The sequence below is a fragment of the Lactuca sativa genome, chromosome 2, assembly GCF_002870075.4.
Source record: "Lactuca sativa cultivar Salinas chromosome 2, Lsat_Salinas_v11, whole genome shotgun sequence".
NCBI classification, from domain to species: Eukaryota; Viridiplantae; Streptophyta; class Magnoliopsida; order Asterales; family Asteraceae; genus Lactuca; species Lactuca sativa.
Genome location: NC_056624.2, coordinates 148,507,780 through 148,579,868, shown reverse-complemented (window position 1 = coordinate 148,579,868; position 72,089 = coordinate 148,507,780). Strand labels below are relative to the sequence as shown.

The 72,089-nt window shown below is 35.9% G+C and overlaps 6 protein-coding genes across 8 annotated transcripts; all 6 read right to left on the bottom strand.

The window, feature by feature from the left end:
• Positions 1-29,381: 29,381 nt before the first annotated feature.
• Positions 29,382-33,262, bottom strand: LOC111909701 (chaperonin 60 subunit alpha 2, chloroplastic). 2 transcript variants are annotated; one of them, XM_023905484.3, is made up of 9 exons: positions 33,075-33,262; positions 32,649-32,832; positions 32,452-32,573; positions 32,179-32,386; positions 31,956-32,101; positions 31,549-31,855; positions 31,195-31,445; positions 30,905-31,105; positions 29,382-30,001 (listed from the first exon to the last, which is right to left on the bottom strand). In XM_023905484.3, the coding sequence occupies exons 1-9, from the start codon at positions 33,135-33,137 to the stop codon at positions 29,714-29,716; spliced, it is 1,770 nt and encodes a 589-aa protein (XP_023761252.1). In that variant the 5' UTR covers positions 33,138-33,262; the 3' UTR covers positions 29,382-29,713. The 2 variants fall into 2 exon arrangements, with proteins under 2 accessions (XP_023761252.1, XP_023761253.1); XM_023905485.3 differs by having other exon boundaries at positions 33,093-33,262.
• A 2,850-nt stretch (positions 33,263-36,112) lies between these two features.
• LOC111909702 (glycine cleavage system H protein 2, mitochondrial) lies at positions 36,113-37,294 on the bottom strand. The gene is made up of 3 exons (XM_023905486.3): positions 37,070-37,294; positions 36,535-36,794; positions 36,113-36,459 (listed from the first exon to the last, which is right to left on the bottom strand). Exons 1-3 carry the CDS (start codon positions 37,143-37,145, stop codon positions 36,334-36,336), a joined length of 462 nt encoding a protein of 153 aa, XP_023761254.1. The 5' UTR covers positions 37,146-37,294; the 3' UTR covers positions 36,113-36,333.
• A 947-nt stretch (positions 37,295-38,241) lies between these two features.
• Positions 38,242-39,186, bottom strand: LOC111909660 (uncharacterized). Its single transcript, XM_023905437.1, has 2 exons — positions 38,907-39,186; positions 38,242-38,822 (listed from the first exon to the last, which is right to left on the bottom strand). Exons 1-2 carry the CDS (start codon positions 39,184-39,186, stop codon positions 38,242-38,244), a joined length of 861 nt encoding a protein of 286 aa, XP_023761205.1.
• An 11,034-nt stretch (positions 39,187-50,220) lies between these two features.
• LOC111909703 (probable histone H2B.1) lies at positions 50,221-50,880 on the bottom strand. The gene has a single exon (XM_023905488.3). The coding sequence runs from the start codon at positions 50,807-50,809 to the stop codon at positions 50,363-50,365; it is 447 nt and encodes a 148-aa protein (XP_023761256.1). The 5' UTR covers positions 50,810-50,880; the 3' UTR covers positions 50,221-50,362.
• A 7,667-nt stretch (positions 50,881-58,547) lies between these two features.
• LOC111909653 (uncharacterized) lies at positions 58,548-60,377 on the bottom strand. The gene is made up of 2 exons (XM_042899727.2): positions 60,131-60,377; positions 58,548-59,519 (listed from the first exon to the last, which is right to left on the bottom strand). Exon 2 carries the CDS (start codon positions 59,513-59,515, stop codon positions 58,742-58,744), a length of 774 nt encoding a protein of 257 aa, XP_042755661.2. The 5' UTR covers positions 59,516-59,519; positions 60,131-60,377; the 3' UTR covers positions 58,548-58,741.
• Positions 60,378-63,184: 2,807 nt separating this feature from the next.
• LOC111909704 (uncharacterized) lies at positions 63,185-67,158 on the bottom strand. 2 transcript variants are annotated; one of them, XM_023905489.3, is made up of 4 exons: positions 66,964-67,158; positions 65,204-65,496; positions 64,894-65,010; positions 63,185-64,823 (listed from the first exon to the last, which is right to left on the bottom strand). In XM_023905489.3, exons 2-4 carry the CDS (start codon positions 65,480-65,482, stop codon positions 63,486-63,488), a joined length of 1,734 nt encoding a protein of 577 aa, XP_023761257.1. In that variant the 5' UTR covers positions 65,483-65,496; positions 66,964-67,158; the 3' UTR covers positions 63,185-63,485. The 2 variants fall into 2 exon arrangements, with proteins under 2 accessions (XP_023761257.1, XP_023761258.1); XM_023905490.3 differs by having other exon boundaries at positions 65,204-65,489.
• Between the last annotated feature and the right edge of the window lie 4,931 nt (positions 67,159-72,089).

Here is a 72,089-nt window from a genome sequence, read left to right as displayed (position 1 = left end):
AATATGAAATCATATTATTTAATTAGTATTAATCAAGAATTAATTTAGAATTAATTTAGTGATCAAAAGGAACTAATTAAATATAGACTCTTACATATATATATATATATATATATATATATATATATATATATATATATATATATATATATATATATATATATATATATATATATAGAATGGGCCAAGTTCATTTAGGATGGGCTAAGCTTGCATGGATGGTCCATGGAATTTTTAACCCATGGATCCTATGGAAATGAAAAGTCATGGGTATTAGGGTTTACATGAATGTAACACTAATTCTCCATACTATATAAAGAGGTTTTTGGCACATGAAATGGCACGAGTGTGTGAGTGAACAAGAGTGGGCCGATTTCTAGTCTGATTACTATTTTCTCAAGTTTTCCAAGGTGTTTTTGGTGATTTGTGATTCCACTTGAGGCATCCACATTATTGGTGCTAGGCTCTTGAAGCTCCAAGGAATCAACCACAAGAAAAGGTATGTCAACCCACTAAGTTTTATATTACAAGTACTCCATGGTATGTTAGTTAGGATGAGAACCTTGGAAAATCATATTTGCATGTATAATAGAGAAAACATAGACCCAAGGCTTCTAGGGTTGCTTGTACACCATAGGAGTGTTAGAATGCTCATAACCCTTCACAAATATCTTGGTCTATGGGAGTTGGACTTCCTAACTAGGTTAATACTTCAGATATGGGGTCTTGAGGGGTTTTCATGGCATAAAGTTGCCAACTTTATGGCCATGGGAGTCCCATGCAACCTTTAGACCATCATTTTGGCCTTTTGGAGCTTCTAATGGCCATGCATGAAGAAAAAGTTGGAACTTTACGTGATATTTTTGTCCTTTCCCATGCAACCATTCTTAATGCATTAATCCATTATTCTTCAGATCTATCTTGTAGTTTTGGTGGTCTTTGGATTAAGACTTTGGCCTTTTTGGGTTAGGGTTTGAGCTTAATCTCTTTAGGAAAGGTATTAATGGGTAAAGTTGGAAACTTTACCCTTCTAGAGGCATTTCCAGTCTAGATCTGGAGTAAAGGGTTTAGATTTGAAGAATAATGGCTTAATGTATTAAGAATGGTTAACAGCCTGAAGAACTAGACGAGTTCACAGAAGAACTCGACGAGTTGTATTGAGATGTCCTGATTATGTTGAAAAGGAAGAACTTGTCGAGTTGGAGGAAAACTCGATGAGTTGGATCGTGATATCATAATTCTGTGATTCATGGAAAGTCGTTGAATTGAAGGGCAACTTGACAAGTTGAGTAAACTTGGAGCGTTGACTTTGACTTTGACTTTTACCAAAGTTGACCCTTAAAGTGTTATGAGTATGAAGGGGTACTTAAGGAAATCTTTTATGCTTGGGGGATTGAGTTGGGTTGATATTCAGAGTTGGGGACTGTTTATCTACTTTCCAGTATTTGAGGTGAGTTACCTTCCCTGTATAAGTGGGCCAAAGGCACCAATGTCGGCCCACTAGTAGTTGTTTATAGTAGAGATGATTGTCTATGTGATAATTGTCTGGTAAGCCACTATCTGTTGTGATTTATGTGCTTGTATGCTATGGTAATATGTGGTAGTAGTAGGGTGAAAATAGACCCCGTATCTAGTTGAAATAGACCGAAGGGGTGGCCAACACCTAGATATGCTCGGCAGTATCCGATTGAAAGAGACCGAAGGGGAGGCCAACACCCAGTTACGCTCGGCAGTATCCGGTTGAAAGAGACTGAAGGGGAGACCAACACCTATATATGTTTGGAAGTATGTTTATTGTATAGTATGTGGTATGATGGGGGAACTCACTAAGCTTTGTGCTTACAGTTTTTAGTTTGTGTTTTAGGTACTTCTTCCTCAAAAGGAAAGGAGTTGGCATGATCGCAGCGCATCACACTATGATTTTCCGCATTATGAGATCTTTGGGAGTTGTACTCTAATATTACTTTTCTATGACATGTTTTTTGTTATTTGACATATTGGTTTGATTATGATATGGGTCGGCACTATTGACGATTCAGCCTAATGGTTTTTATAATTACTTATTTAAAATTGAAATTTTTGGCTCTAAATTCTGGGATGTTACTGTGACAACCGTCAACTTTCGGTCAAGTCAAAGTCAACAAGTCAATCCGGTCAACTCAAATTGCCGTGAGTACTAGAGTTTACGTTACGTAACTTCTAAACAACTCTCTATTCTAATGAGAGATCATAAATCGAAAAGTGCGTTCACCTAAATCTCCTTAACCTGAAACGGTGGTACGTAGAAAGCCAAACCGATACGACAATGTTACATACTCATCGGGAGTATGCAAGATCCCTAATCAAGGCATAACGGGGTTTAAGGACCTTGTAGTGCGTAGCCGGACACTCAAAAAGGTCACCAGTGAAATCTCTCCCAAATCTCTCTAAGTATGTGAAACCTCTCCCACATATCTCTAAGTATGTGAAATCTCTCCCACATATCTCTTTGTATGTGAAATCTCTCCAAGTATGTCAAATCTCTCCCAAATCTCTCTAAGTATGTGAAATCTCTCTCACATATCTCTTTGTATGTGAAATCTCTCCAAGTATGTCAAATCTCTCCCAAATCTCTCTAAGTATGTGAAATCTCTCCCACGTATCTCTTTGTATGCGAAATCTCTCCAAGTATGTCAAATCTCTCCCAAATCTCTCTAAGTATGTGAAATCTCTCTCACATATCTCTTTGTATGTGAAATCTCTCCAAGTATGTCAAATCTCTCCCAAATCTCTCTAAGTATGTGAAATCTCTCTCACATATCTCTTTGTATGTGAAATCTCTCCAAGTATGTCAAATCTCTCCCAAATCTCTCTAAGTATGTGAAATCTCTCTCACGTATCTCTTCGTATGCGAAATCTCTCCAAGTACGTCAAATCTCTCCCAAATCTCTCTGAGAACGAGGAATCTCTCTCAAATCTCTCTCGAAATCTCTCCCAACTTTCTATAATCACTCGGGGCATCCCGACCCTCGAATTTGGCGAAAATAGCCCAAGAACGGAAGTCTACGCGAAAAACGGACTTAAGGAAACGAACCCTCCGAACCGAAAGTACTATTCATGAACCGAACCGAAAGCACTATTTATGAGGGTCTGAACCGAAAGTACTGTTCATGAGCTGGACCGAAGTTACTGTTCATCCGAACCGAACCCGGCTTTGAAGGAGATCCGAACCGAACCATGCTAAGAAGAAAGGTCCGAACCGAACCTTATGTAGAAGGGAAATCCGAACCGAAGGTACTGTTCATTACTGTTCACAACAGTCCCTTCGGTTCTAGCCTCACCTCGGACCGAACCCCTACTTTCGCATCTGACTCCTCATCGGACCGAGCCTTCGGGCCGAACCTGCTTTCGCTTCTCGCCTTCACTTCGGACCGAGCCTCGGACCAGCCTCGCTTCGCTTCTTCCCTCCGGCTCGCGCCCCTCGCCTCCGAAACCTGCACCATCCGACCGAACTTCGGCCTAGGGACCGAACTTCGGCCTAGGTCCGAAGGATTCCGCTGGAAAATTCATTTTTCACCCCGATTTTGCGTATTTTTGCGTTTTAAACCCATTTTTAATTATTTTAACATAGGGTTTTCACCCAAAACTTTATTTTAAAATATAAAACCCCGAAATTAATAATTTAATCATATTTTAAGGGTAAAATCTTATCCAAATAAGATTAGGTAAAGTACAAAGGTAGAGTGTTGACTTTACCTTATTTTATGACACAAGCAACCCCCATACCCACTCCATGACCACCCACACTCCTTTCCACCATACCTTGTACCTTTTACCTCCCTCACAAGCCATCCCCATGCCTTTGAGAGCTGGATAATCATCCTCTCTCCTCATTTTCTTTCATTTGTTCTCATTTCACAAGAAGATCAAACTCCTTTCTCTCTCTCTAGAAATCCGAGATTCAAGGGCTGATCTTGAGAGTTTCCTCCACCTTTGGTAAGCATAATCCATTTCATTTATGATTACCTCAATTATTTCCACTCAAATCATGGATATCTTACACAAACTCCATTATATTTGTGTTAGAGCTTCGAATCTTCAAACGGTTCTTCTAGTGTTCTTGGGTTGAACACTTCTCTTCTTCAACACTTATCTACTGAAATCACACAAGGTGAGTTCATACCCCTACATTTTCACGCTTTCTCAAGTTTTTAGGGGGGGGGGGGGGGGAATACAAGTTAAAATGCTTAGAACATAACTACATTTTTCTAACAGCTTTCATCAGAAAAGTTTCACTCCATTCACGGACTGTTTTGGACATCTTAAATATTTTTGTTTTCAAAACTGTTTTAGGTTCATGTAGTTCCACTTCTTAGCTTTAAAATGACTACTTGCACATCTCCATACGATTTTTCTACAATTTATGGTGATTTTTACAAAACCGCCTATCATTTCAAACATCAATCCGGACCAGTCTGTGATTATGGACTTTTTCACCAAAGTTAGAGGTCATTAAAAATTATAATAAAAATTGTAAACAAACTAGACTCATTTTCCAAACTCTCAGAAGTTACAGAACCTGATTTGGACATTTTATGATTTTTCTACAATTTTTCCAATATCAGTTACAGAAAAGGTTATTAACAGAAAAACACAATAAATTTCATTTCACCTTGTAACATGTTGAGCAAGGTATACATCATTATGTGATTATGTGTAGTTGCAATATATGACAAATTTTGTATTCCTACATAGACATACATCAGAAAACACATGGATTTACACCTTCACAAGTATGACAAATATATATATATATATATATATATATATATATATATATATATATATATATATATATATATATATATATATATATACATATACGATATTACGAGGCTATATCCATTAAAATATAAACATTGATAAATTATGACAAGTAAGGCCTATGCTCATTTCCCACGAAATCAATCGATAAACTATAATAGGTATAGTTTAGGGTCATTCATATAACAAACACAATATTAAAGGTCTTACACTTACAAAAGAGTTATTGCCGCTATGGACGATTAAGATAATCTATAATAAGTATAGTTAAGCCATTATACCCCCACAAACGAACGCGTTAGTTATAATTGGTATAGTTATGGTAAATACATATTACAAAAAAAGTAATAAACTATAATAGGTATAGTTTATGTTTCATCTACTCTAGGAACTTAATTACAAGAAAGGAATTCACCACCACTTTTGGTAAGCTATTCATATGCATAGTTCAGGTTCACTAATCCCTATCACTCCCCGGTGAACTATGATATGTATAGGTTACACTCACCATCACCACTTTTGATAAGCTATTCATATGCATAGTTCAGGTTCACTAATCCCTATCACTTCCCGGTGAACTATGATATGTATAGGTTACACTCACCATCACCACTTTTGATAAACTATTCATATGCATAGTTCAGGTTCACTAATCCCTATCACTTCCCGGTGAACTATGATATGTATAGGTTACACTCACCATCACCACTTTTGATAAGCTATTCATATGCATAGTTCAGGTTCACTAATCCCTATCACTTCCCGGTGAACTATGATATGTATAGGTTAAACTCACCATCACCACTTTTGATAAGCTATTCATATGCATAGTTCAGGTTCCCTAATCCCTATTACTCCCCGGTGAACTATGATATGTATAGGTTATAATCACAATAGATTTTCATATGGTTAGACTTCAACTATAATCGTTGAGCATATATGCTTGAGTCATACAAGAATTTAGTCTGGATTGGCTTGGAATTGGTGGTGCCCGCCTCATCTCCTGTTCCTTGTTTGGTTGTGGACCTAGGGCGGACCCATCATATTCGACGTTTTATCTAACCTAAATCTTATATAACTTATATAGGCTGGACAATTATAGGGGAAATCTACGGGTAAATCTAGAATACATCGATGCATCACTTAGAATTATTCTGTTTACACTTAACTAAGAAAATATTGGATTTTCTGGAAATCAAACTTCATCGATTTTAAAAAGGAAAACGGTTTCTACTCCAAACAAAACTCTTATGAACTCACCAACTTAATTGTTGACACTTTTCAAAACTACTTGTATTCTCAGGAAATCAGTGAAACAGGAAAACTTCAGAGCTTTGAGGATGGGACGTTAAACCGTCAACAATTTATTTTTGTCATCATATTGTAATTGATTTTGAAACATGTAAACATATACTTTGATGTAACTTTTTCAATTATATTTATGATGGTTGTATTTACTTTGAGCACTATTATACACGTTGTTGTGATACTGTACATGAAGTCCTCCACCCCTGGACGTTTCCGCCATCCTTGGTTTGGGGGTGTGACAGATTGGTATCAGAGCATTGTTTATATTGAACTCAGTATATCAAACCACATAAGATATACAAACTATAAATACATTGGGACCGAAAGTCTCTGATTTAAAGTTTTCAAAACAACTATACTTTTAGAAACAAATAATTCTTCGATAAAAGTAGGAGCATGTGCACACACACACTAGGGTCAGTATCACGATGGGATGGGACAAAAGTAGTAATTGTTGAACAATACGAGTAGGCTTGGAGATGTATAGTCAGGACTGGGAATGACATAGCCTGATCAACTATGTCTCACCCAGAAATGATTACCATATGCCCAGGAATGGTCGTAGGAGTTGCAACAAGTCTAAAAACTTACCAACACTACCACAATGAAATGCCATAGGGGTTTTTGGAATTATTATAATTGCTTATTTGAGAACTAAATAAGTTTTTATCAATAGGTCAATAACTGCCTAGAGGATACAATAAAACTATATGTATCCAGGACGTCATAGGCTTAGAATCTGTGAATCTTTGCTTTACTTCCTGTTCTCGTTGGATTGGGGATTTAGAGTTAGGATCGCTTATTCGAAGGTCTATCCTGTCCCAAATACATGTGACTAGTATACACTAAATAATATATTGAAGTACCTGATAAAGATCACCTTATAATTATCTAATTAGTACGTCTACTTAGTTATTTCTTATATCCCCATTTCTCGCAAAGATATTATGGCTGAGTTTCTTCTCCACGACGACCCGTACTACCTTAACCACGGCAATACTGAATGGCTCGGAGAGGAGCCATAGAATGAGTACCGAATCCCTTTGGATGGTCACCAAGCTGAAGGCTTTGCTGATGGTCCTGACCCCAACCCTGAAGTGGAAAACCTACCCTGATGGCCCTTGTTCCAAATCCTAACCCTCGTCCGGTTATTCAAGGCCCAACGCCTCCTTGGGTAGAGTGCTTGGGAACCTGGAAAGAAGAACACGACCGACCTAGGTTGTTAAGTGGAGACATTCGAATCCTTCAGAATCCGGAGACTACACTATTCAAGGGAACCGTAGCATTGCCCAAAATCTTCCTTACGTTAATGAGATGTAGACCTATTATCCTCGAACCCTATACTACAAACAATATACATATGGTAACTCTAAGAAATTCTTAATATATATCAAGTAATTTTAGAAAGGGATCAGGCGAAACAAATCACTAGTTGCATTTGAGTCACCACCGCTAAAATTCATTCACAAGGACCTTGTTGCGAATTACATACAAAATACTTTTAAGACAGAACATGATACAGACAAGTCTGGCTTGATAACTTCTGACTTGTCACTATTATCAAAAACTTATCGTTTGTACGTCTCTACCAACTTATGACAGGACTATGCCGCCAAAGAAAAAGTCCAGACCCTCCGGGAGCACAGCACCGCCCCCTCCACAGTTTGATCCCATAATGTTTCAAGCTGCCGTAACAGCAGCAGTGGCGGCAGCAATGTCGCAAATGGGTACAAATGGATCCGGCGGCTTCGGATCCGGGAATACTAACTCGAATCAGGGGGACAGCACAGGACGCACTAAGGAGTGTTCTTACAAAGACTTCACAAATGGCAAACCCGATTCTTTCGACGGAAGCGGGGGCTTCATCGCGCTGATGCAATGGTTTGAAAGGACCGAAGCAGTCTTTGAAATATGCGCTTGTCCCGAAGCGAGCAAAGTCAAGTATGCGGCATTCACTTTTTCAAGAAAAGCTCTTACTTGGTGGAATAGCCGAGTTAAGTCACTTACTCCTGCCGTGGCTAACTCTATAAGCTGGGAGGATCTAAAAGCTTTAATGCTAAAGGAGTATTGCCCAAGAGGCGAAGTGCAAAAACTAGAAGAGGAACTCTGGAACCTCAAAATGTCGGGAATGGATCTCGAAGCTTATACTGCCCGATTCAATGACCTAGCACTCCTCTGTCCTGCAATGGTCACCCCAGAGGAGAAGAAGATAGAACGATACCTTTGGGGGCTATCATCCCAGATTCATGATAGTGTATTGGCCTCAAGACCAACTACCTTCGACAGCGCCAAGGAGTTGGCACAACAACTCATCGACCATCGAGCCAGCCGTGACACTTCAACAACCACGCCAATTGTCGCGATTCATGCTGCCACAACCCTCACCACACCAACTCCCATAAAGCAATACGCTGGAACCCTTCCGAAATGTAACAAGTGTAGCTTCCATCACACTGGGGCTTGTAGAGAATTGCATTGCAAGAACTGCAATAGAAAAGGGCACACTACCCGTTTCTGTAAGGCACCGGTACGACCCATCAACCAGTTCCCCGGCTCTGGAGTAAGCCCAGCCTGTTACAAATGTGGGGAAACAGGCCACTTTAAAAGGAACTGCCCAAGAGCAAGGGATGCCAGTGGTGGTGGAAGGGTACTTGCGATCACCGAAGGAGAGACCACCCCGGAACTGCCTGCAAATATTAGTACGTGTTTCCAACACCGACGTTTAAATTCCAAATTTCTTTATTTAATTAAGTCTCACATCGATTTAAGCATGCATAGTAGTAATGCCAAAAGATTAAACTGGGAGCATAAACAATAGGAAATCCCAAGGTCGTCATAAGACCATTCTAGGAATTTGCTTCGACTCCGCAGTGGGTCTGCATCATAGGGATGTAGGTCAAACTTTCGAGAACATGCTTCTACTTTATAGGTGAGCGGTTAAAATACATCTAGGTTCAATGTTAGCCCTGACTAGGAACTCTAATTCATTAAGAAGAATTACTAAGTTATTTGTTATGATTTCCTCGCTTATACATTCCCCAGTTATATATAACAAATACCTGGTAGATAATAAAATGTGAGAATTCTGACTTAGTTTCTTTTCCTCGTTGGGATGTGAAACTGAAATAGAATCGCACATTTTACTATCCGCCCAGTATTGGTTATATCATAATGTGTATAAGCTAAGTTTTCATGTATGATAACTCGTCTCTTAGTCAGAATCAAAATAATGTAGAGCCGACCTTAGTCATTTACAAACTCCTTGCCAAAATTCGAATTTCGGGACGAAATTCCCTCTAACGGGGGGATGATGTGACAACCGTCAACTTTCGGTCAAGTCAAAGTCAACTAAAAGTCAACAAGTTAATCCGGTCAACTCAAATTGTCGTGAGTACTAGAGTTTACGTTACGTAACTTCTAAACAACTCTCTATTCTAATGAGAGATCATAAATCGAAAAATACGTTCACCTAAATCTCCTTAACCTGAAACGGTGGTACGTAGAAAGCCAAACCGATACGACAATGTTACATACTCATCGGGAGTATGCAAGATCCCTAATCAAGGCTTAACGGGGTTTAAGGACCTTGCAGTGCGTAGCCGGACACTCAAAAAGGTCACCAGTGAAATCTCTCCCAAATCTCTCTAAGTATGTGAAACCTCTCCCACATATCTCTAAGTATGTGAAATCTCTCCCACATATCTCTTTGTATGTGAAATCTCTCCAAGTATGTCAAATCTCTCCCAAATTTCTCTAAGTATGTGAAATCTCTCTCACATATCTCTTTGTATGTGAAATCTCTCCAAGTATGTCAAATCTCTCCCAAATCTCTCTAAGTATGTGAAATCTCTCCCACGTATCTCTTTGTATGCGAAATCTCTCCAAGTATGTCAAATCTCTCCCAAATCTCTCTAAGTATGTGAAATCTCTCTCACATATCTCTTTGTATGTGAAATCTCTCCAAGTATGTCAAATCTCTCCCAAATCTCTCTAAGTATGCGAAATCTCTCTCACATATCTCTTTGTATGTGAAATCTCTCCAAGTATGTCAAATCTCTCCCAAATCTCTCTAAGTATGTGAAATCTCTCTCACGTATCTCTTCGTATGCGAAATCTCTCCAAGTACGTCAAATCTCTCCCAAATCTCTCTGAGAACGAGGAATCTCTCTCAAATCTCTCTCGAAATCTCTCCTAACTTTCTATAATCACTCGGGGCATCCCGACCCTCGAATTTGGCGAAAATAGCCCAAGAACGGAAGTCTACGCGAAAAACGGACTTAAGGAAACGAACCCTCCGAACCGAAAGTACTATTCATGAACCGAACCGAAAGCACTATTCATGAGGGTCTGAACCGAAAGTACTGTTCATGAGCTGGACCGAAGTTACTGTTCATCCGAACCGAACCCGGCTTTGAAGGAGATCCGAACCGAACCATGCTAAGAAGAAAGGTCCGAACCGAACCTTATGTAGAAGGGAAATCCGAACCGAAGGTACTGTTCATTACTGTTCACAACAGTCCCTTCGGTTCTAGCCTCACCTCGGACCGAACCCCTACTTTCGCATCTGACTCCTCATCGGACCGAGCCTTCGGACCGAACCTGCTTTCGCTTCTCGCCTTCACTTCGGACCGAGCCTCGGACCAGCCTCGCTTCGCTTCTTCCCTCCGGCTCGCGCCCCTCGCCTCCGAAACCTGCACCATCCGACCGAACTTCGGCCTAGGGACCGAACTTCGGCCTAGGTCCGAAGGATTCCGCTGGAAAATTCATTTTTCACCCCGATTTTGCGTATTTTTGCGTTTTAAACCCATTTTTAATTATTTTAACATAGGGTTTTCACCCAAAACTTTATTTTAAAATATAAAACCCCGAAATTAATAATTTAATCATATTTTAAGGGTAAAATCTTATCCAAATAAGATTAGGTAAAGTACAAAGGTAGAGTGTTGACTTTACCTTATTTTATGACACAAGCAACCCCCATACCCACTCCATGACCACCCACACTCCTTTCCACCATACCTTGTACCTTTTACCTCCCTCACAAGCCATCCCCATGCCTTTGAGAGCTGGATAATCATCCTCTCTCCTCATTTTCTTTCATTTGTTCTCATTTCACAAGAAGATCAAACTCCTTTCTCTCTCTCTAGAAATCCGAGATTCAAGGGCTGATCTTGAGAGTTTCCTCCACCTTTGGTAAGCATAATCCATTTCATTTATGATTACCTCAATTATTTCCACTCAAATCATGGATATCTTACACAAACTCCATTATATTTGTGTTAGAGCTTCGAATCTTCAAACGGTTCTTCTAGTGTTCTTGGGTTGAACACTTCTCTTCTTCAACACTTATCTACTGAAATCACACAAGGTGAGTTCATACCCCTACATTTTCACGCTTTCTCAAGTTTTTAGGGGGGGGGGGGGGGGGGAATACAAGTTAAAATGCTTAGAACATAACTACATTTTTCTAACAGCTTTCATCAGAAAAGTTTCACTCCATTCACGGACTGTTTTGGACATCTTAAATATTTTTGTTTTCAAAACTGTTTTAGGTTCATGTAGTTCCACTTCTTAGCTTTAAAATGACTACTTGCACATCTCCATACGATTTTTCTACAATTTATGGTGATTTTTACAAAACCGCCTATCATTTCAAACATCAATCCGGACCAGTCTGTGATTATGGACTTTTTCACCAAAGTTAGAGGTCATTAAAAATTATAATAAAAATTATAAACAAACTAGACTCATTTTCCAAACTCTCAGAAGTTACAGAACCTGATTTGGACATTTTATGATTTTTCTACAATTTTTCCAATATCAGTTACAGAAAAGGTTATTAACAGAAAAACACAATAAATTTCATTTCACCTTGTAACATGTTGAGCAAGGTATACATCGTTATGTGATTATGTGTAGTTGCAATATATGACAAATTTTGTATTCCTACATAGACATACATCAGAAAACACATGGATTTACACCTTCACAAGTATGACAAATATATATATATATATATATATATATATATATATATATATATATATATACATATACGATATTACGAGGCTATATCCATTAAAATATAAACATTGATAAATTATGACAAGTAAGGCCTATGCTCATTTCCCACGAAATCAATCGATAAACTATAATAGGTATAGTTTAGGGTCATTCATATAACAAACACAATATTAAAGGTCTTACACTTACAAAAGAGTTATTGCCGCTATGGACGATTAAGATAATCTATAATAAGTATAGTTAAGCCATTATACCCCCACAAACGAACGCGTTAGTTATAATTGGTATAGTTATGGTAAATACATATTACAAAAAAAGTAATAAACTATAATAGGTATAGTTTATGTTTCATCTACTCTAGGAACTTAATTACAAGAAAGGAATTCACCACCACTTTTGGTAAGCTATTCATATGCATAGTTCAGGTTCACTAATCCCTATCACTCCCCGGTGAACTATGATATGTATAGGTTACACTCACCATCACCACTTTTGATAAGCTATTCATATGCATAGTTCAGGTTCACTAATCCCTATCACTTCCCGGTGAACTATGATATGTATAGGTTACACTCACCATCACCACTTTTGATAAGCTATTCATATGCATAGTTCAGGTTCACTAATCCCTATCACTTCCCGGTGAACTATGATATGTATAGGTTACACTCACCATCACCACTTTTGATAAGCTATTCATATGCATAGTTCAGGTTCACTAATCCATATCACTTCCCGGTGAACTATGATATGTATAGGTTAAACTCACCATCACCACTTTTGATAAGCTATTCATATGCATAGTTCAGGTTCCCTAATCCCTATTACTCCCCGGTGAACTATGATATGTATAGGTTATAATCACAATAGATTTTCATATGGTTAGACTTCAACTATAATCGTTGAGCATATATGCTTGAGTCATACAAGAATTTAGTCTGGATTGGCTTGGAATTGGTGGTGCCCGCCTCATCTCCTGTTCCTTGTTTGGTTGTGGACCTAGGGCGGACCCATCATATTCGACGTTTTATCTAACCTAAATCTTATATAACTTATATAGGCTGGACAATTATAGGGGAAATCTACGGGTAAATCTAGAATACATCGATGCATCACTTAGAATTATTCTGTTTACACTTAACTAAGAAAATATTGGATTTTCTGGAAATCAAACTTCATCGATTTTAAAAAGGAAAACGGTTTCTACTCCAAACAAAACTCTTATGAACTCACCAACTTAATTGTTGACACTTTTCAAAACTACTTGTATTCTCAGGAAATCAGTGAAACAGGAAAACTTCAGCGCTTTGAGGATGGGACGTTAAACCGTCAACAATTTATTTTTGTCATCATATTGTAATTGATTTTGAAACATGTAAACATATACTTTGATGTAACTTTTTCAATTATATTTATGATGGTTGTATTTACTTTGAGCACTATTATACACGTTGTTGTGATACTGTACATGAAGTCCTCCACCCCTGGACGTTTCCGCCATCCTTGGTTTGGGGGTGTGACAGTTACATTCTGCCATGCCATAACCAGCTTCTAGCATATTAGCAATGTCTAAAAGTCCTAATTGTATCTTCTATGGTAGAATATCCTCCTCTTTGCCCTCAATAAACTCAATAACCTTGTTATCTTCCACCACATTGTCACCCTTAAGTGGATTGGACTTTGTTTTGTTTGTGAAGTTAACCCCTTGTAAAATTGCATCAATACCTTCTTCAAATTCATCATTTATTGATTTAAGCTTCCAACCAATATTGGATCCTACTTGCCCAAAAGTGTCACCACCTTGCATTACACTTATTTGACTAGTACATCCTTCTTGCATCACATGACCATCCTGAATATGAATTATTGGAACTTCCTGCACCACACCTTATTCTACAATAGTAGGGACTTCTACAACTGGAACTTGTTGAACCACACTTTGACCCACATTATAACCTTCTTGCATGACATTTTCACAAATCACATTTTCACCCACATCAGCAACTGGAACTTGTTGAACCACACTCTCTTGAGTACCTATAGTTGGAGTATTAGTCTCAACTTTTGCAGAACCAATCCTCCCACCACCTCTCCTTGTGTACAACTTCTTCCTAGGTACATCAATACTATTTCTCCTAAATCTTTTAGAACATAACTGTTGCTTGCAAACAGATGTAGTTGATGGGGGAATAGGATGTTTTCTTGGACTCATCCTCAATGTTTTATGTTTTCTTGGACTACTCCTCACTATGTTAGAGCATGAAGGTTGACTTGGGACATTTGGTTGACTAGGGCTCGTAGTATTGTTTTCTCTCATTCTCTCATTTAGTGGCTGGTTAGGAACAAATACATGGGGGATGAGATGTTTTCTTGGCCTTCCTGTCTTCTTTGGTGGGGGAGGCACATATTGTTTTCTCTCATTCTTACATGTCTTCTTGTTATGACCATATCCCAAACAATTGCCACATCTGGTAGTTCTTGCAAACTTCACTTTTGTTGTTGAAAACTTGATCTCCTTCTCACTAGCATGCCTCCTTCTTTTGGTAGCAGGCCTACCAGGCATCCTCCTAGACATTAGAGGCAATGGCTTAATGTATTCGGTTTGGGCCCAAAGATTGATGCCATTAACAGGTTCAATGTTTGATGAGTAATATTGCCTAAATTTCTCTTTAGAGAAGTATGCATTGATGTATGCATCAGGTGTTTGATGGATAAAATTAATTGTTGCATTTGCATGCACACAAAGGATGCCAGCCAAATCCCACAGCCTACATGAACAGGTCATATCATCTAAGGCTGAACTGTAACTGTCACACCCTCTTCTAGCTTCAAACACATGTCCTTGACTATGAATTATTACCCAAAACCTACAATCAAGTATCTAGTTAGTAACAATAATTAACGTAACGCCCGCAGATTCGGGCTAGTCAATTTAGAGGCAATAGGGGTCGAAAACGACTTTTTGACAAGATATTATTTAGAATAAATAATCTTAACCAAGTTTTATAATATGTCACAAGGTTTCCGTACATATAAAGAACGCCGAAATCCGAGTTATAACGAAGAAGTTATGGCCCGTCGAAGTTTTACAGCAAAACTGGCACGACACCGGGAGACGTAGATAGTGAATTTAAGATAGAGGAATTTTTAGCCTTATTGATCTGAACCAAAGTTTTAGTATACATTAAACCGAGAACATCCATAAAAAGAACGCCCAAATCTGACTTCGTATGAGGAAGTTATGATTTTTCTAAGATTCGGCTTAGCAGTGCACGGCCCGAAACTCGAATTTTAGTTCGAGCGGTTTTTGGCTTACGCAACCTAAATGATAGTTGAATATCTCATTAGTAGGAACTCAACGGTAAAAATATAGACGAAAACGGAGTCCGTATGAAGGAGTTACGAATTCTTCGCGATCATTTAACAGCCTAAACGCCTCCTACTGTTAAATTTGAGATCGGTCGAGAATTAGCCGATGGAGTCTAAACGAAAGTTGTATATCTTGATTTCACCTACGCGTTGAAAAAAAGAACGTCGAAAACGGACCTCGTATGCGAGAGTTATGATTTTTCTAAGCTTGAAGGCTGATACGCGATAGGGGGTGACGTGGCACCACCAGAATTGGACATGTGGCACCACCAAAAGGCTGCCACATGCCCGGTGAGTAGGTCCTCCTACTCGGCGAGTCCATCAGGAATTCAGCCTATAAATAGAGGTGTCGGGCATTCCAACTTCCTCACACCTCACCCTTCAACTTTCTCTCTCTAACCTCCCTTAAGCCCCCTAAAGTCTAGGTAAACCCCCTAGCACCCGAAGGAAGCCCCGAGGCTCCTGGAGTCCCGAGAAAAGAGCCTTTCGGCTCGCGAACGCTGCTCCAGCGAAGCCCGGTTTTGCGAAAAAACCCACTGTAAGTGAGTTGTACCTATCCTATCTTTAGTATAACTTATGTTACAATATAGTAATGTTATTAGGACCTTATAAGGAATATTTGGGATATTATTATGGGTTATATAAGTATTGTTTAACTCTTATATAATAATAATAATAGCTAGACTATTAAATTAGTCTCGTTAAACGTTAGACTAAACTCTAGTGGTAATGATACTAGGTTTCGTCAAGGGATAATTGTTTTAAGAGTAACGAAGTGCTGTCCGAGTGCCGAGTCACCACCTTCCCAGGTCAGTGCATATTTACTTTCATCTTACACATAGATATGAAGTAGTTTATATAAATTACGTTCTATGTGTGCATATTACCTGAGTACTTGTTGTCTATGTTGGATGAACGATTTTATACACGTTTTAAAGGATTTAAACTGTATATGTATTTTATATCTACAAAATGTGTTGGGTAAAACATGGGTAGATGAAATAGTTTTTGTGTGACAAAAATAAAATGATGAAGCGGTGATATAGACCACGAGGTAAGGGTGACAGGTGAACCATGAGAGAATCCTTTTACCCAAGTGATGGCCCCGTCATCCAGCAGAGTATGGATGACAACCACAGACTATTCTAGACAGTCCAGTGGACACTAGCAGGCTCGCAACCTGTAGGTGTTTTGAACTGTCTATTCACCAGGTGTACGCTAAAAACCCATCGACATGTATTGCGAGTGGATTCTCGGAAACGATACTGTCGATAAACGAGATAAAACCCATAAAACTGTATTGCGAGAGGAGTCTCGGAAACGATACTGTCAATAAACGAGATAAACCTTGGTAACTATGGATTTAGTGCCTGTTGAGTAAACCTTGGCAACGATGGATTTCGTGTCTATTCCTTAGGATAACCCCTAGGAATAAATAAACGAGGAATAGTTGAATTCTTAAGGTAAAGAAGATAATGGGGATGGGTAATTGAGTTGATTTTTTAAATGCTTAAACATAATAATTATATTATTGTGGGTTGAAAACCCTATGTACTCACCAGGTTTCCCAACCTGACCCACTCAGTTTATTTATATCATAGGTATTGATGTGAAGTCACATTACACTGAGAGATTTAAAAAAGATGTAGATCACTATTGCAAATGAATGTGAGTTATGTTTATGCTTATGTTGCTTATGTTTCTGTATTGACGATGACATCCCAAATGTTTTAAAAGTGAATAAAAATATATTTCTTTAGAAATGCTTTGATAACGCGATTATCATGTTTTTCTGGGAACAAATTCCACAACATTTTTATTAAAAGAGATACTCTGATTTTTATAAAGCATAAACAAAAATCGGTCTTTTCTGGCCGTGAAAATGGGGATGTCACAATTAATGATTAAGACAAGTTTTAGAAAGCATAAAATAGTACCTCATATTTTCCCCAATCGATTCATTTTTTTCAAAATTTTTGGACAAACATTTGAGTGCTACTTTTCACTTTCCTCATTCATGTAAGCAAACCTGTCCATGATATAAATTTGTATCTCTTCAAGCATGGTGATCAAAGGTTTTTTCTTAGCATCCAATATTATTGAGTTTAAGCACTCTAAGATCCCATTCTCAACTGATTCACATGCATAGCCTGATCCAAAAAAGGCTCTACACCATGTTTTTGGTTGCTTTAATATCAAGTATTCATATGCAGAAGGGTTCAATGTCTTGATGCTTTCCATATGCCTCTCGAAGTCACCTTATGTGCAACTCATAGAGGCAGCCCAAAACAACTTCTTATACTCTAAACTTGTGAAAGCCTTTCTAAAGTTGGCATAAATATGCCTAGCATAATTCTTGTGTTCAACATGAGGCAATATATATTTCACACATTCAAGGAGACCCTACAAGATAATGATTTAATTTGTTTAATATAGGACAAATATGTAATAAGATAATTATGCAATTATATAGAGGACAAGTATGTAAACTTTTACCTTGTGCTGATCTGATATCACTATCAAACCTCTTCCACTATCAAGATCTAAATCATCCCTTAGAAGCTCAAGGAACCATGTCTAGTTAGGCTTATTCTCAACATCCACAACAGCCCAATCAATTAGGTAGACCTGATTATTGGCATCTCTACCTATGGTTGTCAACAACTCACCCTTTACTGCTCCCTTTAAAAAGCACCCATTCAAACCAATAACTCTTCTACACCCTCTTTTCCAGCCTTCACATATAGCTTTGAAATCAATATAAAACATATGAAAATAGTTTATCCCATCTGGATTGGCAGTTACACGCACCTTACATGTAGAGCCTGGATTGGATCTTAACAACTCTTGTGCATAATCCCATATTCTGGCATAATGTTCAGTTGATTTACCTTCGGTTGGATCCTTGGCCCATTTCTTTTCCCTACGACATTGGTCTATAGACACATCACACATAAACCTTTGTCTGATGTCAGTAATATATCTTTAAGCTTCACCTTAGGTTTATTTGCAATTCCAGTTATGTAGTGTCTACCTATCCATTCAAGAGTAACCATAGAGCCAAGTTTGAACTTCCTACCACAAACATGAGTAGCTTCTAAATTCTTGAGTTGAGTAGATCTTTCATTGAACATCCATGAGGCATATAGTCTAAAAGGGCAACCATTATCCTCATTTCTTTTCCCATATCTTACAAGTATTTTGTTACTGTCACACTTCTCAAAGTATAGCTGATACCCATTGTGGACTGCGTAATTTTGGATACAAAACTTCAACTATGTAACATTCTCAAAAATGTCACCAAGTTTTGGTTCCATTTTGTCCCATCTTGTTTTTGGATCATGTATTATGTACTTGTTTTTCACCTATTCTTGCTCTTCTTCATCTTCATCACTTTGCAAGTCATCACCATGATACACTTGTACTCTTACATCATTAGTCAAACTAGAGTTTCTAACATTTTCATCAGTTAGTGACATAGTAAGAAATGCATCCTTACACTTGTCCAGTGGAGTAATGAACTCTTCGTCTGGTTCATGATCCATGTAGATGCCATGAAGCTCAAAATCCATCTCATTAAGACCAGAGAAAGGCTCGCGTAAACCAAAAAAATGGGTCTGTGTTGCCTTCGTCTTCTGAATCCCAATCCATCAAAACAACCTGAAAAAAACATACATTATCGTTATTCGTTAACCTCGGAAGAACAAAGAACTGTAACATAATCTTCAAAGAAATTACACATACCTTGTGAAATCGACTTTCCAATAACCTAATCTTCTTCTCCCAATAACCTAATGTTCTTTAAAAAGCCCTAAATTTGTGATGAATGATGTCGATTTTCTGAAGGATTCTGAGAAAGTGTACGTTTACATGCAAAAGGTTAAGGTAAGGTGATGGGTACACTGCTCCATGTAAATAGATGTAACATCCATGCCAACTCCTCAATTAAGTGTCAAATCAGCACATGGGTAAACGGCTACTAAGGGTGCAACCTCTTAAATGAGATATTTGAAACATTTAGTGAAAGTATCCGACTTTATTACCCCAAAAACTCATCCAAGGGTAAAAACCGACACTTTTTGGAAAAGTTAATGGCTTTTATGACAATTTCCCTTTGGTAATATCATATCATTGGTTACTTTGATTATTAATGAAGAGTAAAACTCAAGGAATGAGTCTTTAGAAAACACTACCATAGTTTGTCATACTCATTCTTCATGGTTGTTTAACAAAAAACCATTATACAAACATATAAAACATAAAAATTATTTAATCGGGTTTTGATCCTCAACCATTATTATAGATTCCTTGAGCACGTTTTTGAAATATTCATAAAGAGGAAATGGAAAAAAAATGGTAAAATTTTTAGAGTTTATATATTTTTGAAAATGTTGAATTTGCAGAAGCCATACGAAGTAAGGACGATTCCCACATCCCTCTATGAAGACTCATTTGTTATTTTTGGAAAAAAAGAGTTTTTTGGACTATTTTTTGGCACAGAGGATGTTATTTTTTCGCAAGATCTCTATCTTTCTATATGTATGTATATGTTAATTTAAGATAAATTTTATTACAAATATTTGCTATGATTTGATAAATTACAATTACTATTCTGTGTAGAACATTTTACAACTTAATTACTACTTATAAAACTATGTCAATGAATAGTAAAATATGAGAAATGGCCTATGTCAATTTATGTGACTTATTAGGCTATTTGGACTAATTTCTAAAGTATTTTCTCAAAATCGAAACCATTTTGTAATTTTGTATTACATGAAAATTGTTTTTATAATTCTTTATAATAGATCATTTCTAAAGTTGTGTCGATTTTGAGAAAATACTTTAGAAATTTGTTTAAAATAATTCTTTTGCTACTTTGAATCATGTCCGAATCCACCCAAGAAAAAAATATCCAAAAAAGTTTGTTATTCCGAAATCTGAATGTCAAGTCATTGAAAGATTTCAAGTTCTAGCTGCCACTTCACATTTGACAAATAAATTGTCCATATTTCCAAAAGAGAAGAGCATACATGGCACATAATGTTAGAAATTTCCAAACCGTTCTTCGAGAGATTGAGCCTAGTAGGCAAAAGATCTAGACTGTCACACCCCCGAACCAGACGGCGGAAACGTCTGGGGGCTGTTGTGACTCAATTGAATACCATAACATTGAATATATATGAAACATAACAACATTCATCACCATGCATTAATATAGTACAACCAGTAGCGTTTACATGAAATACATTGTTTAAACATTACATTCTCAAAAATAAGTTGTTCGGTTCGTACATAAATAAACTGCAGGCCACCACTGAATATTATTTCCTTTGTATTACTGGTTCCCTGAGAATACAAGTATTTTGAAAAACGTCAACATATGAAATGTTGGTGAGTTCATAAGCGGTATTTGAAGAAAACAATGTTCGTATCGTTTGAAAACCACCAGAAAATCCGATATTTTCTGAAATGAAAAGCTTTCGAAAATGTTTGTGAAGATCCATAGGTATGCTTGTTTGTTTCTATACTTGTAAAAATTGTTCATTAAAATTGTATGCATTTCGAATCCGATATGTATTGAAAAACCTAGGAAAACCCGATGTTTTCCTAATCCTTTGAATTCCATGAAGTTACGTTGAAACCATTACAAAAAGAGTAGTCTCATTCCCAGGCGACGTTGGATTATTTTTGAGCATGATTAATTACTACAAACCCGCATTACACAAACGCCCAGTTTATAGCTATACTAACGATCCCGAAGGCGTCGTCCGTACTAATCACGTTATCCAGCCGCCCTGACTACGTGTCGTCCCACATCCGAAGAGAAAGAGGACACGAAGACCTCGATGACTCTATTAGCCGGTTGGGGATAAAATGTGTACGAGGGGTCCCCGACCCGCCTCGCAAAAAAATGTAGACTTTACTAGCAATACCAAAGGACCCTTGGGGACCAGTAGTATACAAGCCATTGAAAGTCCCTCTACGTTGTGCCAAGTCGGTGAAACCCAACACTTCGTAGAAAAAAAATGTCTTCGGGCCTTAAGATCAGGTCATTGGGCTAGCTAGGCCCAACAAACAAGATTTTACACTTTTGGGGCCCAAAGATGGTGCGTAGACGTCTGTGCACACTCGCATGTATATTGAATTCCCAAACGTTATTTGTATGAATCGTAGTGTCGTCGTGTTAGTAGTTTCGGAATTTTATTGGTTCGAGACCGAACCAATTCGTTTAACAACGACTTTTGGTATTGTTGTGTATTGTATTTCGTCGATAGTCGCGGTACCATTGTTTGATCAAATTGCATGTATTGAATTAGCCTTGAAAGTTTTCTGTTTTCAGCCCCTCATTGTTTGTAAAATTTTCTTTTTCAACCCTTTAGTTAAATACTTTCCGGTTTGGTCCTTAAATCAATTTTCTTGACATTTTAACACCAAAAATTATTGAAATTAATATTTTTCAGCATATTTTTCAATGAAAACAGTTTAAGTCCCTGAAAATGTAGTTTTCTTGGTTATAACCCTTCTTTTTCGCAACTTTGACAATTTTGGCCCAAATTGTAAAATTTTTGCAACTTTGGTCCTTTTTAAATTTAAAAAGCATTTTAAACCTTTAAAAAGGATTTGGAACACTTATAGTCCACTGTTTTACAGAAAAATACAGTTTTGGCCCTCCAAAACAGAAAATCTCGCATAATGGGCCTCATTGGGCCGAAAATGTCATTTTTAGCCCATTAAGCTTGAAGTTTATGTTTTTAGTCCTCTAAATGAGTAAATTTCCAGAAATTGTTTTATTGAAACTGTTTTGGCACACCTCATCCATCAGAATTCGTGATATGTCAATTGGACCCTTAATTTTGTATTTTTCACATTTTAGGCCCAAAATTTGTGTTTTTAGCCCAAAGAAAATTGTTACTAAACCACTTAGCCATTTTTCTTGAAACACTTTGTATGTAAAAATATATTTGATGCTAAAACCATTTAACATAAGATATATCTCGGTTTTGAGGGGTTTTATGGCTAGATCCAACATTATAGCACACAAAAGCATACATGTAAGCATTGAAATCATACAAGGCATACAAAACACATATAGATCTACACTTTCACTTGTATTCCCCCCCCCCCCCCCCCCACAAAACTCATAAAAACAGAAAATAGGGGGTATGAAGCTCACCTTGGGTGTGGGTTCGGTTTTGCTAAGAAAATGGAAGAAAATGGAGTGATTTTCGGCCTTAGCACCCTTCCTTGGTAGATCTCGAGTTTGGTGACTTCTAAGGTGTATGATCACAAGTTGGAATAGATTTAGAAGAGGTTTTTGATGGAATGAAATAGCTAGATCATATATATAAGTAAATACTTACTTAAGATGGTGATTAGCTTGAAAGATCCTCTTGAAAGCTTCTTAAAATCTCGAAATTATGGGGAGGAAATGAGAGAGTTTTCTTGAATGTTCTTTGAGAGAATTTGTGAAATGTGTGTGTGTGTTTGAGATGTGGCCGAGAGTGAGAGAGAGGAGAGAAGAAGAAATGATATTTGAGGTGATGTGCATGGAAGAATGAGAAATAATGCATGGATGTCCAATAGATAAAAATGAGGTGGCATGGGAAAGTCAACTCTCTTCTTATCTTCTTGGATTTGGGCCTTGGGCCGAGATTTTTGGGAGGGAAAGAAAAAAAAATTGGGCCTTTGTCCCTAAGCCCACTATTAGAGTTAGTTTGGGTGTTTATTGGCCTTATAAAATAAAATTGTGATTTTTATGCTTTAATAAGCTAGATTAGGTTAATCATGGATCAAAGCTTTCAATTCATTTCATTCTAGGCCCAACATGGCCCAAAATGTTGAAATAAATTAGTGTGGGTCCAATTAGAGCCCAATTAGGGTTCTAGGCCCACGATAGTCGAATTGGAAGCTTATTGGTCCATTTGGATCCAATAAGGAAGTCCTAGTCCAAAACGGACTTAAACAAGGACTTCTAGGGTCTCCAATTGTTTGATGACTATTTGTAGTACTTGTATGATGTATTTGATTGAAGTTTTTGATTCACATTAGCTTGAATGTATATATTACATGACACAAAATTTCCAGTTGTGACATAGACGAGCTCTCCAAATGAAGATGTTAATCTTCCGTGACACATACGACTCCGTGTTGTATCTACTTCACATGTTGGAAGGTTCAAAACATCAATATAACCCCTAATATTAGTGACAGAGCTACATGAGGCGTTGGAGATACTATAACATCCCCAAAAACATTGTTATATATATATATATATATATATATATATATATATATATATATATATATATATATATATATATATGTAACATCCATAATTTACAACCCAAAAGTTTTTGTTTTAATATTACTAAAAATCACATCATCGAATGTCATATATAATAAGAACCATAGAATGAGTAACTCAAAAGTCATAGTAACTGTGTCAAAACAAAAGCTGTATCAATCATATCAAAATGTTTGAATAAAACTCTCAGGATTAAACTGAAGTTATGGTGTGTGCGATGCCATCAACCCGAGCTCTTCCCTTTGCTAGTGAAGTACCTGAAACCAAAACTGAAATTGTAAGCACGAAGCTTGGTGAGCTCCCCCAAACTACCACATACCATACAATAACATATAAACAACTATTGGGCCTTGCCCACTGCATCAGACCGAAGTCCGGAAACTGCTTCGGACCGAAGTCTGGAACTAACCAGGGCCTTGCCCTCTGCATCGGACCGAAGTCTGGAAACTGCATCGGACCGAAGTCCAGAACTGACTGGGACCCCTTCTCATGCATCAGACCGAAGTCCAGAACTAACTGCATCGGACCGAAGTTCGGAACTGACTGGGACCTTGTCCCTTGCATCGGACCGAAGTCCGGAAACTGACTGAACATAGAATAGCATAAACATATCAACTAGCATGAACACATATACTGCATACTGCATTGGACCGAAGTCTGGAAACATAACACAAAGACATGCTTGAATCACAAAGACATCAAGCACACTGAACTACTGCATCGAACCGAAGTCTGGAACTACTGCTAACTAAACGGGCCGGCATTGTGGTCGTAGACCCGTTCCTACTGAAAGGAAACTCACCTTGTAAAGCTAGCTGCTGAGATACTGACTCTAAAACTGGCTGACTGCTGCTCCGGAACTCACCGGCTAGAAATCCGAAAAACACTAGATCAGGTACTGATAATTCTCCTCAGGGTAAAATGACTCTTTTACCCCCGGTTAAAGTCAACTTCCTGTTCAAAGTCAACTTTCAAGTCAAAGTCAACTTTCAGTTGACCAGACTCGTCGAGTCAAGGCATAGACTCGCCGAGTCCCTCCGTCACTAGACCTGAACTCTAACTCACTGAGTCCATTCCTACTCACTGATTCACCCTAAACTCTCAAATCGGGGAAAAACCAGGGACTCGCGACTCGACTCGCCGAGTCTGAAGAACAACTCGCCGAGTCCCAAGCATGCAGATCCCTTACAGTCGATTCTAATCCACTTCAGTGCATCCAACCTGTAGATCTAAGCTCATGGGACTATCTGAACACGTAAGGTTGCTAACTTTACGTGTAACTAAGATGTAATGAAGCAATAACACTCAAACTTTACTATTATGGGGTTAATAAGCCAAAACAAAGCCATGGTTGCCAAAAAGGTGATCTCCTTGAGCTTCTGGAGCTCAAGAGAGGCTAGATCTGAGATATGACTCGGTCATAAGGCTTTATCCCAAAGGATTTGGGGTTTTTGAGCTTAAAACCAACAATTTGGGGACAAACTAGATCTATTAGCACAATAAGCAAGATGGAAACTTTATTACCAGAAGGGGTGACCAAAGAGGAGTGTATTCTGGATCTACTTCTTCTTCCTTGAGCTCTTCAACCTTCTCCTTCTTCTTATTGCTCCAAAAATGTACCAAAAGTTCCTTCACAAAGCAAAATCACTCACACATACTTCAAGGAGGCTAAGGTTTCGGGAATAGGTCTCTTAGGAGTGAAGGGGGCTGGCTTGGGGCGATAATGAAGTTTAAATAGGGTGAGAACCCTTGAAATTAGGGTTTCATCCAGATAGGCAGACTCGCCGAGTCCCAGAATATGGACTCGTCGAGTAGCCAACTTAAACCGCGTGCAAATCTCGTCTCTACTCGACGAGTCGGGCTACTGACTCGTCGAGTACCCCTTAAGAAATGAAAATTACATTTATTTAAATCTCATACCAGAAATGGAGCGTTACAATATATATATATATATATATATATATATATATATATATATATATATATATATATATATATATTATTTGTAAACATGCTCTATTGTTATTATACCATCAGCTAAAGAGATTGTACCATGTTTTTTAATGCCTAAGATATGATAATTACACTGAATATATATTGACAATGTTTGTATTTCCGTATCAAAATTTCTGACATCGCCACTGCCTAATATCTTTAACAATAAACTCCAAATTATCATTTAAAGACCACCGTTACACACACACACACACACACACACACATATATATATATATATATATATATATATATATATATATATATATATATTGTTCCTCCGTCAGAGATACCAAATCAAGAAGTGTTGTTATCTCCGTCAGAGACTGATAATAAGGATTTCGATCCAGATAAAAAGAACGATAAAATCAATGAAAGGGAGGGAGGCTATGAGCCTATCACCCAGATATCAAACTAAAAATTAGTTTGATCTCATCTACCTACACATCTATAGATCGTGGAATGCTTGACTAAATATTTCTTATGCTCGTATTAATTGACCAAACTATTCTAGACCAAAATCCTTGACCACGAGAGCAACACCCACCGAACCGATCTCCAATTTGAACTCCATGGATAGCATTTATGAGTTTAACCCATAAGACATTCATTTCATTTACATATCGTCATCTCTATTTTTGTAAAAGCGCAGCATAAGAGCTTTCAAGGAGCCCAAACTCAACTCACCCTTGTTCTTAGTTGCCAAAACCAAGTTCCTCCCAATGAAATTTTCTTTTAGACTTAAAACCACCCCAAAAGAGTTACACCCGTAACTCTTCTAGATGTGTTTTTTAACCTGGACCGGCATCAAGAACATTGAAAAATAATGCGTCCTCAAGGGTCCAAGAACAAAAGTAACAAGAGTGGATCTACCCCGATAATTATATTTTAATGATTATTTTTAAAATAATCGTATATAACATATTAACTTGTTTATTAAACAAGAATTATAATATGTTTGAATGTCAAGTTGTCAACTGATCAACTTATTCCTCAACTTCTCTTCTAAAAAAAGAAATATTTTAATTAGTATCGATTTAATATCTAGATTATATTTTGAAGATGACAAAATAAATAAAATTTGTCGTTGTAGTTTTTGAGAGAAGGAATAAGAGTCTTTTTTTGAGTTTTGTTAATTCTCTGTTTCTTTTTAGATAACGTTTAGTAATTTCATAAGAAAATGATCACTTTGATTTGGCTAATAAGTTTCTTACATTTCTATTCATATCAAATGATATCTTATAGACGTACGTACTAATCAAACATCTTTAATAAATTACATTTAAACCAAAGATCATATAACAAACATTACAAGACAAGTGAAAGCACCTGTCTAAAAAAAATGGCCGTAAGTTATGAAATTGACAAATGATGAAAGAAACATGAGTCCCCACAAGTTAAGCAAGATAAGGTCTCATACTAAAATCTTCTTGACAAAGGTTTTAATGACTCTAAAACAAGATCGTCTTATAAAATAACCTCAACTAATGACATTTATAATGGAAGTTGAATAAGACCAATGTTTTGTCAATTGAAAGCCTGATCGTAGTGAAAATACGTATATAAAGTCGATAAAAGGGTCATGGCTGAAATTGGTTGGATAAATTATCAATGTCCATAATGACCTAATAAACTAGATAAAACTTGCTATTAGCATTATGTCAATATGTCCTATAGTTATAAGTATTTGACCTTTTACTTTTCCTTTGAGAAAGTACCGATACAATCCTATAACTCTTCTACATCCATGAGTCTACCCAATCTTCAAGGCTTGAAATCATATATAGAACCAATGTACGTAGTTGTTTCTATATGTGTTAATACTAACTCCTACTTGCATGATGGAACATGAGTTGGATACATAATTATTTCTCTGACATAATCCCAAGTATGTGAGTAATGGTCACAAATCTTACCATTAATCATGGATAAAGCTAAAGTGGTTAGTTCACAGAGTTGTTAGTGTGATATTTTCAATTAATTACAAGAGTTATAAATATTTATCAAAAATCAAATTTTTATAAATAATATATTAGATCAAGTTGTTGTTAGTATGACAATTTATGATCATATATTACCTAGAAATATCATTCTAAAATGATTTTTGAACATATAGATATTTCAATTTTTAAGTTTGCTAATTGAACTTGTTACAATTTAATGGGTTGTACTCATTAAAATATAAAGTTGTATTAGAGATGAAATAATAATATTATAACCTATTAAATTTTAAAGAATAAGTTATATTAAATGGATCAAATATGAACTAAAAAGGATTTATTTTGTTGATTCTCTAACAATTGGTAAATAAAGTTGGATGTGATTTGATTTGTTGTATATGCTACAAATACACATTTTTATTTAATAATCCTTGCTTATCTAATTATTAGAGTACTATCTATCATAAACTTTTATATTTACAACGGAATTACAAGGATGTCACACTTCAAAATGTGTTAGGCATTTCCAACCCAACTTTATTTTGAAGTTACTATCATTTTTTATGTATAAATTTGGTTTTAACCATCTCCAACTCAATTTTATTTTTTACATCAACATCGGTAAGAATGACATTATTCCAAATTTAAAGTAATATTAGTTATTTATATCTGAAATAATGTTGAAGTTTAGTTGTTATATTTGGTTGTTCAAGTTTAAATTTATGTTTGTAGTTTATTCTTATTGTGTTTTTTTTTTTTGAATTTTAAAATTAATATAATAATATTGTTATATTTTAAATGTAATAATTGTTTCAAAAAATATTTTAAAATTTAATATTGTTTGATAATTTACATATGGGTTAAGGTCACAATATAACAACCAATATTAAACAGTTTGATATTTAAGCCACCTATCTTTTAATTATATTTACAATGTCATCATTACAGTATGACATGATATTGTGTAAAATGTGACATCTAATATTACAAAATTATATGACTGAAATGCACTCTAATGGTGTGATGAAAACACAAAATAAAAGTAGTAATAATAATAATAAATAATTAGTGACCTATTAAATACAATTAAACTACAAATAAAAGAACAAATTGTATATTATTCGTTGTCTTTGTATGGCATCAACCTTCTAGAGGACGATTGCTTTCAATGTGACAACATTACACTATTGAGAGAGATTTCCACCTGGTGAACTAGTATTATCATATACTATCATTCAGCATGATATAATTTGTCTACAGAACATAACATAACATTGCATTCAATGTGACATTTAATAATACAGAATTATCCGATTGAAATTCATTCTAATGGAAAAATTAAGTAACCTACTAAATACAATTAAAATATAAATGACAGAGCAAATTATATATTATTAGTTGACATTTTACGATTTGCAATATTATCTAAGGAATTCATGTATATTATATATTATTAGTTCTTTTCTTTAAAAAACTTTTTTAGATTTTCATAAATTCCCTTTCAATTTACTAGCTTTTTACAAATTTATCTAAAAGAATTGTTACAATAACTTTAAAATGTATATTATTAAAAAAATACTACATATAACCAAACAAATAATTTGTATATAAATAATTAAAAATTAATTGTGATATTAAAACAAACATTGATGTATTTTCATCTATTTTGAATCAAGCACCATGAGTTAATTCATGTTTAACAAAAACAAAATAAAAGATTCTTTCCACTAATTCCTTTGTATTCTAAATATATCATTACAACTCCATTTCAACCAAAAGAACCGCCATCAATGCCCATTCCATCTCCTGCCCACAACTTACACACCCCCTGCCCGAACCGGTTTTGACCTTCCGGGCAGGTCTACATGTAAGAAATTGAAACTCGGCAACTGACCTTTTTAAGTTTGACCAAAAAAAGTCAAACAGAGTTCCACAGGCACAAACTCAATCCTCTCATATTCATGTTTCAAGGATGTATTCCAGGAAGAAGAGGTACGGGTGGTTTTTTCTCTTTTATTTTCTCAACTAAAATGGCTTGGGTAGTGAGAATGATAGCAGCAATTGAAACTGCATTTTGAAGGGCACACCTTGAAACCCTACAAGGGTCAATGACTCCTGCTACAACAAGATCTTCATATGTATCTGTCATTGCATTATACCCAAATTCCCATTCAAGTTTCTTCATCTTCTCAACCACCACATCACCATCCACCCCTGCATTTGCTGCTATCAGTTTTGAAGGAGCTTGCAACGCCTGTAAATCCATCATGCATGTGTAAATCACCATTTTACCCTTCCTCATATATTACTATTACTATATATATACTAATATACTATACAATTGCTGGCGTGGATATATGCTAATAATGAAATTTACAAAAACAGCCCCTGGATTAATGGAATAATTACATGTTTAGTCCCTGTAGTTTTTATATAGTTTTTAATATTTATTAATTATAGTTTTGGTTCCCGACTCCATGTAACTTTTAGTTTCAAAATAACTATAGATTTGACCCCTCTAGTTTTAAATTTCAATAATTACAGTTTTGGTACCTATAGTTTATAATTTGCAATAGTTACAGACTTACAATTTTGATCCATGTATTTATTAATTTAAGATAGTTATAGTTTTAGTCCATGTAGTTTTGAATTTGTATTAATTACAGTTTTGGCCCCTTTAGTTTTTAATTTCAATAGTTACAGTTTCAGTACCTGTAGTGTATAATTTGCATTAATTCACAGTTTTGATCCCTGTAGTTATTAATTTAAGATGGGTATAGTTTTAGTCCCTGTAGTTTTGAATTTGTATTACTTACGGTTTTGGCCCCTGTGGTATTTAATTTTAATAACTACAGTTTCAGTCCCTGTAGTTTATAATTTGCATGAGTTACACTTTTGAACCCTGTAGTTATTAATTTAAGATAGTTTTAGTTTTAGTCGCTGAAATTTGAATTTGTATTAATTACAGTTCTGGCCCCTGCAGTGTTTAATTTCAATAACTACAGTTTCAGTCCCTGTAGTTTATTAATTTGCATTAGTTAACAGTTTTGGTCCCTGTAATACATGATTAGTAAGTAACTTAATCTAGTAAGCTATATCGGTTATCTTTTTGACTTTTTGACTTAATGCAGAAAGAACATAGGAAACAGAAACATACGGATGCTATGATGTTGACACCACTTTCTTCATCTGGATCTTCCATTAACTTTTTAATGGAGGGAATTTCCTCCAGAAGATGAATATATGTGGCCCCACCACCTGGCACAATACCCTCATCCATGGCTGCATACGTGGCATTTTTTGCATCCTCAATTCTTAGCTTTCGATCTTCTAATTCCATCTCAGTGTGGGCCCCTACCTATAACCAAAATTCTTTCACTTCATTCTATATAAATTATTTAATTATATAATCACTTTCTCACAAATGTAATAAATAAATAAACTGACCTTGATAATGGCAACACCACCAGAGAGTTTTGCAATTCGTTCACTGAGCTTTTTAGAGAGATAAGAACTATCTGTTTCTGAAAGATCTTTCTTTATTTGTGAAATTCTTGCTTTGATTTCAGCTTTCATGGATGAATCAGCTACAATAGTTGTGTAATTACTTGTTATAGTTACTTTTTGTGCAATTCCAAGCTGATCAGAGGTTGCATATTCTAGAGATAAACCCAAATCTCCAGATAAAAAATCAGCTCCTATTTTAACATGATAAATGTCAGCAGAAAGGTGGCATATAAGAAATAAAAACAAGTCTTTAAAATGTAATATATGAAATATTTAAATTGTTAAAAGAATTACCTGTCATGAGGGCAATATCTTGAAGTAAAGCTTTCTTTCGTTCCCCAACACCAGGACATTTCACAACAGCAACCCTAAGTAAACCTTGATTTTTGTTAACAATTAGGGTTTCAAGAACTGAGATTGAGATATCTTCAGCAAAAATGAGCAAAGGGACACTTAATTGAGTACACTTTTCTAGCAATGGGACAATTTCTTTCACAGATGATATCTTTTGATCTGTTATCAGGACTTTAGCATTTTCAAATTCCACAGATAAATTGTTCTGATTTGTGACAAAATGAGGAGACATGTATCCTTTGTCGATCTGTAGGGAAAGTATTCCTGAATAGACATTAAAATATGAAAATGAAAAAGATAAAAAGAATGTATGAATCAATTATCACAAGATGTGTTTCACTTGATACCTTCATTCCTTCTTCAACAATCACTGAAGTTTCACTTGATGAAGAAGATTCAATGGAGATTATTCCATCATGACCGATTTTATCAATGGCTTCAGCAATTAAGTTTCCAATAAATTCATCATTTCCAGCAGAGATGGAAGCTATGGCTGTGAACAGGAAGAAAAGAATCTTTAGAGTTTAGAGAATCTCATGGAAGAAAACACTAAAAAGAAAAGAAATTTACCTTTGATATCATCTCTTTTGCTGACTGGAATCGATTTCTTTTTCAAAACTTTGATCAATTCTTTTACAGTCTTCTCCATTCCTTTCTTTAAAGAAATGGGATTTGCTCCAAAAGCTACAGCCAATAATCCAGATTTGATCATTTCTCTTGCAAGAACAATTGCAGTGGTGGTTCCATCACCAGCTAAATCATTTGTTTTAGTTGCAACCTACCAAAAAAAATTGAATATTATTACTGAATAATTACTAGTTAATGTCTGATTAGCAGAAATACCTCTTGGATAAGCACTGCTCCTGCGTTTTCAATTGAATCAGGAAGCTCTATGGCTTTAGCAATGGTGACACCATCGTTGATAACTTTGAGTGTTCCAGATTCAGAAAGAACAACATTTCGGCCTGTATAGATCAATCACCATAAGTAAGATTATGAATTTATGATAACTATTGATGTAAGATGGAGATGTGATATACCTTTTGGTCCTAAAGTGACAGAAACAGCATCAGCGAGTTTATCTATACCAGCAACTAAACCTTCTCTGCATTTTTTATCGAAAGAAACTCGTTTTGCTCCTGCTTTAACCACTACCATTCTCTTTGTTAAAACCTGCTTCCTTCTCCATAATACTCCACAAAAGCTTTGTTTTCCAGACCCTTGCTTCAATATTTATTTGAAAAAATAAAAATAAAAACACAAGTCAAAAACCTCAGGAAACCTAAAATTATACGCCAAATCCCGATTCCACAATTAGAATGCGATAAACCATTTACAGAAAAAGAATCCGAATTGATGTAAAATTAAACGATATTATTGAGTAAATTGCTGCATCAGAAGGTGGATTATAACTGCGGGCACGTATGAGTACAGTAAGAATAAGACAGAAAGAAGAAATAACATACATGGAGCGAACAAGATACCGGATGGGTGAACAGCGGAGGAGGAGATAAGAGAGATGAAGACATGCGTCGATTCTTTGCTCGGATTTGATCACCAAACGAATTTCCGTGTTGAAAGAAAATGGGTCGCAATTCGGTCCTGGTGAGGTTTATCAAGGGTTTAAAGAACTTGTGTCTTCACATGAAGATGACTATTGACTACTTCAGTTAATAACTTAATTTTAGAGAGTTATTAAAAGGGAAATTTTAGTCATTCATATTATTATTTTTTTTAACATTATTTGAAGATTTTTTTTTTTCTGAATACATAGTAATTTTTGAAAAATATTACATAGTTTGTTAATAGTTACAGCGAGAATGGTTTTATTTTTTACTAAAATCAAAACCGAATAAAAAGATTTGGTTTTTCATCGTGGAAATATCAAACCATGAGTTTTTTTGGTTTTAGTTTCTCGTTTTGTTTTTCCTATTTCCGTTGCTTTATCTGTAGTGTCAATATTGTTGCTAAAAATTAACAAAAATGCCTAATTTTCTAAAATGTAATAAAAATGCGTAACTAACACATGTTTATTATTTTATCTTCAATAAATCGTAAATTCATAATTATTCTTTTTAACTTCTAAGACAATTAATCCATTAAAGATATACATAAAATGACATAGTTTTTTGGTATTTTACTATTTTAGTTTTTATATATATAAAACCAAACTGAACCAAAAAAATCGATTTTCTAAAACCAAAAATCAAACTGTTTCATTTTCAAAACAAATTGGCTTTTTTGTTTTATTTTTTTTTCGCTTTTTGATATAGTTTTGGTTAGGCTTGATGATTGGGTTAGGTTCGGGTTGACAGGTCAGAATATATTGACCCAACCCAACCCATATAATATATGGGTTGGTGGGTTGGCGGGTTGAAAACATCAATCCAACCCAACCCATATAACATGTATAAGTGTATGGGTTCGTGGGTTAGTGAGTCGAACCCAACCCGTATAACCCATTTAATAAACAACACATTTTAAAATGAAATTAAAAAATACAAATAAAATGAAGTCATAAGGTCTTAAATATTAAACATAAAGTCATAAACAGTAGTGACGACGACGAGTGGTGTGCGACAACTGGAGGACGAGAAGATGAGTGGTGTACATTGCGTGCGACACTGCGACAGTCGATGACTCGACGCCTCAATCGGTGGAGAAGGGAGACACGGAGTTGTGATTTGGAGACTGAAGAGTGAATTTCTTTTTGATTACGGGCTTCTTAGGGGTTTGGGTATGCTAAGTCGACTCGAAGAAGTTTTGTAGTTTTGAAAACGGAAAACGATTAAACGAGAATCAAATATTCAAAACTGATAAATAAATAAATATATTTTTTAAACATAATATATATATATATATATATATATATATATATATATATATATATATATATATATATATATATATATATATATATATAATCGAGTTGGCGGGTTGACCCGCGAACACTAGGGGTGTAAACGAGCCGAGTCGAGCCGAATACTATCAAGCTCGAAACTCGGCTCAACTAAAATATTTGAGCTCGAAACTCGGCTTGAACTCGACTCGAGCCTTGATTTTAAGCTCGAGCTCGGGCTCGTGAAATACCCGACAGTCTCGAGCTTGCCTCGGTTCGGCTCGACTAATATTTAAAAAAATCAAAATCACTAAATTGAGTAAAAAATATTAAACATTCCACATGTAAATTTCCAAACTACCAAAAAAACCACTATTAATCACCTAATATCAATATAACATCAATCATATATGTCATAAATGAATAATTATAAAGAAATGACATATATTTTATAAATAAACAATTATAAAGAAATGTCATATATGGAAATTACACTAAGCTCACGAGCCTTACGAGCTGAGTATTTTTGTACTCGAGCTCGGCTCAATAAGGTACTCGAGTAGCTCGAGCTCGGCTCGATTAAGGTCGAGTTGATTTCGAGTATTTTCCGAGTCGGTCTCGAGTTTCTCGCAAGTTGGATTGTCTCACTTACACCCCTAGCGAACACTAACAAGTAACCCAACCCAACCCATGAAATAAACGGTTTGGCGGATTGGCGGGTCAAAAATCTCAACCAAAACTCGTTTATTTTCGTGTTTGGTCAGTGTCGGGTTACAAGTTGGGTCGAGGATTGTCACCCCTAGTTTTGGTTTTTTTGCACACCCTTGTTAACCATCATCTTCATATTCTCTTCAATCACAAAGCATTTGACATACCTCATAAATTGAAATCAAAACCTTTTTGAAAAAAAAAAATCCAAAAGGTATTTCATATCACCGTATCATTTCTTGTGATTGAAGTAAATATGAAGTAAGTGGTTTTTAGGGATGTGCAAAAAATAAAAATTATAACGTAAACTTAAAAAAATTGGAAATAGAAAAACCAAAATATTTTGAAAAAACAACGGTTTTGTGTCTGGTTAAAAAATTAGAATAATTATTATACATTTATGGTTTCTATTGAAAATATAAAATGATAAACCTGTTTTGGCTTGTCATGTATTATGTTTTAGAAATTTATGTGTTTTTGTTAAAGGGTAACAACATTTTTTGGAGAGTGTGGTAGGTCTAATTCTTATTTTATAATTATTAAACTGTAATAGTAATATAAAAAGGAAATTAAAAACGCAAAATAGTCTTTTTATATTATCCAAGACCAAAATAATATGAATGCAAGCCTAATCTAGGTGATGACAAGAACACCTAAGCAATTTTGGTGAGGGATTTAAGTTGTGATTAGAGAATTTCAAAAATTGGAGGTAAGTTCATATATATGATAAACTTATAGCATACCAAAGTTTATAAATCATGGGCAACTATTATTTGCAAAATTGAGGTAAAGTTTATTCACATGATAAATTTAGTCTAACATTTATTTGCAAAAATGGGCATGTCTTTTCATTTTTCAAGTATGTAGTAAAGTTGATCCAAAGATAACTATGATGTGTTAGATAATTGTATATCCAATAATGTTGGTTTAGTTCATACACTAAACTATGCTATTGAATTATTACTTAAGAGTTTAGCAACATTTGTGCCATTTTTTGCATTACAAGAATAAATGTATCATTTCATAACATTGTCGAATCTCAAAAACGTTTGATGGATGCATTTGACATACTTGTAAGCAAAACCCCTTTCAAAATTCAAAATTTTCAAACAATTGCCAAAAAAACCCAAATGCAAACCACGAAAAAACATGCAAATACAAGTCGATGTAAAACAACTCTAGTGTTTATCTTCTTCTTCACAGAACTTTGAATACTGTTCAGAGTCCATTAAAGAGTTCACTTCATTGGTGTCACTTATCTCCACTTTTATAATCCATCCATTCTCATACGGACTTCCATTCACCTGAAAATGTAAACAATCTTTTATCATAATCCCATTCAATCTTTAAGTTGATTGTTGCAACATTAGATGACTTACCAAACCGGGTTCACCAGTGAGTTGTTCATTTACTTCAACAACCTTGCCGGAAACAGGGGAGTTAATATCACTAGTGGCTTTGACACTCTCAACAGCACCAAAACTGCCGCCCTGAGTCACGGCGGCGCCAACCTCCGGCAACTCAACATACACCACGTCTCCTAAGTGATCCTGGGCATGGTCCGTGATACCGATGGTGCAAGATTTACCCTCCACCTTCACCCATTCATGAGACTCGGCGTACTTCAAATCCTTAACAACTGAAAACAAATTTCATCGAAATGAACATCATCGAATTTCCGGATTTGATTTATGATTTTCAAATGCCCAAATGTAAAACCGACAAATTGAATAGCTAAAGAGGATCTATAATCTATTATCTATATCACCTTCTATGATCCAATTTAAACATCGTTTCTAGAGAATGATAATAGAATAGAGGAATCAAAATCGATATAACATCAGATCAAACGAAGGAATTGGAAACAGAGAAATAGAAAAAGGTAAAGGTGACGAAGGTGAGGTGATTGATTACCAGAAGCGAAACCTCTGTTGAATGTGGAGATCTTGAGGTATGAAGCAGCTTTTGATGCCCATAATCTCGATGCCATCGCCGTTTTTGTATTGTGAATGATTCAGATTCAGTGATTCACCAAGCAATTCCCCCTTTTCTCTCTTGTGCTAAAACCAATATAAAACACTAAAGAAAGAAAGTGTTTTGGGGAGTGGGTGTGCAACTTCTCTCATTAGTCTTGTTTTTTTATTGTTGCCGGATCACCGACTGAGGGTTGGTGGGTTGGTGGAATATACCAAATTGTTTTTGATTTTTATAAATAGGTGTTGGATGGGGTGTAATATTTCGTTTGATTCTTGAAAAAATCTTTATATATATATATATATATATATATATATATATATATATATATATATATATATATATATATATATATATATATATATGGTAAAATAAATATACCTAACAACCTTATATAAACTTATGTACCTAACTCTATAATAGTATATCGATTTGTATCATATTTACATTGTAATTGTCTTAGGTTTTTAAACTTCAATCCCATAATTTGATTACTTTCAAAATCTTTGGATTTTCACCAATATCTTTTTTTTACATCACGTCTTTCTATCGAATACCATCTGATTGGCTTTATATCCTACCGCTACAAATGAAAGGATGTAGGAGAAATATAATGATGAATTTCCAATTTTTTTGAAGTAAGTCAAGTTTAGGGATGAAGTTTAAGAACCTTGGATGATTGCAATGAAAATTTAATGCAAAATGACGTAGTTTGATGAGGTTAGGTACCTAAGCTAATATAAGGTTGTTAGGTATATTCACTTTACCCATATATATATATATATATATATATATATATATATATATATATATATATATATATATATATATATATATATATATATATATATGGGTTTAGGGAATATAAGGGTAATAGGTATCTAACATTATTTTTTATTCTATTAATATTTATTAGAAAAATTAAAAAATATTTAATTTAGTTCTATTAATAAATTATTTATTTTAAATATAAAACTAAAAAATATATATTTTATATTTATAAAACAAACTTAATAAAATAGATAAACAAAGTTACAATCAAAACATAAAATACAATATTACAGATACGAAAGATGCAAACTACATAATTATCCATCAATGCCAAATTTTTGTCATATATGCTCAATCAAATTGTTTTTCAGAATGTTATGAGCTTCTCTATTGCGAAGTTGTGCCCTATTGGTCATATAACTGGATAGGTCTGCAATTCGTTGAGTGGAATATTCTAAATTTTGATCATCGTCTTCAATATAGGTTCTTCGTTTATGGTTTGTAGGCCTGTCATTTAGAAATTCGGATGGATCATAATAGTGAAGGTATATGCAACGTTCATCCTCTACAATCATATTATGAATGATAATACATGCAATCATAATTTTCCTCATCATATCCTTGTCCCACAAAAGACATGGGTGTCGAAGAAATGCAAAACGAGCTTGTAGAACTCCAAATGCTCGTTTAACATCTTTTCTAGCGGCCACTTGATGTTCAGCAAACAACTTGTGTTTTCGAAGTTGAGGGGAAGTTATTGACTTGACAAAAGCAGCCCATGAGGGATATATTCCATCAGTGATATAATATGCCATATTATTTTCCCAATCATTCACGACATAACTCACATTTGGTGCCCGGCCTGCTAAGACATCATTAAAAATAGGATACCGATGGAGAACGTTAATGTCATTGCACGTACCTGGTGTTCCAAAGAATGCATGTCATATCCATAAGTCATACGATGCAACGGCTTCCAAAATGATTGTTGGTTTACCGCTTCTACCTGCATATTGTCCAGCCCAAGCAGTAGGACAATTTTTCCATGTCCAGTGCATACAATCAATGATGCCTATCATACCTGGAAACCCACGTTCCTCCCACACATGAAGTAGTCTTGCCAAATCAACTTCATTTGGTCTTCTAAGATACTTTTCACCGAAACATGCAATGACACCTTCTACGAACTTTATTACAGCATCCCTTGTTACAGTTTCACTCATTCTCATATATTCATCGCATCTGTTGATGTCCCATATGCCACGACCTGCATGGCTACCGTACATTTCTGCAATGGTGAAAGACCTTGTCTACCTGTGGCATCACGCCTTTGTTGAAAATATAGTTATATAGGTCATTAGTTGTAACAACTGTCACTATACGGAGAAATAGTGGTCTTTACATACAAAATCTACGCCGAAAGGTTGCTTGATCATACGTTGGGTTGTCAACAAAGTGTTTTCCATTAAACGTGCCTCGCCTTGCTCACGTTCTCGATCGCAATACCTCATTCTTGCTCGGGGAGGATGATCTTGTATGAGTAATTCAGTGATGATTTCATCGAGTTGTCGATTATTTTGAACAACCCGTGTTTCCCATTCTGAATATTCATTCAAACTCGATGAGTTTTCATTATGAGACATTTTTCAAAGAGATAATAAATGAAGAGTTAATGTTGGATATCAAAGTATGTCAGTGATATACCTATTTATACTAAAAAGATAATGATAAAAATAAAGATAATGTTCTATTAGTTTATCTAAATAAAATCTAAGCATCCAATACAAAATTGACACATGGAAATAAAGATAATATTCGATCTGGTAGATGACAAAGTGTGCTAGTGGCCTGACAACTCCATGTGCAAAACAGACTTATAAACAACACTACTTAATAAAATATATTACAAATACGTGAAATACAAAAGTACAATATCCTACAAAAATACATAATAAAATATTTTACAAGTTAATTAAAAGACAAACCGGAAATATAAAACACATAATGACCGATAATTAGTTTCCATAAAACTTCGACATTAAAAACTGTTTCATGTTTTATTCTTCAAGAGATAAATGCTCCTTTTGTAGCAATGTGTTCAAATGCACAAGTTGCATCTTGACGAGTTCCCTATCATCTGTTTTTTGCTCCATTTCTTTGTCTAAGTCGATTCTTTGTTGCTGCATTTCTGTATCCAAGTCGATTCTTTTTTCATGACTTCAAGTTCACTTTCTCTAGCAAGCCTCATTGCACGAAGTTTCTGGGTTGGAATGGACACAATACTCCCCTTCTTCAGTAGTCCGTGATCTTTTCGAGCTACCACCACTTTCTTCGTTACCCACTTCACATTCAGGACGGGAGCGTGTTGTGTCACGATCTAACTCTAAAACCCACTTCTCGTGTTTACACATAACTTCATTAAAAACAATACTGTCATTGAACTTCTTCTTCGACGCCATGCTTCTCAATACACACCAACCCACTTTTGTGCATTTTCACTAAGCCGTTTAAAACGACCTCTCATTTGATCTTCGTTCTTGCTATTTAGCTTTTCTGAATTTTCAACCCGAGCGGCATCATACAGTTGCTTTATTTGTGCCCACAATGATGTTTTTTTTTGTTTTTTCCACGCTCCTTATCTTCACTAGCAAAACACCATGCTAACATTAAAGCGACATCTTCTGCAGCATCCCATTTATTTCCTCGTGGTTGTTTTTCAGTATTTTGTGATGTTTGAAGATTATTTGTGACAGGATTTTGGTTAGGATTTGAAAAAAAACGGAGAATTTTCAAAATACTGAGCATTAGAACAATTTTAAGAGTCTCCAAAATGTATATAAAAATTTGGAAACTCACCATCCATATTTAGACAATACAAAAAAAAGGATTAAAATACAAAATGAGGATTGGATATGAAGATATATGATATCATTGTAGCACCCAAAATCTGGAAGGCCAAGAAAGGAAAGAAACCCTAATTTTTAGGGGCGACTCGGCGAGTCCAAGAAGGAACTCGACGAGTCCGAGCGGGATCCGAGTCGAGGAGTAAGTGACCGACTCGGCGAGTTGGCCAAGGTGACTCGGCGAGTCTGGTCTGTGCGAGGAAAACCCTAAATTCGGGACTTGGAGCCTTTATAAACGCCTTAATCTCCTTCCTAGGGTCCCTTTACTGCCTCTTGCACCCAGAGCATCGAACCCCAAGCCCCATTGTTGCCCATTCAAGCTCCCAAGCCATATTGAGTGATTTGAAGGAAGAAGAAGAAGGGGAAATCATTGAGGCTTCAAGAATTGGTCTTGGATCTGAAGATTGGGGAACATTCCTGAGCATCTGAAGGTAATAAGTCGTTTCTCTCTTTTAGATCTTCTATGGTTGTGAGATTTGGGGCTTTTAAGCCATGGTTTGCCACCCCATTTGAGTTAGAAGTCGGATCTGGAGTTGCTACTTCAGATCCAAGTGTGTTATGGCCTAGAGAAGCACAAAGTATCAACCATTGAGTCGATTTCGGAGCCTCTTGGTCTTAAACCCTAGTTTATGGTGGATTGTGCCTAGATCTCCTTCTCTATACGTAAAGTTTGCAACTTTACGTGGGGAATAGGCTTGGGAAGGGTAGATCTACAGTTTGGAGTCCATGCATGACTCAAAAGTCCTCTGCATGTATGTAGATCTGAATGGACTCGGCGAGTCCTTCGAGTGGACTCGGCGAGTTACATGAAGATGAGGAGGAACTCGACGAGTGGGATGAACAGCTCATCGAGTCGGATGAAGATGGGCATGAACTCGGCGACTTGGATGAACAACTCGGCGAGTTGGATGAAGATTTCCTTGTGCTCGGCGAGTCTGTTTTTGGACTCGGCAAGTTAGGTCGCGTAGCCCCAAACCCTTCGAGTTGAGATTCGAATCAGTGAGTCGGGTGGAGACTCAGCGAGTTGGACAGGTTAGGACTCGGAAATCGTTGGACTCGGTGAGTCATGGACTGACTCGGCGAGTCATGTCGCGAATGGAAAGAACCTGAGTATATGAACTCGGCGAGTCAGTATGTGGACTGGGCGAGTAGGGTTGACCTGGAAAGGTTGACTTTGACCAGGACTTTTTTATTGGCAAGAGTTGACTTAGTTGACCTTTGGAGATCAGTTAGACTAAATGTTATGTTGATATTGGTAGCTCGGGGAGCTAGAGGAGCAGCAGTTCGGAGTCAGTGGTCAGGTAGCGGTCAAAGGGATTAGCGGCAGCAGTTCGGCAGTATCAGGTGAGTTTCCCTTTGTGTGAATGGGTCTACGGCCACAATGTCGGCCCATGTAGATATGAGTAGAAGACCCGGGGGTTAGCCCTAGGCATCGTATGCTAGTATGTTGTTCAGGACGAGGTCGAATGTTAGCGGGCGGGTGCCCAAAGAATGGTTTATGTGATAGTTTATACTTGTTGTCTGTGTGATACTTGTATGTGCCTGGTAGGGTGGTGAGTGTGGGCGAGGTCCTGTACCTCACCAATAGCAGAGTGTGGATGGTGTTCCACATCTCATTAGCAGCAGATCAGGGGCGAGGCCCAAGTTAGGGAAAGAGTGAGTGCGGGCTGGGCTCGTATCTCACTATCAGTAGGAGCATGGACGGGGCTCCCTGGCTCATCAGTAGAGTTCGGTTGTTAGGACCGGAGGGTAGTCAGACACCTCAGAAACGTCTGATAGTATGTGATGATATGATTGCATGATGGCCTGGTATGTTATGTGCGATAGAGGTAGTAGGAGGGGACCAGTCCCCAAGTTCGGTTGTTAGGACCGAAGGGTAGTTCAGACATCCCAGATATGTTCGATAATCTGTTACGATATGATATGTGTATGTGATAGTAGTAGAGTTCGGTTGTTAGGACCGAAGGGTAGGTCAGACACCCCAGTTATGTCGGATAAAATGTTATGTTACGATATATCTGCTAGTAGCAGTAAGGGGTGAAATAGTCCCCAAGGATCGGTTGTTAGGACCGACGGGTAGTCAGCACCCCAGAATGGCTTGACACGGGTAGTCCGCACCCCAGAATGTCTTGACACGGGTAGTCGGCACCCCAGAATGGCCGCACGGGTAGTCGGCACCCCAGAATAGCCTGGCAGTATGTATGTTGTATGTTTGCATGGTATGTGGTAGGGTGGGGAACTCACTAAGCTTCGTGCTTACGGTTTTCAGTTTTGGTTTCAGGTACTTCCGGCAGCGGATAATGGAGCTCAGGATGATCGCATGACACACACCATATTTCAGACAGCCTGGGATGTAGTACTCTGATAATGAGCATGTGTTTTGAAAACTATTACTTTGATTATGCTTTGAATCGACGATTTTACTTTAAGTAATATTTTATTAAAGAAGTTTTTAGTCTTGAATTTTGGGACGTTACAATCATACTCTTTTTATAGGTAAAAAAAATTATGATTTTCAGTATTTTTTTTCTGAAATGGATAATGTTAAATTTTATTAAATATATAATTTTATCCTAAAAAAATCTAGGGATTAATTTAAAGGAGGGCACGTGGATTAAAAAAAAGAAAAATAATACCAACTTGGGAGTTGATGTGGCCACACCGTCGGTGGGTTTTCTCCCAAAATTTCATTTATTTAATATTATTCTTGCAACCGACTAGAGTTTTAGTCATGAATGGGCATAGTATAACTACTTCTTATTCGTGTTCACATATTGACATTTTTTTGTACATAAGAAAGCAACTAACTTGTTTTAACTGTTTAAATTACACAAATATTACCGGCTAATACATGTTTTAACCGGTAACTCAAATTAACTCATTTAAAAGAAAGGGGGAAAATGACTTAGGAGGGTAACTACCTCTTATCCGTGTTCACATGTAGGCAACTTCTTTTTTTTTGTGTACATAAGAAAGCAACTAGTTTTAACTGTTTAAATTATATCAATATTACCGGCTAGTACTTGTTTTAACCGGTAACTCAAATTAACTCATTTAAAAGAAATTACGTGACATGCACAAGATAATACGTGGTATCTATGTGGCATGTTACACATCACCTCATTATATAAAGGGTGTTATATGGCTAGATCCACCAAAATCCCCTCCTGGTTAACGAGGTGTTCAATGAACTGAACTTCAAAAACTTGGCATAAAGTCGTTCCCTCCTCATAACTCCCAAAGATGCTCTTCATGTTGCTCTCGGGTCTTGGAATACACCAAGATATAATCTATAAATATGATAACCGAGCGATCAAGCATCGGTCGGCAGACCCGATTCATCAGGTCCATGAATATTGTTGGCGCAATGGTGAGCATAAATGGTATCACCACGAACTCGTAATGCCCATAACGAGTATGAAACACGGTCTTCTCCACGTCCTCCTCCCTCACCCTAATATGGTGATACCCAAACCTCAAATCTATCTAGGAAAACCAAGATGCTCCCTGCAACTGATCAAATAGGTCATCTATCCTCGGGAGTGGATAACGGTTCTTCACCGTTAATTTGTTCAACTCCCGGTAATTTATGCACATTCGGTGCGAACCATCCTTCTTCACGAAGAGTATCGGTGCTCCCCACGGAGAACTGCTCTGACGAATGAACTCCTTGCCCAGCAGTTCCTGCAGTTGTGATGAGAGCTCCTACGTCTCTGGTGGTGCCAATCGGTATGATGCCTTGGCGATAGGGGCCGCACCTGGCACTAGATCGAGTTAATTTGAGTTAATGGTTAAAACATGCATTAACTAGTAATATTGATGTATTTTAAACAGTTAAAACAAGTTAGTTGCTTTCTTATGTACAAAAAAAAAGTTGTCAATATGTGAACACAGATAAGAGGTAGTTACCCTCCTAAGTCATTTTCCCCCTTTCTTTTAAATGATTTAATTTGAGTTACCGGTTAAAATATGTATTAGCCAGTAATATTAGTGTAATTTAAACAGTTAAAACAAGTTAGTTGCTTTCTTATGTACAAAAAAAATTGTCAATATGTGAACACAGATAAAAGGTAGTTACCCTCCTAAGTCATTTTCCCTTTTTTTGTACTTTCACAAGTTCATTGTTTGGTTTCAATTTCCCTTCTCCGCATTCCTATCATATTTTGATGTGGGATTTGAATTGGTTTTTAAGTTTTGTGATTCTTCGATAGCTTCATTTAATTTCGATTATTTGGTTGTCGTTCCATCTGATTGTCCATGGTTGATCCAATTCCTTGACTGTTTGTTAGATTCCACAACAATCATTTTCTTATCCGCTTTAGGTTATACAGTTTAAATATGTTTACATTTGTTGCTTGTATATGGTATAAATAAGTAAATGGTAAGGTGGGTAGATTATGTATGGGTTATGCCTTAAATGACTAGGAGTGATTTTTCATTTCATGGATAAGTAGCTATATATAAGCATTCGTGCTTATCAAAGAGTGTTATTTCTATTAAATTTGCAGTTTAGCTCTGATGCTTCTTGTGTATGTCTAAACCCAATTAGTTGTAATTACATGGGTATCATGTGGTCATAAATTCCAACAAAATCAAATTAAGATATGTTTTATTAGTTTTGGTTTACCTCTCCTGATACGTTAGTAGGTTATATATGTCTATCTTTGTAAAAGTGAATGAAAAAAGAATGTATATCAACAAAGCTTGTAAACATAGGATGTAAACACCAATCTTTCAAAAGCTTTTTGTTGTCATTAATAACCAACAATATCAAAGTACTCTCAAGGAAAAACTCGACCAAAAAAAATCTTTCAATGGCGAACCATCCAAACCAAGTCTAGGGTTTGCTTGTGAGGCAATGGAGAATGGTATTTCAGAGTGTTTCATCTCCATAATTGTAGAAGCTAGGAAAAAACCTTTGATTACAATGCTTGAAGAGATAAGGATATACATCATGGACAAGTTTTCATTTATGGATGATGAATGCAGTAAATGGAAAGGTAATATATGTCCAGAGGTGATTAAGAAGATGAATCTTTTTGGAAAGAACTTTAGGTAACTATTTCTTTTTTCTAACTGTCATTACAATTTATATATAATGACTAATACATACTCTTTTGTCTTCATACAGGCTTTGGTTAGTAGTGCATAGACTAGGAAATGTATTTGAAGAGAGAAGAGCATGTGCTAATTAAAAGGTAGATTTGGATGGTAGGGTTTGTTCTTGCAGATTATGGGATTTTTCTGGAATCCCTTGTGTCCATGCATAGCAGCCATTAATTATATCCATCAAACTCCATATGGATCTACTAGTCACTACTTTTCAGTGAATAAATTCAAGGAATGCTACTCTATAAACATCAGTTCTGTGAATGGGAGTAATATGTGGCCTATAAATGGATACAACAAGCCTTTGCCACCTGTTGGTAGGAAAATGATGGTAGGCCCAGAACCAAGAGAAGGAGGCATCCAAGTGAGAAAGTGAGTAGATTTAATTCCACTTCAAGGGTGAAACCCCCAAGGACAGTAAGATGTGCTAAGTGTCTTAAGTATATGCATAATAAAAAATGTTGCAAGAATGAAAAAAATATACCAATTCCTATGCCACCAAAGAAGATTGGGAGGCCTAGAAAATATGATGTAGTTGGATCCAATCCACATGTTTCTGTACCCACTCAGCCTAGTCAACAAGCAAGTCAACAGGGCAGTCAACCACCTGTGACATCAATTGTAACCACTCAACCTAGTCAACATGGAAGTCTGTGGCATCAACTGTACCCACTCAACCTAATCAACAAGCAAGTCAACAGAGCAATGTACATGCTTCAAGTTCTAATACTAGCAAGAAAACGAGGAAATTAGGTTTAAGAGGCCCAGGTTTCAGAGTTGGTGACATTGCATATGTGGGTACTCAGTCAAGTGAATAACTGTTCCAGTTGTTAGACGGAAGAAATTGGTTGTAAGAAGGCCAAATCGTAGGAAGTCAACAACCAAATTTCAAGATGAAGTCAACAACACTGTTCCAGTTGTTAATGATACTCTAAATAAGGTTTCTCAAGCTCCTGCTCTTAATGATGTTCCTTTGGTGAATGAGGTGATAGAAGAGGAAGAAACTAAGGTGTCAGTGAAGGTGTCCGATCCAGTTATTAATGAAGTTCATGATGTCAACAAAACTGTTTCAGTTGTTAATGATATTCCAAATAATGTTGCTCAAGTTCCTGTTGTTAATGATGTTCCTTTGGTGAATAAGGTGATAGAAGAGGAAGATGACATTATGGTGCTAGAAGAAGAATCAGTTGATGTTCCATTAAAGGTTACCCAAGATCTAAAACAAAGTCTTGATGAAGTTGGAGATGCAATTGATCAAATTCTTGGTTCTGGAAATGCATCAGATGCATCTGATGTTCCATTGGTGAATAAAGGTGGTGTAGAACCTGAATTCACTGAAGGACATGCATCAGATGTTCTCCCAGATAAAATCAATATAAGTGTTGAAGAAATAGCAGACTGACTTGAAGCAGGATATTCCATGGCTAAAATTGAAAGCATGGGGTGGTTGGAAATTGAACTTGATGACACTCCACCAGTTAAGAAGGTAATTTATTAACCTTGTAATTTTAAATATATGTTTTTCCCCTTTATATGGGGTAGTAATTTATTAAACTTGTTATTTCTTGCATCAAGACTTAAATAAAGATGAGCCTGATGTTGATGAAGGTGAAGCTGACTTTGTAAATGATGGTGATGTGATTGAAGTGGAAGGGGTTGAAAATCAAGATGATGGTGATGTGCTTGAAGGTGAAGGTGAAGTTGTTAATGATGGGAATGAGGTTGTTGTTAATGATGGGAACGAGGCTGTTGGTGAAGCTATTAATGATGGGAATGAGGTTGATGATGAAGGCCATCTGATAGTGCCTAAGACAAGAAAAAGAAAGCCATCGGAAGGGGAACACTAAATTAAAGCTTAAAAAGACAATTTTTGATAAAGATGGGGGTGGTTCCACATGTTCAAATCCAGTGAATCTGGAGTAGTTAGTTATGTATATAGGGGATTTAGGTGGGGATGGTATACTTGGGCATTTGCACAGGAAGCCCTTTTTGGTACATTTTATACATCTTAGTTTATACACCCACTAAGTGCACCTTTCATCCAGTTGTTCTCATGTACCTTTTGGGTTGCCTTTTTGGGATATATTTTCGGCAATTTGGTACAAATAGATGGAGGGTACATGTTAGTTGATCTTTTGTAATCTTTTATAATGGTACATGAATATGATGTAATGAATCCCTCCATTATGGTTATAATATGTTTGTTATGGATCAACATGTTTGTTATGTTTGCTATTTTATATTATGTTTTTTTGATCCATACCATTTGCGTCTATATTATGTACCATTTATAACTACAGTTAGCCAATTTCAGCATTATACTTTACCATTTAGAAATTTCATTTATATTATGAACCATATGTTTGTTATGTTTGTTATGTACCATTTCATCATTGTAGTTTACCATTTTCATTTCACAGATACTTTGTATCTAAAATCATCATCCAAAACAGCAGTTACTAGCCAATTTCAGCATTGTACTTCCATTTGTAACTAAAATCAATCCAAACATTCTACCAAAAGCCAATCCAAAATGATTTGCATCTTTAAAACAACTATTGTCACCATTACAAAAATAAGGACTAAGAAACCTATAACTATTTCTACCAAAGTCTTCAACTGTCCATGCCCCTGCCCCTGCCCCTGCCCCTGCTTTGTGTGAGTTGGGTCGATAATGTGGCCATCTTCTTCATTGTGCCATTTGAAAAAACCACAATCCTCTTCTTCCACCTAGAAAAAAATTAGGGCAAATTTACAAGGTTTCTCAAGAAATTTACAAATTATGGCAAATTGTTTACCTTGTAATTAGGGCACCCATAAAACTTTTTTCCATAGCTCTCAGGTGTTCGAGCAACAGATACCTTGCACACATCTCCACAACCACATCTAACTATTATTTTCTTTCTCGATGTTGGACCACCTTTGGAAGCTTGATTTGGCAGCAGACGAAGTCGACATTTTGCAGTTACTTAGGGTAGAAGACGGGAGAGAGAATAGAAGACGGGGGAAAGACTTTGGATCAATGTTAACGGAAGACGATGATGTTTGGGGGTTAAAAGGGGGATGTAACTAGTTGGTAAAGGGGAACTGGTAAAAAACATTAAAATGAAACATGAGGGGCAAATGTTAGGCATTTGTGGCAAAAAAAAATGATTTTGGGCATAACCGGTTTTTTATGTAAATTCGGGGGCTTTTATGACAAAAATCATTCTCATTATAGCATTGTCCTATGATAAATCTACCGAATTATAGTTATATCATTCATTTAAAGTTGTTTGTTTTTTTATAGACAATGCATTAGAAGCAAGTACATTTGGTGTTAATAATAAAATTTTATTTTTAAGTACATTGCTATTTTTCATAGTGTTATACCCGTCCGGTGGCTGGGTTGACCAATGTAAAAAAATGTATTTATTTTCTTTTCTTTTATAGCATCCAACTTTCATTTGTTCTCATTATAACAACTTTCAAGTTTATTTCTATTTTTTCTAGAGTTTTTAACTGAAGTATAGTATTGTCTTATTTCACAAGGCAAGAAATCTTTGGCATCCTATCCACACACTTGTAGATAAAACGTTACAAAAAATATTAATTTAAATGACTTGAAAATCTACATCACCCAAAAACTTAGTTGTATTTTCCAAAGTTCAAAACCATATTCCCACACGTACACTATTAACTAAAAGTTTTCATGACACCCATGGAAATACCATTATATAAGAAATTAAGAATATACAAATTACCATGATATTTAAATGCAAAAGCTTATCCAAATAAAAAGAACCAGACGTGGGTCATGTTAATTGAGTACTACTAAAAAATTAAAAATTCTCTTTTTAAGGGTACATACTTTGAAACATAAGCAAAAATGTAAAACATATCAAATTACAGTTAAAAACCAACATCTAATTATGCCAAATCTTTAATTTAAATACACTTCTACACAATGATTTTTTGTGAAAAATATAAAGTACAATGTTCATATTTTGTAAGGGCGAAAAAAAAATGTAAAATTGAAAGTGCATTTAGTCCATGATTACGTTAAATAAAAAGGTTAAATGGGTTCAAAGGAGATAATGGCAGAGGTCTTCTAAGCAACAGGGGAACATATCATAATCTTCATGCTGGAAAAAAGAATTGCTCATATGAGGCTTTAAATTGATGTTACCTGAATAAATTTCTTGACTTCTCCCGGTTGTTGAACCTCTATTACATGGCTGATTTTTCATTTTCAAATAAATATTTAGCTTCATCGGTATGCAGGTGTACGATTATATAGATGAATCCAAGTAAAATCTGGAAGGACGATTATCAAGAATGAAATTAGTTTCATAAATATTCGATTCAACTGTTTGAAAACAAAATATCACCATTTCATAATCTGATACCTACATAGTTCATCGAGAAAGATGAAATTTTACAATGAGTAGTAAACCCTAAACCCCCAAATCTAAGAGCTAGTAAATTTGGTAACTGCCTTTGTCCCTTCTGAGACAGCATGTTTTGCCAACTCCCCGGGCAAAACCAACCTGACCGCTGTCTGAATTTCCCTCGACGTAATCGTCGGCTTCTTGTTGTACCTCGCAAGCTTCGATGATTCTGAAGCAAGCTTCTCGAAGATGTCATTAATGAACGAATTCATAATCCCCATAGCCTTGGACGAGATCCCGATGTCAGGATGGACCTGCTTCAACACCTTAAAGATGTAGATCTTGTATGTCTCCACATTCTTCTTGCTTCTCTTCTTCTTCTTATCGGCGGCACCGGCGCCAGCTTCCTTGGGAAGCTTCTTTCCGGCCTTTGGTTTTTTCTCGGCAGGGGCTTTTTCAGCAACGGCGGCTTTCTTCTCTTCCGCAGGCTTCTTCTCAGCTGGCTTCTTCTCTGCTTTTGGCGCCATTGAAAGGATTTGAATTTAGAAGAAAGAGAGACTGAATTTCTAGAGGGAGAAAGATTGCTGTTTGTGGGATGTGTGAATGTGGACGGAGCTTGACTTTATATATGAACTTTGACGCGTGATCTAATTGGTTGATTTGAATTGACCCGGATCGCGAGTACTTTGCATCGGATTGGTTGATTTTTTAGGGAGAAATATCAAATATGTTATTGCACATATTTGTTTCCTTAAAAGTTTAAAATACCTTCCACGTCATTTTGGAGTTTGGAGTTTGACCCCTTATGGTCCTTTTAGCTATTTTTTTTAAAAATTATCTCTTTAGGTTGAGCATAGTTAGAATAAGAGAAATCAACAAAAAAGTGTTTAACCCCTCTTAGATATTAAGTGCATAGTTAGACCATCTCCAACCCATCTCCATTTTTTCTTCTATAAATGGAGTAAAAAATGAAGTAAATAGTGTTTCATCTCCAATCCTACTCCATTTTCTACCCCATTTTTTACCCCAAAAAGTATATTCTTAAAATATTTCATTTTTATAACTTATATATATTGTCAAATACACTCCTCTACTAATTAAACTCTATATTTAGGATTAATTAATTTAAATTAATATACAACATGATATTATAAATATTAAATATTACATTTAAATTATAATTAATAGATAAAATAAACTAAAAATGTATAAAATAAAAATAAGAGGGACTAAAATTGACAATCAAACTTCACCTTCATTTTTGGAGATATGAATAGTATTCCCCCATATGGGGAATACTATTCATATTTCCAAAAATGGAGGTGGGAATGGGGTAGGGTTGGAGAATAATAGGGGGATAAATGGAGTATGGGGGTGGGTTGGAGATGCCCTTAGAATAAGAGAAATCAACAAAATGGTGTTTAACCCTTCTTTATATATGTTGGAAACTTTTTGGATTCAACTTAGAATAATTAGAATAAAAGAAATCAACTAAATGATGCCCCTCTACTATTATCGACTATTTATGTATTTTTTTATTGACTTGAAAAAAAACATATTATTTCTTTTTTACTTCTAAAATCAAGTAAATAAGTAATAAAAATATATCATTTTTTGATGCACACGCCAAGTTTTTTTTTTTTTTTTTTTTTTTTTGTAAAACATCGATCATTCGGGAAAGCTGTAGATACATATAAAAGACTATTAAATTTGAGGATTTTCTTGTTTAAACCAATTTTTTTTACAAATGGACATACAGCCTTTCCCAAATTTTCTATTTTACTTGTCTGCCGTAAGTTAACCTCAAATCGGATGATAGAAAAAACAAATGAAGAAAAAAAATTGTAGTTTTAATTGGGAAAATATTTTTTTATGCTCAAGCTGAATAAACATGAAAATTCTAGAGGCTTTCCTTTTATAAAATTGACCCAATTATATAAATTTAACCAAAATCACTAGTCATTTAGGAATTAGAACAAATAAAAATACATTTTTCTCGAATAAGTTATTGTGCAAACATAAAAAAAAATGTAAAATTTGTCATTGTGGTTTGTAAAAAACTTTGGATGGAGTCCAAAAAGTTTTCAGCTTGCATTGAAGGTCCAAAATTAAGATTTTTTTTTTTGTTTTGGTTCTTGAAATTTTAAAAGGACTGTTTTGCCCTTATTATTTATTTTTAAGTTTTTCTTTATTTGTTTTAATTGTTTTATTATTAAAAAGAAAGCAAAAGAAAATAAAAATACGCCGGGTCACCCCACATGATCTCTCTCTCTCTCTCTCACACACACACATATACATACACGCATGACCTTTTCCATTCATATCGTCTTCCCCACCCTTCATCTTCAACCCATCTTGTTGGATCTTCCACAAATCCGAGACACAACATCACAAATACTTCACTCCGTGAAGAATTTTCAATTTGTTCACCTTACGCTTCTTCCCCTCGTGTTTCTTCACCTCGAGTTTCTTCTCTAAGATCGACTAAGATCAAATCGGTGATTCCAGCTCTGATTTAAAGCCCAAGTCGTAACCCTAGCCCTTGCCCAAGTCCGATAGGGTCAATACAAAAGAAATCGAGCGTTAATAGATGGTTGTCGGTGTCCAAAGCAGCTTCCGATCGTAGGGTATCAGGGTCGTCTAGGATGGGTCCTGGTTCTCATTGAAGGTTAGTGTTAAAACTGTCAAATTGTAAAGTTTTTTTGAGAGAGTCATGTTCTTATCACCGTTGACCCGGGCAGTTCGCGCACCCCCAATCATATCGTCTCCACTACCACGTCTCGTCGAATCTAGAGAAGAATTCCAGCATAGTCTAGGCTTGACTGCCATGAATAATGTAAATTTAGGGCTTATAAATTTAAGATTCAAACAGGGGAGGTGGATTTTGTTTATTTGAGTTGCAGCTGCTTTTCAATCGACCCAGATGAAGAAATTTGAAACTTCAGAAGAAAATATTTAATATAATGGTAGCGAATTTCAGTTATTGTTTCGAATTAAAGATGAAACTAACCTCCAAAATGGGACTATGAGATTGATCGGACAAATTGGAAGGAAGTAAACCAGGGTTGAGGAAGACGACCTGATGAATGTGTGTGTGTATGTGAGAGAGATAGAAATCGGGTGGGGTGGACTTGCCTTCTTTTTTTCTTTTCTTTTGCTTTCTTTTTAATAATAAAACAATTAAAACAAATAAAGAAAACGTGAAAAATAAATAATAATGGTAAAATAGTCATTTCAAATTTTCAAGTACCAAAACCAAAGAAAATTCTTGATTTTTGACCTTCCATACAAGTTGAAAACTTTTTAGATCCTATCAAAAAAAAATTACAAACCACAAGGACCAATTTTGCAGTTTTGTCTGCAAACATATAATAACATGCATGTGAAATAAGTTAATGAGTTAAGGGCATTTTTGTCTTTTCTTATTGTTAGTATAGCTGGCCTTCTCTGTGATGTATTCGTTTTGTATATTTAAGGATTGCATTCAGTGCTGTAATGTTTAGACAAAAGATCAATGAATTCATCCAACTTTCCCATTCTTTTCAACTTGAACATGGTATCAGAGCTGTCGATCAAAATTCATTGATTGTTCTTCATTTTCTAATCAATTTCAATTTCTGATTTCATCATGTCTAATTTATCATCTGGATCTGATTCGATAATTGGATTAAATTCATCTAATCCTTTGTTCATTGCTCCGTCTGACAACTCTAGTTCCATTCTTGTCTCCAACATCTTCAATGGAGCTGGTTTTACTGCTTGGAAAAGATCAATGACTATTTCTTTGTCTGCAAAGAACAAACTTGGATTCATAAATGGCTCGCTCCCTCAACCCTCTGTTTCTTCACCTAAATATTCTGATTGGTATCGTGCCAACTCGATGGTGATCAGTTGGATCTTGAACTCTCTTCACAAGAACATAGCTGAAAGTGTATTGTTTCTTCAAACTGCTCGTGATATCTGGAAGGAATTGAATCAGCGATATGAGCAAGCTGATGGAGCGCTCATTTATCAAATTCAACGACAGCTATATTCTATCAATCAAGGATCTGATGACTTTGCCACATATTTTACCAAATTAGCTCGAGTTTGGGATGAATTGTGAATGGTTCAAGCTATTCCTTCTTGTACATGTGCTGCTGGAGTCAAAATCATGAAGTTTCTTGAAGATCAAAGACTTATTCAAATGCTCATGGGATTAGATGAATCATTCAAAGTTACTCGTGGCCAGATCTTAATGATGAAGCCATTACCTACATTTTCTACAGCATATTCGTTAATTCTTCAAGAAGAAAGGCAAAGAGGTATTCATACATCCATGAATCTTAATTCTGAAGCAATAGCAATGCATGTTTCATCAGTTGATAACAATAATCATGTTACAAAGAAACCTGTTGCTTGCAATCATTATAAGAAATTTGGACATGTTAAGTCTCAATGCTATAGACTTCATGGATTCCCTGCTGATTTCAAATTTACAAAAGAGTAAAAGAGATGATAATAGATCAAGTGCTCAGAATGTTATTTCCACTTCTATTTCATATACTTCAACTTCTACAAACAATTTAAATGGTGGAATTTCTCAAGAACAATATAAAAATCTCATGGAATTGCTAAGTAAAAGTGGTCTTGGTTCAACTAGCGGAAGTCAAGCTAATGTTTCAATCATTGATGTTGCCATGAACAAAGAAGGTAAACTTTTTTCCTTCAAGAGTTTTGCCTTAAATGTCTACAAATCTTCATCTGTTCTTGAAGAACAATATTCTTGGATAATAGATACAGGAGCTACTGACCATATGTGTTCTAATAAGTCCCTGTTCACTTCTTTGATAAAATTCAAACAGCCACATCTGATTGGTCTTCCTAATGGGCACAACACCACTGTTTCCTTTTATGGTGATGTGCAACTTCATGATCTTGTAACTCTCCATGGAGTTTTGTATGTTCTAGCCTTCAAATACAATCTTGTTTCTGTCACTAAACTTACATCTCAGTTACAAACATTTGTTGTGTTTACTGATACAAAATGTTTATTGCATGACCCTTTACAGAAGAGAAATCTTGCTCTTGGGGTTCTTGGATCTAAAGTCAAAGATTTGTATGTCTTTGATCATCGTTCAATCTGAACAACTTTGTGTTTCAGTTTTTCATTTTTTTCATCTTCAATAAACAATAGTGTTACTTTTATGCCTAATTCTGATGTACTGTTATGGCATAGAACCTTTGTCAAAATTGCAACAATTGTCTGTTGTACATTTAAGTCCTCTATTGATCCTTGTATTGTTTGTGCTCAATCTAAACAACATTAATTGCCATTTCCAAATAGTAAAACCCATTCAAAAGAAATATTTGATCTTGTCCATATGGACATTTGGGGACCTTATAAACATGTTTCACATGATGGATACAAATATTTCATCACTATTGTAGATGATTTTAGTAGACATACATGGATTCATCTGTTGTCTAATAAAAGCTCAACATTTTCTGTTATCAAAGCTTTCATCAAGTTAATACAAACTCAATTCAACAAGACCATTAAAGTCATCAGAATAGACAATGCTTATGAACTGGGATCAAGTGAACAAGGAGTTCAATTTTATTCATCTCAAGGAATTATACATCAAAAGTCTACACCCTATACACCACAACAAAATGGGATCGTAGAAAGAAAACATAAACATATTCTTGAAGTGGCAAGGGTATTATATTTCCAATCCAGATTAGGAAATGCATATTGGGGAGAATGTATAAGAACAGTGGTTCATTTGATCAATAGAATGCCTTCAATTGTTCTTAAAAATCAAATTCCTTTTGAGATACTTCATCAAACCAAACTTGATGTTTCTTATCTGAAAAGTTTTGGATGTTTGTGTTATGTAAGTACTAACACAGTTGGAAGGGACAAATTTATGGAAAGAGCTCAATCTTGTATTTTCATTGGTTATCCTCATGGCCAAAAGGCATACAAAGTATTGAATTTATATACCAAAAAGATATTTGTTACAAGAAATGTGAAGTTTTTTGAAGAGTTTTTTCCATTACACAACATGAAGAATCATAATCCCATTATTCTTCAAAATTCTTTCATACCTAAGAACTCCCTAGATACACATGGTCATGATTCTTCTCCTGTTCAATCCAATAATATTCATGATGATGTTTCATCTGTTCACTCATCAAATGAACCCTCAAATGAACATTCTTTACCTAATCCACCAATATTGAGATCTACTAGAACTTCTAACCCACCAAATCACCGTCAAGATTACATATGTAATCACAGTTACCTTCAAGATCCCATGCATTTTTGTAATCACACAATTACTGATTTGTGCATGAATGTTGATACATCCACCAATATTGCTCGATCCTACACAAATGAAACTCTTGCATTTCATACACAAGCTTCAATCTCTAAACCCGCATTTTATCATGAGGCAAAAGGTAATCCTTCATGGGAAGAAGCCATGTAGAAGGAACTTACTGCCCTTAAAGATAATGGCACCTGGGACATTGTTCATTTACCCAAAGGAAAGAAGCCAGTTTCTTGCAAATGGGTTTATAAAGTGAAATATCCAGTAGATGGGTCTTTAGAAAGGTATAAAGCCAGACTAGCGGCTAAGGGGTTCACATAAAAAGCTGGGATAAATTATCATGAAACTTTTTCCCCAGTATTAAAGTTCAGTACAATCAGGTGTCTAGTTGTAGTTGCTGTTAAAAGAAGGTGGGACATTCAACAACTTGATGTCAATAATGCATTTTTGCATGGAGACTTACATGAAGAGGTTTACATGAAGATACCTCCAGGATTTCAAGTTGATTCCCCTTCATTGGTTTGCAGATTAAAGAAGTCACTTTATGGCTTAAAACAAGCCTCAAGGCAATGGTATGCAAAACTATCAAATGCACTACATCAAAAAGGTTATACTCATTCATCAAATGACCATTCGTTGTTCATTAAGAATCAAAATGACAAGATTGTAATTGTTGCTGTTTATGTTGATAACATCTTAGTCACTGGTGATGATAATGAAGAAATCCAACAACTCAAGTCATTTCTGGATTCCACTTTCAAAATCAAAGATCTAGGAAAGCTGAGTTTTTTCTTAGGATTGGAGTTCAATGACATAAGCAATGGAATGGTGATCCATCAACAAAAATACATAAGAGGACTCTTAGCAACATACTCTCTAACAGATGCTAAACCTGTTTCAACACCATTACAATCAAAACAATCTCTTTTTAATTCTAAAAGTACTATATTAGAAGATTCTTCTATGTATAGACAATTGGTTGGAAAACTGAATTTTTTGTTACACACTAGACCAGATTTATCCTTCACGGTTCAGTTTTTAAGTCAATTCAATCAAACACCAACTGAGGATCATTATCAAGCTGCTCTTCATGTGCTCAAATATCTTAAAGGCACGATACACCAAGGTTTACTCTTTAACAATGAACAAGATTATAAAGTTGAAGCTTTCTGTGATGCTGACTGGGCAGCATGTCCATTAACAAGACGATCGGTAAGTGGTTATTTCATCTTGTTTGGAGGTAATCCTATCGCATGGAAGTCCAAGAAGCAACAAACAATCTCTCTATCTTCAGCTAAAGTTGAATATAGATCTATGTGAAGAGTATGCTCAGAATTGGCTTGGCTAAGTCGTTTATTTGATGAACTACAGGTACCAAATATCACACCAATTCCATTAAAGTGTGATAACCTTGCTGCCATCTATATTGCAAAAAATCATGTTTTCCATGAGCGTACCAAACATATCGAAATTGACTGTCACTTTGTTCGCGAAAAACTTCAATCGGGTTTGATTTCACTAGCTCATGGTCCTACTAGAAAACAGTTAGCTGATATGTTTACAAAGTCATTGTCGGGTCCACATCATCAAGAAGTTGTTCACAATCTGGGGTTATTTTCATACGCTCCAGATTGAGGGGGGGGGGGGGGGGGGTTGTGAAATAAGTTAGTGAGTTAAGGGCATTTTTGTCTTTTCTTATTGCTAGTATAGCTGGCCTTCTCTGTGAAGTATTCGTTATGTATATTTAAGGATTGCATTCAGTGTTGTAATGTTTAGACAGAAGATCAATGAATTCATCCAATTTTCCCATTCTTTTCAACTTGAACAATGCATTCTTTTTAGATATGCGATTCGATTATGTTTCTTGTCGTCTCCATTGGACCACGAGAGCAAAAAGAACTCTATTTTTCATATAAAGAATGACAAGATTATTATTAATTTACTCCACACACTACAATGTTATTATATAATAACAAACAAACCATAATTCAACTGAAATGGTAGAAGCAAACACAAAAACTCTTCAAATATTAAGCATATAGTGTCTTTTATAACTCGTTAGCAACTAAATTCATGCAATTATTCAATTCAAACATCAAATTGTTCCATTGAAACAGATAAATTTCGTTGTCTCACTTTCCACTACTTTGTCTCCCGAAACGATAATCGCGAAATCTGCGAAAATATAAAATCCCACCCCCTTTGCGGAGCCGATTTCGGCGTGGACCCCGCTTCATTTCCCTCCAACTGACCATCAAACTCCCGCCAAAACTTAATCACATGAAGAGTCTCTTCCTCCGTTGACCTTTGAACCACAATCTTTGCACCATAACCTTTATCCCTCATTTCAAGACAAATTTGCAACGGATCATTCGCCGCAAGAAACAACATATACAACCACCCTTTATCCGACAACAAATTATCCGCCACCGGCAAAATCCTATCAATCACACTTCTCCCATTTTCACCGCCCGCCCACGCTGCCGACAACTCGCCGCCTCCCACCTCCTCCTCGGGCGTCGGCACGTATGGCGGGTTAACCACCATGACATCCACCATCCCCGCCAGGCGTTTCTCAAGCCCGGAGGTGATGTTGGTTGTCAGGATCTCTGCGTGGACCCCGTGTGCTTCGAGGGTTTCGCGTGTCACGTTTGTGGCGTGAGGATTGACGTCGGTTGCGAAAAAATGAGGGGAGTGGGAGTTTGATTCGGATTTAAGTATAAGGGCAAGGCTTGTGATGATGTAGCCACTACCGCAACCGATTTCCATGCAAATTGTTGGGCGGTGGTTTATTAATTTTTTGCGGTCGGCTAGTAGCGCGTCTACCAACGCGTATGAGTCATCGCATGGCGCGTAGACTTGCGGGTGTGAGCTCACGAGACGGATTTGAGCGATTCGTGGGGGGATTTTTGTCATTTTTCTGAAATTAGTTGAAGGATATGGATGAACATAACAATATTACCATACTACATATGAAATTATAGGAAAATAAAATAAAAAGTGGGGTAAACAGAGAAATGAAGGGGGGATGAGTGGCACTTTTTTTTCCCTTAAAGAGTTCATCATGTGTCAAAATCACAAGAAGAACATCCAAGCTTTAATTTTGACCTTACAGGTTTTGATTATTTTGCTTAAATTGTTACTTCGAAAAGAGATACACCAAGGAGGAGTGCATTATATAATTCTATGACATTAACCTAATTTTTCTTATTTTGCAATAATTTGGGTAGCATTCTTTTGTGCAATGATGATTTTGCGAGTCATATCTCATTTACTGATTAAGAATGAGAGAATTTAAGCGCAAATCAACTAACATTTGATCAAAATGCTCAGAATAACAAAGATTACACAACAACTATAACTTGTGAAGCAATTCCTGGTGTTCGTATCATGAAAAAAAAACAGGAAGATATTAATCATTGGGGAGACATGAATTAAGGATCTAACAATTGCATGAACGTACCAAAATAACCATATTAATGTTTCATACGAAATTGGGCGCTGGAATTCTACGGATAGAAAAAAAGTTACCTTGAATGAACCTAATAGAGGACCTCTGTCGGAAATTAGCTTCGTCCCTGTGCCATTAAGCGAAGGATTTTGCCGGAGAATCGGAAATAGTACGCCGGAGAAAAGGAATATGGGCGAATTAAATGAGAATAAAGTAATAAACAGAGAAATGAGCGGGGAAGGAGTTGTTCTGTTGAATCGGGTTCAGTTGATCCGTTTAATGAAACGGATTTTCAACCCACTGTTAATGGGTTGGATTGAGATTGACCCATTTGAATTTTCATGGCAGCGAAATGATTTGTTATTTATTGGCCGAATCTGTTGGGGTTTGGAGTATTTGAACGTTAGTTAAATCGCTAAGCAATTTGGATATTTTTGAAGATGAAATCAAATCAGCATAAGGCTTTTTATAGAATTTGGATTCTTCTAGTTATTAAAAATACCCATCAATCTACATTAAATGTTGATTTTATCCTTTAAATAAAAGATGATTTTAAATAAAAGATGATGATTTCAAAGGTAATTATGAAAAACCAATGGTGGAACGGGTAGGTGTCCCGAGGAGTCCCGCGCCACTAGTTGATTTCGTATACAAAGAGTAAATATTTTTTTTTGTAGTATTGTGCAACTACAAAAATTATTGTGTAACTACTATTAGGTCCAACATAGATAAAAATCAGATTTTTTTTTGTGCCACTAATATTAAAAGTTCTTCGTTTCGCCACTGTGAAAAATATACTTTGAAAAACATGTTGTGTCGTGTTGGGTCAAGACATTACTCGTTTAATTAGCGTGTCATGCCGTGTCAACCCGTTTACTTTCGTATCGGGTTTCCGATTAATGTTTAGACCTTGTAAATATGTTGTGTCATATCGGGTTGAAACATTTTTAAAAAGTTGGAAAGTAGGAGACGAGGAGGCGAAAAGAAAAAAGTGAAATGCTATAGTTGAGAAGTGGAATGACAAAATTCATTGTAAGTTTAGAAGATAAAATGTAAAGAGTTGGAGTTGGGAATAAAGAGGATAGATGGTGATGAGGAGTGAAATAAGTCACTTTGAAAGCTTGAAGAACTTTTAGACTTTTCGTTTCTCCTAATCTGATTAATCTTCTCCCATTCCAAATTTTAATTTTAATTTAATTTCTTGTTGGTGATTTTAGTGTCACCATGTCATTTTAAGTAACTAGAACTAACATGTGAGCTAAGAGGCTTCATGATTTGTACTCTAATATATGTACGGGGTTGTGCGGAGTGCACACATGTATAAGATCGAATCAGAAGCCGATTCGACGACTAGTCGAGGGTCCGGGGGCAGCGCCCCTTTGGCGGAGTCGAGGGGCAGAGCCCCGTGGGGTTTGGGGCAGCGCCCCAAAACCTCACCGAATTTTACATATGGGAACATAATGAAAATTTCAATTTTTTGAGGGTGATTATGGTAAAACTAACGAAACTCGTTAGTTTTTTATAACCCTAAATCCTCATTAAATCTGGATTAACATTACTTGCTTCCAAAACAACTAATGACGGCCCAACCCTAATGAAACCCTAATCGTGTTTAATATATAAACAGCTCTTCCTCTACAGAAGAGGGACGATCTTAAGCTCTCGTTTTTATCAGACTTTCACAAAATCCTATAGCATATTGGCTTACGTCTTTTGTGCCTAGAAACGTAAGTGTCTACTTGGATTATCCTAGGGCGAATTTCTTGTAACTCAAGCATAGTGTAGAAATATCAGTTCGGAAAGTGATATCACGATCCAAGTTGGTATCCAGATCTCCACAACAAACCCTAAATTTCCCAACATTTCTTGAGTACAAGTCTATAATATATAATATATTTATAGAAATATAAAACTTATAAAAATGCTATATAAAATTAAACAGGTCATATTCGAGTCATCTTCGAGTTGAAAATCTTGATCCTAACCCAACCCATTTACTTTCAATATCGCGTCGTGTCAACCCGTTTAATTAAACGTGTTAAAATGTCTTATCCAAACTCGCTAATTTCATGTTGGGTTGTCGTGTCGTGTCAGGTTTTGTCACGTCTTGTTATCATAAGTCAATTGAGATGGAGATTGGGTCGACGAGAGAGAGGTTATTCCAACATGAAAAGAAGGGAGCGGGGATCGATGTTGTGTGATGCTAGTAACATAAAAGAATCGAGAAGATAGGTCATTCTTTCATGTAAATGAAAAGATGCTTGTCGGGCAACTTAGAATCGACATCAAGGATCTCTAGTAAATAGGCTATGTTCTCGAGTTGCAAACCAGCCCCACTAATCCTACCCACAACTCTAACAATGTTAGTGTTGGTGTCGGTGCCACTGATAGTGCAAGTGCACGTGTCACTTGGTAATGATCGTGACAAGCTAGAGGAATAGGTGATGGTGGTGTTTCTTGATGACTCTTATTCCACGATAGCTAAAGCTCCTCAACAACACCATCAAAATACCAATGTGTGTTGCCTTGGTCAGCCTTCGCTTTGTCCGTATTGCGAAGGTTTCATCGGTTGAGTCAAAAGAACTCCATATATTAAAAAAATAAACCACAAGCCTAAAGCACCGATGGAACTTTTGATATACTTTAAAATATTGATTTGTACAAAAAAAAATATATATATGGTATAGTTTTATTGGAAAAATTATGAATGATTAAACCGTAAAGAGAAACTAAATATGACTAGTATACTGACCATGAAACCGGTCATGGTTTAAGTGGCCACAAAAAACCTTCGTGCACATCACCCCGGTGTTTCGCGGTTTTCTGTGTTTGTGGTCAATTGTGGTGCATACAACGAAGGGCAACGACCAATAGGGAAAGAGGTGGAACATAGCATGCGATGGGTTCTGCGTTTTAGAGGGAAAAAGATAATCAAAGTTTTTATGTGCCCTTGTTTAAAAATAACACGTCGTTACTTACTGTTTAGTTTTGGTAAACTCATGTCACGAAAAAAGTAAAACATACTTTGTCTAGTTTTGCATCAATACTTGTACATTAGGCTTCTTTCACAACATTCTTTCTACTATACGTTGAGATAAACGCATTTTTATTTTCAGCACACTTCGCAAAATATATAGAAAAATATAACACGAATTTTCCTGATTTAGCTTGGACTTTACTGAATCCAAACCCAAAATAATAAAATTTCAACATACTTTACTTTGTCCCTAAAAACAAGTTCTAACTCATCCACAACTAAAACCAAATACCAATAATCATGTAAACATGAGACACAACACAACCTACCACCAACTCATCCACAACAAGACATCACCAAATACTTACAACTATACAAAAATGAAATCAGCATCAGACACCCAAAAATGTGTTAACTTTTTTTTTCTTCTGCTCAAATGACAAGTGTCTACATGCATATCAACCCTCAATCCAACCACACTCCTTCTCATCTTTCAACGAATCACCTCCTGCCATGTCATCAACACCAACTTTCCCTTCCAACACTTCACATTTTTCATCATTCCCATTTTCTTTCGCCGACCTTTCAACTGTTTTTTTTCTTTTTTCACCTACTATTTTTCTTAAACAGCAATCATCTTTCAAAGGTGTATTTGTGTTTGATGACTCTTTTTCAACAAAAACTGGCCTAACCAACTTCTTACGTTTGCTACAAGATTTTTTGGATTCATCATCAAGATTTTTGTTTATTTTCTTGCGACGTTTAAAATCCACAACTCTTGTTTCTTCAAAAACTGATTCATCATCACCTTCTTCAAATTGTATAGATTTTTTTGTATTTGGAAGAAGATCATAATCTACAATCTTTTTGGGTCTTATCTTATCATCATCATCATCATCATGATCATGTTTGAAACTCGATTGTCTTTTTCCACTTCTCTTTATTGGGCTACTCACAATCTTCTCCAACATTTTCATCACTTTGTTAACCGATGCATCCAGCTCATCATCTTTTTCATCTCTTTCATGTTCTTCTTCATTAAAAACTACTTCTGGAGCTTTAGTTAATCGATCAAAAACACTAACTTTACGCATCTTTTTTTGGCTTCTCAAAAATCCAACATCTGAACCTTTCTTTTCTGACTCGTGATATTGATAAGGAACTGTTTCACTTTTAAAATCTGGATAAAATGGAGGAGGGTTATCAATATCAACAGGATTCCCAGGGGTAAAATAGGAAGGTTTATGGCAAAATTCAGGGACTTCAGGATCATAATAAGGTCTGTGACAAAAATCAGGAACTTCAGGGTTATAAGGGGTATGTAATGTAATCACTGAAGGATCACCAGATGTCAAATAAGGAAGACAAGATGCATATGTGTTTCCAATGTTAAAAGGGTGTTGAAATTGCTCTGATGATACTTGAGGAATAGGGATAAAATCGGAATTATTTTGGTTAATGTGAGATAAAGAAGTAACATTAACATCCCCAAAACCAAAATCTTCATCATAATCTGTCCCTCTTGGTTCATACTGCGGGTGTTGTTCAGTCAATGTTCTTTCTTCTCTTTCCACTCTTTCATTATGACCAAAATACCCTCGATCAAAACTATTTATAACATTATATTCATCTTGTATCCTATTATACTTATAGCCCTGATCATCTATTTCTTTAACTTCATCTTCTCTAACCCTATCTCTAATGGTATTCCTATAATCACCAAATCTTCTAGCATCTCCCTCTGAGGGCTTTTTAGGGATTCTTTTGGAGTGGAATAGAGTTACAAGTTTATATACCTGAAAATTTTGAAAATTAAGCATATGAAGACATTTCTAGAATATATTAATATGTGAGCATAAAAGATACCTGATCTTTTGATAACCCAAAATTGAACTTCTTCCATGAGAAGTAATTTTCTTTAATAGCAACTTTGAACTCATGTTCAGAAAGAGGATTGCATTTCCAGACAGGGGCAAAACGAACCTGCATAATAAATAAAATCTAGTGGAAGTAAAAATAAGAGATAAAGAATCATAATTGTTAGAGCCTTTGTGATTCTTGAATGCTTGCATAACAAAAGATTTAAACTTTACATGACATCAACATGTGGCATTCGAATTGTGAGCCTTGTTTAGAGCATACAATCATATACAAATAATGAAATGGAAACACATACCTGAGCAGGAAAGCTTTTTCCTGATGATTTGAAAGCATTAGGTTCAATGTCAATTTCACCATTAGAAGTAGCACGAAATACACCATGAAGTTGCCTCCTCTCAAACTCAAAAAGAAACAGAATCATTCCTTTTTTCACATTCAACACAAAATTAGATTGAGCTAAAGGTAGCCCAAGCAACTTACGTTGAAAACACTCTTTCTTTGTTCCAGCATTTGACATAAATATTGCACCATAGCTTGGAACATCTCCTGGATCAGTTTTACCTTTATACCCCATTTATCCTCTGCAAACTGCCAAGATATTCAAAAATGGGAACACCATGGCATGTTAAGTAGTGGTGTAGAAAACTAGGAAAAGGTTCCAAAAAACCAAGTTCTTGAATCTAGAAAACACAAATAGTCAAATAGACATGTGTGTGGTTAATTATGTTTCTGTATATAGGAGTAACAAAAGTAGGGCCACATACAAGTGTCAACCCAGATACTAGTTTCCAGATTAAACATGAACATTTAATTCGTTTTCTAATCTATCATAGCCAACAGTTTGAGATATGTGTACTTACCATGTCATACAAAAGCTAAAGGAATAATCTCAATCAAAGTCAATCTAAATGATCATCAATAGGCAACCAAATCATACTGTGATTTTGTGCCTTGCACATATGTGAAGCATTTGTTCAGGAGCATAAGAAGTACCATGGTAATGCATAAGTCATATATACAACTAGTTACAAAACAAATGCTCCCTCTGTCTCATAAACATGCAACATTTTCTATGTTGATTTGTTCAAGAAAATACTAACAACTCTTTTTTGAATGATTTCTTTAAATGGTTTGTTTTTTGTTCTTTCATGTATGTGCGTCTAAAGTGACTATAGTGATAAGATGTAAGAGCAACCATGTTTAAGTGTTTGGGAAATGCATTGCAGATATTGGTTTACATTTTTGTATCATTAAGGTCCAGATAACTTGAATTTGATACCAATGTAATGTAGTTGTATGAAACTGAATACTAATAATATATGTTAAACTATATAACAAGCCCTAGTCACAATCAATCAGCTAGTTATACTGATTATTCATGTCATAATTGACAATACTCAGAAAATGCACATCCAAACACCCTCTAAGAAATTGAAATGGTCGACAGGTTTGCATAATTTGTACAGGTTTTCAAGACATCTTAGAGGTGTTTCTATGTGCCTTATCAAAGTAATACTTGGACATAAATGATCAAAATCAGACAATGGGTTAATTAAAGCAGGAGCTAGATAATTATACAATAATCGTAATGATCTTGAATACAAAGAATCAGAAATCATAATTAGGACAGATTTCGATCAAACACCAAAAATAGTTCATGTCGCAAATAAAAGAAGAGAAAATGTACTTATTTAATAACAAATCAATCTACGAACTGAGGTAGTAATAAGCAACTTCGAAGGCAAATGAGCAACCATTGACAGAAAAGGAAGAGATAATACCGGGTGAAGCGGGGAAAATTAAGCTCAGTATCATAAAAACCTATTAGAACCCGACGCACAGACAGAAATCTAGTAATTGTCAGCTAGGATTTTAACTAAGCATATAGCAAATGACGAAAGATGGAAATATGAAAAGATAAGTCGAAAATCAAGCCATCATGCAGATTTAAACCTAAAAAACTCAAATCTCGATCTTCAATCGGAAATGGAATACAATGTAAATACGACACTGATGATTCGATCAACAAATAAGTAAGAGAATTAGGGTTTTCACCGATGAAAAAAAGGCGGAGACGCTGCCAGAAGTTTGTGCTTGAGTTTACGAAAATTCTGGAAACCGTATCGTCTGCACCCTTAAATACGTGAAGGGAGAAGGGGCGAAACGATGGGATCGAATGTAAATGAGTGAATCCGTTTGATGTAGAAATGAGGAAAAAGACAAAACAAACAAAAAGTTAATGATATACTCGCCCATCAATTAGGATATAACAAGGATATTCAATAATTTATCACTTTACACAAAATAACCCATCTTTTGCATCTTACAAAACTTAACCATTGAATAAGAAATATGTTATTTTGGATCCGCGATTTGATTTGTACTCACCCGTTTAAGGGTCTTCTATTCAAAAAAAAAAAATCTGAAATATGGTACCCATTATATTCTGGAATATTATTTTAGCTTCTCTCAATAGCAACCAACATGATTTAGATGCATAAGAGATTCTTATGTAGGATTTAGTTTTTTCTAGCTTGCACATCTTCGTTACATTTATCATATGATTAAATTTGAAAAAACAATAGTATGAAACGAGAGCCTTTGTATGGGAAAGAACTTGTCCTAAATGGATAGGGTTTTCATTTCAAATATGTAATAGGTGTTTGTTTCTCGGTAGTTAGACTTCAATGGACATGTTTGGAATGATTACAAAAGTCTGAAATCAAAAAAAAAAAAAAAAAAACAATGTCTTGAATACAATAAATATATTCAAATTACATCACTCGGTTTTTGTTTTACTAACAATTAGCCAAACCTATGTTAATTAGTATTAACTTAATATACGGACCAAGATGACAAGAATTATATGGATACGGGGTTAGTTTATAACATATGAAGTGTTAACCAAGTATATAGGTCAACTAGCAACTTAGTTGAAAGAATAAACTTAGGATGAGATTTTAGTTGTCAAAACTCTTAAACGGGTTGAATAAGCTTATCGTTGTCCTCGTTAACCGATTAACGATAAAAGAGGGAAGAGGAAGCTCTCGATGGTTATTTCTTCATATCTAAGGAGATTGATGTCGGCTCAGAGTGTTATCTAATGAATTAAATCTATGTTTTCACCATTGAAGCATTGCAAGATAGAAAACTACTTCATCTCTACTCTTAGATCGAGTTAGGGTTTGGAACTCAATCCAAACTTTGTGAAATCAATTTCCAAGTTCAATATAACCTTCAACTCGTTGAGATCAAGTCTATATAGTTCAAGATTATGTTCTTAAAAATTGCTTCTTGGTTTTTCTTTTGTGCTTGAATTTCATTTTATTGATTTGATGATCACTTAGTTGTCAACAAGACTCTTTTTTCTAATAACTTTGTTATTGATATGAAGTATCGTCACAGTCGATAGGTCATTCTTTCATACCATGTATTGCACATCCTTAGCATGCAACTCCCACGTGACTAGATAAATTAACTGATGATATTCTACAAAAATAACTTATGGAATTTTTTCTATAGCTATCTAAGAAATTTAGAATTTGGAATGTACACATGAAACCACAAAAACAACACCATTAAATATATAAGTATTCACACTTTTTTCTTGTCATCTTCGAAATTTTAAACTACGTTGGTCAAAAATGTACCAGATAAAAAAATATCAAAATAAGCAATTTTCAAATATGCTCCATATAAAAAAATCAACATAAAATTTAGACGCATTAGAGGATTTATTTTTAAACAACTTTATTTGAGAAATTGTTAGTGATCTTCGTAAAATTCATATTTTTTTAAAAAAGATGGCCCCTTGTATTTTCTTAAGAAAATATTGTTATATTATGATATTGATTACATAATATGGTATTTAGGTGAATATCGGTAGAAAATGTTGTTCAAACAAAAACAATGCATAAATCAAAAGAAAAACAACAACTAACCTTCTATATTTGAGATTCCCGTTCTTGGCTTTTGGACCCAAAAGCAAACAATGAGAACAACCAAGCAATGAAAGTAAATAGGAAACAAACAAGAAATTTACGTGGTTCAACACGATTGCTTACATCCACACTAGAAGAGATAGTCATTTTTGTATTAGGTTAAGAGATTGACCTCGCTTTTCCCTCTACAACATACGTAATGTTTTTCTAACACACTAACCCTAACTTTCTTCACTAAATATTACATAACAAGGATACATTGGCCTATTAACTTGGTCCAAAATAGTTGGTCCATAAACTTAAGTTACTAGAGCTATTTCAAGCTTACTAGAGTCGTCCCAAACTCACTAGAGTTGTCTCGATCTTACTAGATAGACCACTTAGGTTGACCACTAAAAATTCTCCACCTTGAACAACATTTGATAGACCTTAAGTTTTGGACGATACACCAAAGAAGAAATTACACAATCTTGAAATGTAAAACTCAACCTAGATGAACCATTTGACCATGGTGTCCTACATACCCTCATTTGAGATCAAGCTGTGACAACCTGAAATTTCTAGCCAATATAACGAATCCCAGTCGAACCTGGTACCCCGTTTTAAGTTAATAAAATATCTTGGAAAATAAAATGTTCAAAAAGTCTCAACTAGGTTGTCTAAATGATAGATATCGTTTCAAGGTTTTCAGGGATATCCAGATCACTCGACTCCGAGTTATAACGAAGAAGTTATGACCAACCGAAGATTCGTGTAAAAACCGGCAAAACTTGTAAACGTAAAACGCGAAGTTTCACTACAATAATTATTAGCCTTAGGTGTCTAAACGAAAGTCGTAGATTACGTTAAACCGTGAGCATGCATAAAAAGAACGCCTAAATCTGACTTCGCATGAGGAAGTTATGATTTTTCTAAGTTCCGAAGTGGCAGTAGACAGCTAAAAACTCGAAACATTGATCTAGTGATTTGTGGCCGACACAACCTAATCGAGAATCGAAGATCTCGTCAATGGTAGCACAACGGTAAAAAGTCTGACAGAAACGGACATCGGATGAAGAAGTTATGGATTTTAAACAGACTTTTCGTGTCCCGGCCTATTAAAAATATATAATTAAAAATAAAGTCAAAATTTACCAACGAAGTCTAAACGAGAGTTGTATAGTACATTCTCACCTACGCGTGCATATAAAGAACGTCAAAGACGGAGATCGTATGCAAAAGTTACAAATTTTATAAGTTTGAGGCACACACACTAAGACGATTTACGCCCAGCGTACTCGGGTGCTAGGCCTCGGTTCGTCCACATCGCTCCAATGCTCCATCCGAGGATGCGGTAAGCCATGATGCATGCGAACGCCCAACGTAACCGAAGTACGCCCAACGTACTCCGAATTTACGCCCAGCGTAATCCCTCTTTCAGCACCCTATAAATAGGATGCGAGTGTGTCGACCATTTTTGCTCATTTCCTCCATTTCTCGCGCCGAAGCTCTGCGTTTAAACCCTCGGAGCCATCCCAAAGTCCCGGTTTTCATATCCAAAGTTCGGAAAGAAGTTTTACGCTCCTGGGATTCCCAAAAATCCCGAGAAATCTGCTTTCTCGAGTAGAAGTTCTGCTCGGTTTTCGTCTCGCTTTCTTCAATCTATCAAGTGAGTTCATACCCTACAAACACACTTTAAATACATTTTAAATGCTTTTTAAATACTTTTAAAAGGGGGGGGGGAGGGGAATACAAGTAAACACCCGGTTATTATCGTGTGAAAATATCAATCCTTTTCTATGTATTCGATATTATTATTTAATCAATCTTATGCGATTTATGACTAGTATACAAATGGATTTACTACACGTTTAGCTGTTTCACCAAACATATTACTTCAAAGGACTTTCTCAAACGTTTTTACATGTTAAAACTCTTTATCAAACTGTCTTACATACTTTATGTTTCCTTTCAAACGCTGTTAGAATCGTGTTTCAAATAAAAGTTTTCTTATACTTAAAACTGTTCTTATCAAACAAACTGCTTTCAAGTCATTATTTCTTAGTTATTCAACTTTTCAAAGGTGTTACAAAACTTCTTTTATACTTTTATATTGTCAAATGCACGCTTATATATGTATAGTTATATAAGTTCCATCAGTTGGTTCAATACCTTTGAGTAGCAAAGGCATACTCGGTTATACACATACAATACTAGTAACTTGTAACGACCGAAAAATACAACCAATTTTAACTTTTTCAAAAACATCTCGATTCCATTAATTCTTTACAAAAAGGTTTTCAATACAAAACATTTAACGTTTCCCAGAATCACAATACTATGAAATCATGAGGAGCGACACGATCACGCCTTCGCCTTGCCACAGCCTCCTGAAGAACCTGAAAAACATGAAACCACAACTGTAAGCCCGAAAGCTTAGTGAGATATCCCCAAAATACCAACCACACATACGCCCTTCCAGACCACGACCTTCCGGTCTAAATCGTATTGCCTTCCGGCCCCTAACATATTGCCTTCCGGCCCATAACATATTACCTTCCGGCCCATAACATAAAAAGCATACAGAACATAGAACAGCCAGGCATATCGGATCAAACTCCAGTCCAAGCAACCGTGTGCACATAACATATAATCATATAACAGTTCACAGTCAGCAAATCGATCAAACAGATCACATAGCATATGATCACCGTAACCAGGATACCGACCTAGCCGATCACTAGCATAACATCACCCTACGACTCAGCCAACATACTAATTACGCACATACGCCTTTCCAGGCCATGACCTTCCGGTCCACATCACAATGCCTTCCGGCCCACAACATATAATGCCTTCCGGCCCTCTACATATAATGCCTTCCGGCCCATATCATAATGTCTTTCGACCCATATCCCGCAATATCATAACAACAGACAACTACCCGGATTTCCATCCGATAAAGGGTCGGCCTTGGTGCCTTAAACCCTATTGATATAGTGAGGATAACTCACCTCGAAACTGCCGACTGAGCAGATAACCCAAGCTGCTCCGATCCCTGATACGATCTCCACCGCTGGACAACTACCAATGCACTGAACTCGAAACAATAATCAACAATTACCAAAATGCCCCTGGAAACCACTGGTCCACTCTTGGTCCAAGACAAGGTCAAAGTCAACCCCTGACTGACTCTACTCGCCGAGTCAACCCGATGACTCGCCGAGTCCCCATACTCAGAACTTCCCTCAATCCGCGACC

Excerpts from the sequence above, each read along its gene's own strand:
- LOC111909704 (XM_023905489.3), bottom strand. The coding sequence starts at position 65,482 with ATGGGGTATAAAGGTAAAACTGATCCAGGAGATGTTCCAAGCTATGGT. Across the intron at positions 65,011-65,203 it reads GAAAAAGCTTTCCTGCTCAG|GTTCGTTTTGCCCCTGTCTG; the intron begins GTATGTGTTTCC and ends TTTATTATGCAG. Across the intron at positions 64,824-64,893 it reads TTGGGTTATCAAAAGATCAG|GTATATAAACTTGTAACTCT; the intron begins GTATCTTTTATG and ends CAAAATTTTCAG.
- LOC111909703 (XM_023905488.3), bottom strand. The coding sequence starts at position 50,809 with ATGGCGCCAAAAGCAGAGAAGAAGCCAGCTGAGAAGAAGCCTGCGGAA.
- LOC111909702 (XM_023905486.3), bottom strand. The coding sequence starts at position 37,145 with ATGGCATCGAGATTATGGGCATCAAAAGCTGCTTCATACCTCAAGATC. Across the intron at positions 36,795-37,069 it reads CAACAGAGGTTTCGCTTCTG|TTGTTAAGGATTTGAAGTAC; the intron begins GTAATCAATCAC and ends ATTTGTTTTCAG. Across the intron at positions 36,460-36,534 it reads TCACTGGTGAACCCGGTTTG|GTGAATGGAAGTCCGTATGA; the intron begins GTAAGTCATCTA and ends TTACATTTTCAG.
- LOC111909653 (XM_042899727.2), bottom strand. The coding sequence starts at position 59,515 with ATGACAAAAATCCCCCCACGAATCGCTCAAATCCGTCTCGTGAGCTCA.
- LOC111909701 (XM_023905484.3), bottom strand. The coding sequence starts at position 33,137 with ATGTCTTCATCTCTCTTATCTCCTCCTCCGCTGTTCACCCATCCGGTA. Across the intron at positions 32,574-32,648 it reads TGTCACTTTAGGACCAAAAG|GCCGAAATGTTGTTCTTTCT; the intron begins GTATATCACATC and ends TGATCTATACAG. Across the intron at positions 30,002-30,904 it reads GTGTCAACATCATAGCATCC|GCGTTGCAAGCTCCTTCAAA; the intron begins GTATGTTTCTGT and ends ATGGATTTACAG.
- LOC111909660 (XM_023905437.1), bottom strand. The coding sequence starts at position 39,186 with ATGTACGGTAGCCATGCAGGTCGTGGCATATGGGACATCAACAGATGC. Across the intron at positions 38,823-38,906 it reads TTGGGCTGGACAATATGCAG|GTACGTGCAATGACATTAAC; the intron begins GTAGAAGCGGTA and ends TTGGAACACCAG.